We start from the raw sequence: 72,089 nt of genomic DNA on the forward strand, positions 1-72,089 counted from the left end.
GACAAGGCAATAACCCCAATATTATTTTGCCAACTCTCCCCAGAGCTGTAACTAATCTAGTTGGTTCAGCCTAGAAGGATCATATTATTGTATGGAATATTCATCTCAAAAAATATTTAACTAGCTCAAATTCAAATCGTAAAACGGACAAAGAATATGAGAATGGGCAGTTTCCTATCACCTGGATATGGCCTAATGTTTAAATCTATTTTGTGCAAAGCAGAAATGTCAAATTACTTAAACCAACTGTAATGACTTTTATTAGCTATGTGACTAGTAAAAATGCATTGCTTAGAAATCATGTTTATATTATTTTCTTTTATGAAAATACAATTACTAAAATAATATCCTTTAAAAATTATATGTAATAACTTTACCATTTCTATCTAGTTCTAACCAAATTTAAGACAGCAGTATTTTGACTTAAATGTCTAGTTTTATACATAATCACTGATTTAAATAATTATTTTCTTAGTTGTTTGTATGCTAAATTTTTTTATTTTGAAAAGTTATAAACTATCACTATTAAATACATAAAAAGTGACAAAAAATCCTTGAGAGTATAATTTATATCTTAATAGAAACCATGTAGTGATTCTTTACATAAATTATTTTACATAAATTTTTTACATAAATTAAAATCTTATCAAAGCACAATTAAAGCAAAACATTTATTTGATAATGGTTTTATCTTTCATTTGTCCAACATTATTTTAGAAATATCAACTGGATGATAGGCAGAAATACAACCTGGACAAGCATGAATGGGATCAGCAAGCTATTAAAAATCATGGGAAAAATGAAACAAATGAAATTCAGAGTTTACATCATTTCATCATAAAATAATGCATCCCCCAGTATTTTTGTATTAGGTTTATACATTTAGAACTAACAGTATCACTTACCTAGAAAAGTAGCAGAGATAGCTTTTTATCATTTCTTTGGAATCAGTGAACAGCTAAAATGAGGCTAAATCTCCTAGAACTGTTTCTGGGGTATTTAAATTATATGGTGAAAAGGGCCAAGAAAGGAAATATTGAAAGGAAGACACTTGGATGACATTCAGGACATCAAGGGTAATAGGATGACTGAAAATTACTACAAATATTTAATGTTAACCTAACATATATATTAAATCTTCAGATGCCCTAAGAATTACAAGTGAACTGTATTCCTCTCAGAAAATCATTAATCAAGATAAAGGATAGAAGATGATTTTTTTTACAGGAAGGGGCTGTTTCCTGTGTTTACTCCTTTAACAAGTCTATTGATAAAACAAATCATCCCTAGATCCAATTATAGAACACTTAAAAACATACCAAGTTCTACTGACCTTAATATTTAACATAATACCTCCAAAATATAAAAATTTGACCAACATATATTATCAGTTGTTAAATACAAATCTATAATCTCAAATTCTAAATTGAAAATTACCAATAATGGTTCTACCCAGTACATTTGCATACATCTCAATCACAAACATTTTTGTGATTTTTGGAATATCATTTCCCTACCCACTGTTTTTTTGTAAGACTATATATTAATCACTGAAAACATATTGTTCAACTTGGGGGTTTTATAACCTTTTTAAAAAAGGAATGCTGTACGACATCTTCAGAAAAATAATTCATTCATATTTTTTAACTGCATTCAAATTATTGCAGGCAATTGTTCATTGAGTTTTCATTGTTATATATAACATCCACGTGTGTGCATTCTGCTGTCAAATAATTTGAGTCATTTCCTGTCTTTGGCTAATACAGCTACTATAAGTTGTGAACATTTCTGCATACGAGGCCCAACAAGTAAGTTCGCAAACTCATCCTAGAAAAGGTGCTACATACTTCATTGCTGAATATCACTATGGTCTTCTTCTAAGTACTCCCTTTGGGAAGCTATGCACTGATGCCAGCACCTAGTCCACCCTGCAAAGCAATTTTGGAACTCTTTTTCTGGAATGGCCGTCCAAGCTGTCGTCATATTACCCTTGATGTCCTGAATGTCATCAAAATGTCTTCCTTTCAATATTTCCTTTATCTTCAGATAAAGAAAGAAGTCATTGGGAGCCAGATCGGATGAGCATGGAGGGTGTTCCAATACAGTTATTAGTTTACTGGCTAAAAACTCCCTCACAGACAGTGCTGTATGACCTGGTGCATTGTCGTGATGCAAGAGCCATGAATTGTTGCCAAAAAGCTCAGGTCATCTTTTTCATGCAGCCTTTTCAGCACTTCTAAATAGTAAACTTGGTTCATTCAATTGATACAAATTCATAATGGATAATCCCTCTGATATTAAAAATATTTAGAAACATCGTTGCAACAAATTCACGAACTTAATTGTTCAACCTCGTATATACCCCTGGTACACCTATGCAAGAATATATTTGTTTTATAATTCTACCAGTGAAATTGCTGGAACATACGGATAACCATATTCAGCTTTCCAGTGTAGCTGTACCACTTATATGCTGACATCAATATATGAGTTTTCTTTCATTCACATTTGTTAACTTTTGCTATCCTGGATTGTGTAAAATGCAATGTTACTGTGGCTTTAATTATCATTTTCCTAATTACTAAAGAAGTTGAAAATCATATTTTATGTTTATTGATCATTCCTATTTTTTCTTCTATAAAATGCTTTTTACTGAGGTTTGCTCATTTTCTACTATCATCTTTTACAGGTTATAGTTTTTTACATACTGCAAAATATAATTCTCTGAAGGTTATGCTATGTATATCTTCTCCCAGATTGTTGGCTGCTATTTTTTTTTTTACTTACTTCACCATGTTTTTTGATGTCCAATATTCTTAACACAATGTAGTAGAACTTAACAATCGTTTTTATTTTGATGGTTGGCAGTTTTATGGTTGTGTAAGAAATCTTTTACCACCTTGAATTCATGAAAAAAATATTTCCATATTTTCTTCTAATACTGTTTGTTTTGATTTTCATGTGTATTTTGTTTTGTTGCTGTTTGTTTGTTTAAGTGGACCTTCATTTTAAATTTAAGATGGAATCCACTGTGGCCATTTTATAGCATGCAAATAATTATTTTGACACCTGCTCAAAATACAAGGAGAAACCCACAGAAACACACAAAAACAGTAGTCCACAGATCCATATAGAGAGCTCTATTGTCTGTTAATAAAGACTGCTTTCTGTTAGTTTCCAGGTATCGGTTTGCAAAATCCATCAAAAGAGGGATCTTTGTTGTTGTTTATCATTTAAGGAAACTACTCAAAGCAAGCTACTTAAAATCACCTCAGACAATTAACTGTCATGCCTCATATCATTAGTCAACACTGTTGAATACAATTATATGACTGACAAGAGGTTCATTATATTTCCTCCAAGACCTGTCTTTGCACTTGTGTACCTGTGGTCTCTTTCATTATATCCTGGGGTAGAAACTAACATAGTGTACATGGTGTTCTGTGCAACCTCAGCAGTTTTAGCTCTGTGATCATACAGAGGTCTGGTGCTCATCGGGTTTATGCTGAGCTGACAATACAAACTTCTCAAGCTGACTATCAAAGGCTCTGTTCGCTGCAAACTATACATTGATATTTTGTGTGTTTGTTTTTTGTTTTTGTTTTTTTCCTTCAAGCTGGTTTGAGTTTCAGAATTATCATGTTGACACAGACAAAAATCTTTTTTTCTATCACTCCTAAGGGGGTTCCTCTGTAGGGAAGTATGCTTCTAAAACACACAGTGCAGGTAATAATGCACAACATGTTCAGAACGTAGAAAGCATCTGTGAAAAAGGTGGTTGATGGGACTTAATGCATTTGTCAACTACTCCACATTAACTTTCAAGTTCCTATTTTTTAAAAGATATATAATATATGGTTCTGTTCCTGAGCTGCAGAAACTGGCTTTGGGAAAACCTATAGGGCCAGGTAACATCTTAGAGCACACGTAAATTTGAAGTAAGCAGTTTCTATTATAGTTCTTCCTTTCAGATACTGTGTTTCCCCAAAACTAAGACCTAGCATGAGTTATCAGGAGGACATCCCCTGAACATAAGCTCTAATGCGTCTTTTGGAGCAAAACTTAATATAAGACCTGGTCTTATTTTCGGGAAAACACGGTATGTGGCACAGGAGCCACATCTACTATCCATTAGAGAAGCCACTAGGCATATGAAGCTATTTAAGTTTAAATTTAAATTACTAAAAACTCAATAAACATAAAATTAATTTAATAAAAAAAAAAAAAAAAAAAAATTAAACTACTCATTGCAAGTGTTCACACTCACATCGGCTAGTGGCTCTCATACCAAACAGCACAGGTATAGACTATTTCCACCGCTGCAGCTCTGGTCTGTATAGTTTACATACATGAATTTGTTTTGTTGTTTTATATTTTGCAATTTATGTATTATTTTATTTTCTAAAGACTAGAATGGTTGCTTTTGTCATGTAACATTTTTATTAATAAAGCCTACTATTTACTTTCTTCTATATATCATACGTTATAAACTGCTCTATGCCCATGTGACCACGGCATCTCTAATTGAGGTTATATTACTTTGTATAATCTTGCTGATGAGTACAGTAAACTAAGACTTATTCTTAGGAATGAAGTAACTTTAAAAGTTAAGTTTAAGATATCTGAGGAAAATATGTGACTTATTTAAATTTATAAAATTTATAAAAAAAACATTTCATGCTAATGTTTAGGCAATAATTTTAACTAGTATAAGGAATGTGAGGCACTGGTTTCAGACAGAAAATTTAAGAAAGTGACAAAAAAAAACCCTCAGTAATAACAATAAGTAATATCAATGCAAGCTTTAAAAATACAAACTGTAAAAATTAATGCAAGAGTCTATAATGAAAAAAATATCAAAATTTTAGATTAAAATAAAGATCCAACCCTAATATTGCATTATTCTAGGCACTTACCTCACTGAACCTTGCTAAACTCTGTCATTTTATTATTTCCACTTTCATGTTTGTCCAAATTTTAAACATTGAACAAACATGAAAATATAAATGATAAATAACACTGGTAATCTGTCAGACCTTGAACAGCACAAGGATTTTCCTATATTAGACACACATGTCTAGATGGTCATGAAAATCATAGAGGCTGGTAATATTATATTAACTACTCGATTTGTATCATCAACTATTAAAATTGTAATACCATGAAGAGGAATTGACAAAGTGGTCGCTCTTGCATACACAGTAAATTTACTGTGTAGATTGGTACAGTGCATTGGAAATAAATTTAGGTTATATTTAACTAATCATGTTCTTATTCATATTATTTGATCTGTTAATTATGCTATGGATAAACATAATAAAGTGATAGCCCTGCATGTTTATTAAGTACAAAAACTATGTCAAAGGCTTTCATCTTAGTATTATGTGTCATAGTAAATACTGAGAAACAATTTGAATATTTAATAAGCGGAAAATACCTAGTAAGTAAACCTATGCAACATTCAGTGTTGCATTTCACAATTATTTTAACTAATACTATAAAATGAAAGGTATAAAATATGTTATATATACAATGGTGTGATTTTTAATTATGTAAAAAGGTGCTAAACTGATAGGAAAAGTATCAGTGATAGTTCGATTATGAATGAATATTCTCCTTCTTTCTTTTACTACATTTTCTTATAACATGTACATGATATTCTTACGATGAAAATATAGTTTAAGGGAGAAAAAATGCTTTTTTTTTTCCATGTTAAATAGTGCTTAGTATTCTTGTTTAAAACAATTTCAACACTTGCTAGAACTGCTGGCATTTAAGTAACTTTCCCCTGTGTAAACAAAGGATTATCACAGTGTAAGTATTTTTCTTTGTCTTATTTTGGCCATCAATTGACTTGACAAGTTTCATTAAGGTACTTTACCTCCAGGCAAGAGTGAGTGCAAGGAATATTACTGAAATTAAAATCAATGTTGTTCCACAGAGAAACTTACAATAGATGTTGTCTGATGTGCTTACAAGACACGTTTTTTTCCACAACATGCATGTTCTAGGATAATCTCAGCCCCTTATGATACAGGTAGAAGGTGATAAATGAACACACCAAGTTAATAAATATCTAAATACAGGGGTAACATGAATTGATCCAGTAACTCTTTGTAGATTTTTTAACATTAAACTACGTTTATACCAAATAATTTTGTAAATTTAAACCTCTTAGCTTGTTCCTAGATACTCAATTACATTTCATAATCAAGAAATAAACCTAACTCTGGTCAGTGGTAACTTAAAGAGTCTGAGCAGTCTCCCAATGTCAAGTACACCTGTATCTGTAGCAATCTGACATAACTTCCCACTTTTAATCACAGAGATTTTCCTGTGAGATTAAGTTTATTCAATGTATAATGGGTGATCCAGGGAGAATTTCTCTTATTATGTAGTGATTATTTTTCCATGTCCTGGATACAAAAAGATGGAATTTATCCATCAGGATGCCTTTTACTCAAAGTATCAGAAAATCTCAACAATACTGTATTTAAATAGTAAGGCTATTTAGCATCTTATGTAACAGTAAATGGTGGTTGGCTGGCTTTATGGTTTGTTAATTCAGAGTAGCTCAATGATATCATCAAGGATCCAGTTTTTTTGTTTTTGGTTTTTTTTGTTTTTTTTAAATGTTGCCATTCTCTTAGTGTCAGCCTTTTCTCTAGCCATCATGGTTTCAGACAGGTTGAAGGAATTCTGAGACTCAAATCCAGACATTCAAGTATCCAGAGAAGACAATAGCTTGTGGAAGAAAACAACTGTTTTCCATTATGTTAAGAGGTAAGAAACTTGTCCAAATATCCTTCATGTCTTATTCATTAGAACTGGGTAACACTCTACTCCTAAACCAAATAAACCAATCCATGAATCAGTATGGCCCCCTGAAAATCTTTCAGGGGGTTTTCAAGGTCAACCCTATTTTTACTATGACATTAAGATATCATTTGCCCTTTTCACTATATTTAATGATGGAGCAAGCAATGGTGTGTAAAATTGCCAGCACCTTAGCACAAATCATGGCAATGGTTCCAAGCTATACTAGTGGTCATAATATTCTCCACTGTCATGCACCTGTTATTTAAACAAACAAACAAAAAAGCGAGTTTCACTTAAGGATGTCTTTGATGAAGCAGGAAAATAAACAAACATTATTTTATCAGACTTCAGCCCTTCAATACATAACTTTTTAATATTCTGTGTGAGTAAATGGAAAGTAGTCATAAAGCACTTCTGCTACATTATGAAGTACCATGGCTGTCTCAAGGAAAAGCATTTGTTGATTGTATTGTAAGATGATCTACTAAATTTCCCATGAAATTCCATTTTTATTTGAAAGAATGACAGAAAAACCACAGGAATTCAGACCTGGATATTTGATGGATATTTTCAAAAAATAAAGTGAGCCTGACACTTCAAGGAAAGTGTTTGTTGCTAATTAAAAAAATCTGAGCTTTCAAGTGAAAATAAGAATTTTAGAAAATGTGTCCGTCTGCCTGAATTTGATAGCTTTCCATATTTAAGGGTTTTCCTGATAAGATTGGTAGTAATATTTACAAATTATATTAATAGATGTAATCTTTCAAAATATTATAATAAAGTATGTTAACATTTTTGAAGATCTGTGAACTCAGTGAATCAATATTTTTCCAATTACCAATACATGATGTCACATAACTATTCAAAGTACAAGAGAGACCAATAGATTTTAACAAAATAGAGTAGAAAATTTTTATTGATAAGGATTCAGATTCCACATTGTAACTAATCTCTAAGAATATACCATTTGTTGAGTCCTAGTATAATATAAAAGATGAATTGCTACACAGAATTTTCTACTCAGGTCATTAAAATACCTCTCCTGTTTTCAACTATGCATCTCTATGAGGCTGAATTTTCTTTATACACATACACTAAAATAACATACTACAATAGGCGGAGTGCAAAAGTAGTTATGAGAATCTCTATTAAAGATAAATATTAAAGAGAGCTGCAAAAGTATAAATAATCTCACTCTTCTCACACAATTTATTTGATTTGTGACAATTATTTTTTGTTAAAATGTTATTTATGTTAACATCACATTTATTATTTTTAAGTAAATTAATTTTAAAAAGTTAATTTCCCACAAAACATGACACATAAACAAAAACTGAGGGCAAAAAGTTTGACAACCATGCTTTAGATTAATGAAAATTACTATTTATCCCTAAATTAAGGACGCAAGCTCTAATTGTCAAATCTTTTTCCCATGTTGTCTGGCAGATATTAGGTCTTTGATAAATTTGTACTGAGTAAATGTTGAATGAAATTGTGTCTCAGTTTACAGTGTTTTACAAAAGCAAAATAAATCAGGTATTTTGCAAAAGTAGAAACAGGATAGACTAGGAAAATGTATTGGAATAAGAGATTTTGGGCTGGATTTTCACAGTGTTTAAGGATAATACAAAAGCTTAGGGTCACCATTTTGAGATTTCATTTGTTTGATAATCGGATAACATTTTGAATTAAAATTGTAGTCATACATTTAGAAGCAAGAGGAATTACATACACATAATCTTGACCCTCACTCACTTATTCTGCCCAAAATAAAGCAATAAAATTAAAACATACCTTGCTCTTTTACATCTGCTGTCAGTGTACCTATGTTTTAGGGCAAAATACAATTTAGAAAACTTTAATCTATGAAGTCATGGCATGCCAAAATTCATATCACAAAAGTAACAATTCAGAGATGGTACATATTTTTTTTTTTTAATTTAAAGTAAGAAGTTGGATTAGTCAAGAAATGCTAATTTCTTTTTTAAAAACTAACCTCAAACCTCAGTGAATTAAGACAACAAAAGTGTATGACTCATTCATGCAAAGTAAAGTATGGATGTAGTTAGCTGACAGGGTTTCCTAATTGCAGTAATTCAGTAATCAAGTTTCCTTAAGTCTTGTGTTACTGCTGTAACCTAGGCTATAGAGTCCTATGCTCAATCTTCTGCATTCAATTGGGAGATAAAAAGGAAAAACAATGTAGAATATCTGGGAGATCTTGGACTGCAAATGGCATTCATCACTTCTGCTAATATTCCATCGGCCATAATTGGTCACAATCTCTTCCTACAACTGCAGGGAAAGCTGGGAAGAGGAAATAGTTATGGTTATCACATGACCAGTTTTTGTTACTAAAGGATTTGTAAAATTTGGGAATAAAGTGTTATTTCAAAAAGCTAAAAAATATTATAGCAAAAAGAAAATACATGGTTGGAAAAGGGCACACATTACAGATAACCAACAGGCATGGCTGTAAGCTATTACTATTTCTATTGTAAAGTTTTCCATCCAAACATTTGTTTGAAGAATAGCATTATTTCAAGATGTTGTTATAGTTTTTAATTCAACAAATATAGCTTTTTATCAGAAATTTTATATCGGTATTCAAACAGAAAAAGTAGCAGTGTAACAATATTATTTTTTAAACATGCAGCTTACCAACAAATTTAAGTGGATTCATTTTAGGATCAAAATACTTTGATCCCAAAAGGTTATACAAACATAATTGGCAAGCACCCTGAGACTCTGAATCCATTACATGTTTTGGGTCACTAACTCACACATCAAGGTCACAGTCATCATTTCCAATTTCCATGGTAATGAAATATTGTAAGCATTTTGAATTATTAGTGCTTCAAGGATTGTTGAGCAGGAGATCAATGATGACATGACTTTGCCTTAAAGTTCATCTTAGGAATTCCATGGCTGTGCAAAAAACCCTTCCCAAACTGCCACACACTAATGAGGAGAGTACATTTCTAGAAAATATTCCTTTTAGACTTTGTGAGTAAGTTGGAAAAATAATTCATTTTCAATCTAAAAGAAACAAAGTTTAAGAATATATTTGACTAAATTAGAGTTACACAAGTTATAGTACAATATGATTCCAGGTCATTATTTAAGGGAAAAAAAAGAGAGACCCACATGCAAAAATCATAGAGCATAACCTTACAAGTTTATATGACATGCAGAAGTTAAGAAGTGATCAAACTATCACATAATAATGAAAATTTGATTCATTGAGCCAAATCATCGCATAATAATGAAAACTTGATTTGGAGACTATCCTTCTGAAAGACTTTCATTATTTTACTGATGTTTCAGAAGAATGAGAAAAAACATGAAAATGTATGAGAAGTTAGAAAGTAATCTGAAAATATTACCTATTTTTTCTAATTAAATATAGAATGAGAATTCATTATAAATTAGAACTGAAAACAGATTGTAATTTATTCCTTGAAAGAAAACATAAACACTATATCAATTACACAAGTATAATGGAAATTATTATTGTGGACAAAAAAAGGGGTTCTACAGAAAGTAATGTTACAGAGTGATCAGATCATAAATTCCTAACTGGTCAGGTCATGGTGGGTAGTCACACCCCAGGCATAACTTCTTTAGTAAGAGGTTTATCTTTGCCTTAAGCAAGCCCTATCTATTGTTTGTGTGCATCTACGTTAACACACCTTTTAAAGAAGCATAAACACCCTCAAGAGAGCACATAATCTCGTAACTATCCTGTAATCCAAACCCCACCTTGCTTTCTCCCACCTTCATGTCATCTTCCTTATGTTCCCTCCTCAACTTCAAATGCATTAAAGAAACTGCAAAACTGTCCTCCAGAGCATTTGAGATTTTGCTTCCCTGTAATTGTCATCAACTTTGGCTCAAATAAACTCTTATAAAAATTCTCTACAGGTTTGGAAGTTTCTTATATGCACATATTAAACCTTTAAAAAGGTAAAAGATGTGGCACATCAATAAAAAGAAAGTACAGGCAGGACTGGGGAGCCTGAGAGACTTCCAGGCACAGTGCTCTAGGGTCCATTCTTATTACTAGCACCAGGTGAGCTTCATTGTATGACTAAATCACCAAGATGTGTGTGAGGAATCCTGGTTTCAGGAAAGCTTGGGCATGTTTCCAGCAGTTCCTTCTAGCAAAGCCAAACTACGTGGCCTGTTAAACCTAGTGTAAGCCATTGATCAATACATCCCTAAAAAATGTAAACACTAGCCATAGTGTCTCTGTTACCGTAGACTCAAAGGGTAAGCTCGCTTGTGAGCACTCAAGCCAAATAAGATACAAGCAATACAAAGAAAGTAAAGGTTTATTTTAGGAGTTGGCGCCAAGTCTGGAGACATGAGTGAGCTAGTAATCTCAAAAACTTGGCTCCCCAATGGCCTCTCGTGTCTAGGTTATATAAGGGGAAAATCATTGATCATAGTTAATGTGGGAGTTGGGGTTGTGCGCTCTGCTGATTGGTTGGGACTAAGGCAGGGAGAAATTAATCATGGCTTTAGGTCCTGGTGTCATCATGGCATTTTTCTAGTTTCTAAGGGATACGGGACTGTTTTGCTCTCATGAGTCCGGGACTAAAACATAACTGAGGCCAAGGTATTATCTTTGTTTTATTAAAATCTTATTCTAGTATGAAGTTTGGTTATTTTATCCTGGTCATGGTTGATAGATCCAAAGGTTTATTCTTAAGTGAGTTTCACACTGACCAGAAACTAATGGCCTAAGGGCTGAATGATTAAAAGGAGCGGACATACAGTATATGAACAGGTAGGAAGCTTGGATTAAAATAAGATGCATGCTAAAGAAATGAAGTTCATGTGTGGATACATCAACAAGAGAGTCTCGAAATCCAAATATCATATTTTTTGTGTGTTTGCATGCATGTGTGGGTTTAAAAACATGATGTTTTATTACTACCATCGGGAGTGGCCTGCATGGGGTGGTGGGTGCGCTGGGTTTAGGGTATGGGTGGTCCATGAGGACACAATGATTGGGAAGCTGCAAGGAAAGGGGTGGGTCTGTAAGTCAGCTTCATGGGCTCCTCAGATATACTTCTGGGAATGGGTGTCGTGCGAGGCGGCTTGTGGGGTCTCTAGTCCCGCTCCCCACATAAGAACGCAGGATATGGCTAGGCCAAAAAGGAACACCCAAGGATCCGTAGGTAGGGGAGTCATACCACAGTTGATGGCCATTTACTACCTGAGCCAGCATCTTTCCACATGAGGCTGAGAGCCTGGAAACTGCACTTCTGGCTCTGTCTCCACAATGGGTAAGGAGTCATGGCAACCTATCACCATACCACCAATAAGATTAAGAAATTCTTGCAAATCTAGCTGCCCATCACCATTAAGGTCCAATCTCTTTATCATGCAGTCAAGGATACCAAGGTCCTTCTGGTTCTTTATAAAGGCAGCCAGTTCTGTATTCATGGAAGTTACACACTGTCTTAGAGAGATGGCACTTGTTACTGTCCTTTCCGGCACACTTCTGAAACACAGCAATCGGAGACTCAATGCACCAAATGGCACGTTATAAATCACTAGCTACCCTGCCTCACCCTTATTCTGGCCAAGGATCAGTATCAGTCATCCATGTCTTTCTGGAGCTAAGCATGGAGCTACCTATCCAGCTGAGCTGTAAGATAACACTGTCTTGCACAAACACAAAGCAGATGCATATATAATATGCTGGCTTCTTAATACTCCATACTTAGACTGTGAATAAATTTGAAGAAACATGTAAACTTTAAATCAGTATGATTAATATTTGAAAATGTAGTAAACCCTTCCAAATAAGAAAACAGATTTCAAAATAATAGTTCTTTTAATACTAACTCATAGGAGATAATCTAAACCTTCACATATATAAACTCACAACTCAAGTCATCTACATTTCCCAGCACATGATAATATGGTTGTTATATTTCTCATTCTTGCTTATTCAAATTGTATAAGCCTTTACTTATTCCACTGGACTTCTTAGACAAAGAGAGTATCTTTGTGGTGATGGGGGTGGGGGTTTTCAGATCTCCTGATTCCTTTATTTTTATTAATTAATTCATATAGCAAATATTTATTACATCTGCTTAATCAGGTTCTTAGGATAGATTAGTGAAAAAAATGTAAACAATCCTACCATATGGCACATACAGTCTAGCAGGGGAGAAAGAAAATTAAACAGTAAAAAATGATAAATACGTCAACTAGATGGCATATTACAGTGCTTAACTCTATAAAAAATTATGACAGACAATAGCATAGCAAACAGAATCATATATATATATATATATATATATATATATATATACACACATATATACCTATGTATGTATATATGTGTATATATTATATATATATATATATATATATATATATATATATATATGAATAAAAAGCACAGTGGCAGGATTAAATAGGATAGGAGGGAAAATGGCCTCATTGCAGAGGTGAATCTAAGCAATCACTTGACAATTGTAAGGAAGTTAGCCATGTGTCTGTTTGGAGAAAAGCACAGCAGGGAGACAGACTGCAGTACCAAAGCCCTACAATGCGTGCTTTCCTGTAATTTTCAAGATGTGGCAAGGAGATCAATGTGATTAGAGGCAAAGGGAGGAAGAGAAGTCAGAAACCAATAAGGAATGATACCAGAAACATGATTTGGGGGAAGTTAGGGGGAAGCAGGGAGAAGAGATAAGGATTCATATATAATTTAAGGACTTAGAATGAAAGGATGGTGGTTTGAGAGGTGATGTGATCTGACTTACATGTTGCTGAGAATCTATTGCAATGGCCAAGGGGGGAAGCAGAAGTACTAAGTTCGAGGACTATTATAGAAATGCAGGCCAAGAGATGATGACAGGTTGCACCAACTGGGCAAAGTTGGATGGGATGAGAAGTAGTCAAGTTTGGGATATGTCTGAAGGCAGAAGCAGCAGGGCTTGATGTGGGGTATGAGAAAAAGAAAAAAGCCAAGGATACCACTAAATTTTTATTCCAAGCTACTGGAAAGATAGAAAACAGCTAAAATATGTAGGGCTTTTAACTAAGAATATCTGGTGAGGGAAGGTCAGGATCTTGATGGATAGGTATTTTTAATTAGAGGTATTAAGAGGGCATTGGTTGGGGGATATATATATATGAAACCCTAGACTTTGGGAGATATGGTAAGTTTAGGCAAAAGATATACATTTAAGAGTTGCTGGCATGTGATGACATTAAAAGTCATGGGAAGTGATGCTTTCACCAAAAGAATGAGGACACCAATAGAAGAGGAGAAAAAACAAAAACAGTATTGGAGCCCTGGCATTCAGGAACATTAAAAAGCCAGGGAGAAAGGAAATAACTAGAAAAAATGAACAAAAGAAGTGACAAATGAGATGGAAGGAGCGTGTGGATTATTGGAAGTCATGTAAATAGAATCTAAGAGAGGTGAAAAATTAACTGTATAACTATAAGAAATACTAATCGTTCAAGTAGAATGAAAATTGAGAATTAACCATTGTACGAAGGCCAGACAATTAAGTTTGTGAAATTGTTGCAACGCTGTTGCTAACCTTTTTTGATATCAGAGGGATTATTCATTATGAATTTGTACCAACTGGTCAGTTAACCAAGTTTACTATTTGGAAGTGCTGAAAAGGCTGTGTGAAAAAGTTAGACGACCTGAACTTTTTGCCAACAATTCATGGCTCTTGCATCACAACAATGCACCAGCTCACACGACACTGCCTGTGAGAAAGTTTTTAGCCAGTAAATAAATAACTGTATTGGAACATCTTCCCTACTCACCTGATCTGGTCCCCAATGACTTCTTTCTTTACCTGAAAATAAAGGAAATATTGAAAGGAAGACATTTGGATGACATTTAGGACATCAAGGGTAATAGGATGACAGCTCTGATGGCCATTCCAGAAAAAGAGTCCAAAATTGCTTTGAAGGGTGGACTAGGCACTGGCATCAGTGCATAGCTTCCCAAGGGGAGTACTTTGAAGGTGACTGTAGTGATATTCAGCAATGAGGTATGTAGCACTTTTTCTAGGATGAGTTTACGAACTTAATTATCAGACCTTCATATTTAGCAACATGGGGGTGGGGGTTTGTGAAATGTAACTTTGAGAAGAGCAAATTCAGAGGGATGGTGGGAATGAAAACCTGACAGTGGTAGAAGAGGACTTGGAGACAAGAAGTAGAGTCAACCCTCCAAGAATTTGGCTGTAAAGGAAATTTTTCAAAAAGGGGGCTGTAGCTAGAGAAGAAAGTGGAGTTAAAAAAAATTATTTTTTTAAACGAGAGAGAAAATAAAGAAACGTGTTTGTACATTAATGGAAATGATCTAGCAGAAAGTGAAATTTAATGATGCAGAAAATATGTATTAATTAAAGTGATTATTATGCTAACAATCAGCAAATCCCTCTTATAAACAACTTATAAATATAATATTTATTCTTCACAATCCTACAATTTAGTAGCAGTAGTAGTAGTAGTCGTATAAGATGAGAAAACTGAGACACAGAGTAGATAACTAGTTACTCAAGGTGACACAAATTGCAGCAGAGCTGGGCTTTCAATCCAGGCAATCTAGCTGTACAGCCCATGCTGATACCAGCTATTCTATGCTATCTCCTGAGGGGAGATTATTGCAATAATGCCCTTCAGGAGGCTAGTGTGAATGAGTTCTAGTGCACATTAGTGTGGATTAGCGTTAAGAATGAAACATAGATAACATGTTGGAAGGTGTTAGTGTCAATGTTAGTACCCAGTTAGATGTGATGTGATGGTGGGAATTTTGAAAGTTCTCTCATTCTCTCTTTCTCTCTCTCTCTCTCTCTCTCTCTCTCTCTCTCTCTCTCTCTCTCTCTCTTCCTCTCTCTCTCTCCCTCTCCCTCCCACCTCTCTCTCTCTTCTCTCTTTTTCTCCAGAAACAGTCTTGAAAAACTGGCATTATTATTGATGCTTTGCTTCCACCCAACAAATTGGGTCTACATATCATTGCTATGAGGAAGAATACACGTAAGGGGGAACTGTGTGAAATCTCAGTAGGAGTGCACTAGAAAGTACTTGTTATAGGGTTTGGATTTTGATTGGGTGATTTGGGGGTGGGTCAAGAAAGCAGAGGTTTGTTATGGGTGCAAAAGAATACAAAGATAATTCTCTGGGTGGGTATCTAAATAAATCTTATCTATACTGATGACTAAATGATTTTGTGCATTTTCTTATGTGCTTATTTGTCATCGATATATCTTCTTCTATTAAAAGAATGCTGAAATAATTGCCAATTTTTTTATTGGCTTGTTTGTCTTCTAACTGAGTTGCAAGACTTCTTTATATATCTTAGACACAAGCCTTTTGTCAGGTACATGTATTGCAAATATTTGTGTCCAATCTGTAGAGTGCCTTTCCATTTTCAAAATGCTTTCTTTTAGGAGCAAAAGTTTTAAATTTTCATGAAATTCAATATATTAATTTTTCTTTTATACCACATTTTTGTCATGTTTAAAAAATCTTTGAAAAATTCAAGATTACAAATATATGGTCCTATAATTTTTCTTGAAGTTCATAATTTTAGCTCTCACATTTAATAATCCATGTTGAGTTAAAATTTTTATATGGTATTAGGTAAAGAGATCTTCCTTCCTTTTTCTTTCCTTCCTTCTTTCTTTCTTTCCTTTTTTCTTTCCTTCCTTCCTTCCTTCATTTCTACTTTCCCTCCTTCCACTCCCTGGCTGGCTAACTAGCTATCTAGTTTAGGGCTCTACAATGTTTCAGGACTTTATAGTGAAAACATTAGTACTAACCCATTGAATTGCCTCGGCACCTAGGTAGGATGACTAGTACCCCCAAAAAATATCAAGGCCTTAATCCCTATATCCTGTAAATATTACTTTATATGGCAAAGGGATTTTACAGATTGATGAAAGAATCTTGAGATGGTGAAAGCATCTTGAATTATCCAGAGGGACACTAAATGTGATCACAATTGTTATAAGAGGAAGAGAGAGGGGGATTTTACTACAGAAAAGAAGGTGGCCATGTGATGGGAGGGGAAGAAGTAGAGACAGAGAGAGAAAATGCTCCACAGTTGGTTCTGAAGAAGGAGGAAAGGGTCGCAAAATCAAGGAATATAGGCAGCCACTAGAAACAAAAAAGGAAAAGGAAACAAATTTTCCCCTAGCGCCCGGGAGAGAGTGCAACCCTGAACACACCTTGAGTTAGGCCTAGGGAAACCCAAATTGCACATTTTATATTTTTTTAAGCCACCAAGTTTGTGATAACTTGTTATAGCAGCCATAGAAAATTACTAAAGAACCTTTGTTGAATACAGATTTACTGTGTAAGTGAGAGTTTATATCTAGATTCTGTTCTGTCCCACTTATCAATTAGCCAATTTTTATGTTAATATTACACTTTTTTTTATTACTGCAGCTTTAAAATAATTCTGGAAATTGAAGAGTAATACATAGCAGTCAAAGACTCTTCTGAAAAACAAAAAGCAAACAAATACACTCAGACAGTAAAAATAGTCTTGTAGGAGAATAGAGTTGTCGATTATGAACTTAAAAAATAATCTATGATTAACATGGCAAGGAATTAAATACATGACAAAAAAAATTGATCCTATAAAAGGAAAAAAAACAGGAAGGTTTTAGAACTGAAAACACAATAACTGCAATAAGGCACTCAATAAATTGGTACGTATAGAAGACACAGTTAATGAAGAACTGAAAATGTGTTCAGAATAAAATATATAAACTGAATTATAAAAAGATGAAAAACTCAGAAAAGAATGACCCAGAAGGACTGGACGACAAAACAGTACAAAAACACTATAAAAAATGTACATGCTAAAAATTTTCCAAAACTGAGTAAAGATAGCAAGCCACATATTAAATCAATTTTGTAAGCCTCAAGTGGGATAAGTAGAAATAAAAACACACTTAGGCATTTAAGAATAAAGCTGACAAAAAACTAATAAAAACGAAAAAAATTCTTAGCTACAGGGAAAAAAGTCATTACCTCTCAAGGAGCAACAGAAAAACTAACAACAGATTTCTCATAAGTAACAAAGAATATAAAAATAAAATGTAATGAAAAATTCTAAATGGATGGAGAAAAAAAAACTTCCAATGTTAAAATTCTCTGTTAACTAAAAATACTATTTAAAATGAAGGCAACCTAAAGAAATATTCAGATAAACCAAAATCAGAGAATTCATCACCAGCAGATCCACACTGATTCTAAAATTCATATAAAAATACAAAGCACACCAAAGAGAAAAATACTCTTGAATAAGAATGAGGTCAGGAGATATACAATATCATAAATTAAAGCTTGCTATAAAAGTACAATAATTAAGACTGTGGTATAGCCAAAAATATAAATGAATGAATGGAACAGAATAGAGCATTTGGAAACAGACCCATCTCCATACGGACTCTTCAATTATAATCATAGGGACACTACAAGTATAGAGAAGTGGGAGAAGTACAGTTTTTTCAATAAGTGGTTCTTGATCAATTTGAGATCCACACAGGAAAAATGAAACTTTACTACTACTTCCTATCACACAAAAATCAATTCCAGGTGGACTATAAATCTAAATGTAAAAGGTAAAACACAGGCCTTCAAAGCTAACATTAGAGAATATTTCATGATCTTAGAGTAGTAAAAGATTTCTTAAGTAAAATACAAATGAAAAAATATTAATAAATTAAAATATATTAAAACTTAGAACTTCTTGTGATTGAAGTCTTCATTAAGAGAACAAAAAAAAGACGAGCAGATTTTTTTTTTGTTTTCTTTTTGTTTTTGTTTTGTTTTGTTTTGTTTTGTTTTGGAATAAAAATAACTGGCAAAGGGCTTATATCAAAAATTTGTTGCAAATTCCTTCAAATCAGCATGAAAACGTCAGACAACCCAATCGAAAAATTAAGAGAATAGAAAATTTCTAAAATAGTATAAAGAAGTGGCCACAAATTTTATCTAAAGATCCTCAACTCATAAGTTACAAAGCCCCCTCTTGTCAACACACAGCAATATAGTTATGGATGGACAATCAAATTCATGAGACACAATAGGCTATACTCAGCAATAAAACTTCAAGAAATGATACAGGACTGCAACACAACCTGCACAGTAAGCGCATGAGGAGACTTATAACTCCCAAGTGCAAATTATGAGGTCTCACTCCCCATTTGGGTTGCATGTAGTCAAGGGAGAAGAACAATTGTGAGTGGAATGCCTGTAAAACTATGCATTGTTATCCCTATAGCCTCATCAGACGTGTGTACGACTAGCTGCCATTTTCCAATTTATCTGTACCTCATCACTTACATGTCACTTGTCAGGAATCAATTATTGAGTAAACAATCTCAACAATGAGGTACAGGTGATTGGAATAGTACACAACATTCATATTTGATACTATACACTCCCAGAAACTCACTGCCTTCATGTTGCATGGAGGACTCCGTGAAGGAGTCAAATCCTCGGGTTATCCTTGAGGCTAGAGGAAAGGCTGTTAACCTCTTTTCCATTAGTCATTAGGAAATGGAATTTAAAACTACAATGAGATACTGTTACACACCCTTCAGAGGGGTTTTTTAAAAGTATTAGAGAGGATATGGAACAACTAGAACTCTCATAAACTGCCAGTGGGAATTTAAATTAGTACAAGCAGTCTGGAAAATTTTGTTGGTAGTGTTCACTGAAGTGAACAAACATTGCCTATGATACATTTCCACTTTGAAAATATATTACCCAACCAAAATGCATACCTAAGTACACGAGTGTGGGTGGGAAATGGTACAGATCTTGCAAAACTGGGACAGAGGGGCTACAAAATGACACTAGCAGTCAGATTACAGACGCATCCTGGTACAGGTTCATGGTTCAACAACCGTGATACTCTGGAAATCCCTTAAACAACAGAACTTGGTTTCTTTGGCGATCACTTCAATGTTCAAGGCAGAAAACCATGGCCGATCTCTTTACTCACTGCCAGGTTAATCAGCATTGTGCCAAAGAAAAGGAAAATAAGTGTGTTGTTTTAATTGCAGTTTTTCCTTCTCCATTTCCCTTCTTTCTTGTATATAAATTCTGTTCTTGCATTTATTAGAAGAAACCAGTGTATCACTGTTTTTTCTTGTATACAAATAAATAGCATATCCATAATCATATATGTTTGAGTTATTGGCCTATATAAACCAATAGACATACACAAGGGTCAAAACGGATCTGTGGTGTTAGAAGTCAGGAGAGGTTTCTTACGGGGAGGGGATCAGAATTCACCATTTGGAAGTGACACACGGGAGGCCTACGGGGAGTAGTAATGTTTTTTTGTTTGTTTTGTGGTTTTTTGGTTTTTGTTTGTTTGTTTGTTTGTTTGTTTTTACCTAAGTAAAGATTACCTGTGTGTCCATGTAGTGATAACTTACTGAGTTGTACATACTTTTCTATCTGTATGTTATACTACAATTCTAAAAACTATTAAGAAAGAAAAAGTTTTTAAAAGACCAAGGAACTTGGTGAATGTTATTCATCCAGGCATCTTAGAATGTTTAAGAATTCAAAATGTGTTTATCTTTTCAAAATGTATTCTTTACATATTTCTTTCTCTTGCTAAAGAAAGTTGCCTTATTTACTAAATAAGAAGGAAAATTTTGGCATGCCTAATTCTAATATTAAAGGGCAATCTACTACCAAAGGGGTACTTTTAAAACTATCCTTAAAGCAACTGGGGAAAAAAACACATCCTAATAAAAATAATAACGTTTTCAGCTGAGTGTCAAATAATTTGATTTGAAGATATAGAATTAAAGGAAAAAGTATATGCCTGCACTAGAAGATTATTAAAAATGCCAAAAATGAAATTCATGCAATGCTAATGATATTCACTCCCTTCCATATTTTAGACACACATTTATCTGATACAGAGGAAATATCCATGTTCTACATGCCTAGTTTGATTGCTTTTCATTACAAGTCCTTCACTTGTACAGAAAACTTTGATTCTGAGATAATATGGCTCAGTAGTGTAATGAAATGCTATTATGACACTACAGGGGTTATATCACAATTTCATAGGTTACACTGCAGCTGAAAAAAATTTATGATGATACGCTTAGTGGGCATAAAGTATGATATATATTACTTTAGTAATAGTTAGTTAATGCTTTTTTCACTAACTTAACGCATATATATCCATGCTTTATACCTGAGAGAATTTTCTTTAAGATTTTTACACATTACTATTTGATAACTAATTATGTATTCAATAAATATCCCTAATAGTTTCACAATACTAAGGAATAACACATTAAAAGAAAGCATTGACATCTTTAAAATCTTGAAATAAAATAATAGAATATCCCAGATATAAATATATGCATAAAAAACATCTATGGGTATGGATGAATTATGTTTTCCAGAAAACTATTCACGGAAGTAATATACAGATTTTCTTTTTCATATCACTGTTTCCAGAAGACTTTGTACACTTTAAAAGAGTGGTTTTCCCACTTTTATGTGCATAAGAATCATCTGACGATGCTTGTTACAACTGAGCTTTATGCCATCCGTGCAGAAATTCTCATCCTGTTCATCAGCGGTTGGATCTAGAAATCTGCCCTTCAACAAGCAGCTTTAAGTGATTGTGAACCTTATTTTGAGAAACACTGTTCTAAGGATTCAGCCTGTATTTATAAGTAATATTGTCTCTTCAAAATATAACCCTAAAAATAAGCAGAAAACCTGAATTTTCATTAGTTTTTTTAGAAGAATTGAAACAATATCCCATAAAGGGGATTGTTGTTCACAGGCCAGATTCTCAATCTGTGAAACCAAATTAGAATTTGTTCATAAGCACATGTCCCTAAGAAAATAGATTAAATAGTCCATGTAAGTAAAAGTAAAGCTTATGAAAAAGTAAAGACTTTTCAAAATTTAAATTTAAATAAAACAGTATTACAAATGGAACATTCCAATTTTTGAATTTGTGTTTGCTTAGCTTTGACTTGGGGAACATATACATGACTTAGAAAAGAAGCAAGAGCTTTCTTTCTAGTCCTTCATTATTTTTCTGTGTGACTGTTAGAAGATTCCTTACATTTACTGTATCGGGTTATTGTTAAAGAGAGAAAACGCAAACCTCTTTCACTGAGATGCTGAAAGACTCACCAAATTTTTAAAGAACTTGCAAATAATTTCTCAGAAACAATAATCAAGAAGACGTATTTGACTGCCTTTACAATACGATCTACTGCAACTAACAGAGGTTGCTTTCTTGACCCTCATCTATTATTTCAAATACTCAGATCAGTGAGGCTAACATCTTATTCACCTAAGTTCAGGAGTTTAGAAGCATTGTTGTCACCTTATCCCCAAATTTGCAAACCATCACCTACTTCTTTCTGATACAGGTACTATAGGTCAATCCAGTGTAATTCCTACAGGTCATGTAACGCTGATAAGACTGCAAACTTAAAGTCAGTGGAGGAACTGGGATTATGATTCATGATGGTGAAATAATAGAATATCTAGCTATCCATCTATCTGTCTTTCTATCTATCTATCTATCTATCTATCTATCTATATATATATATATATATATATATATATATATATATTTAGATAGATATAGATAGATATCCTAGATAGATCTACCTAGAATATCTATCTATCTAGATAGATGAGTAGGTAGGTAGGTAGGTAGGTAGATAGATCTATCTAGATAGGTCTATCTAGATCAATATAGGTAGATAGATAGATAGATAGATAGATAGATAGATAGATAGATAGATGATAGATAGATAGTATATAGATAATATATATGTCTCTGCCCCTGTTCCTGACACAGAGCTGCTAAATCCTTGGAATTTTATGGGTGATAAAAATGTCTTTTGTTCTAATGAGGTGACTTTCTGGTGGACTCTTGGATGAAGGTTTTATTTCCAAGTATTGATATCTGGTTTAACAATCTCCAAAATGAAAATATACCACCATGAATAAATACAGTTTAGGATGAAACCAAATATGTATATCTATTAATCATTTAAATGCAGTGTTACCTCGGTTTTCGAACATCTCCATTGACGAACATTTCCGTTCATAAATGCCATAAATGTTATGGACGTATGGTATCATTAGATAGTAAAATTCACACTAAATTTGCAGTTTTAGGGGTTGATGTTAAAGGTCTGGAATGGATTAATCCATTTTGCATTACTTTCTATGGGGAAAACGTGCCTTGGTTTTTTAATGTTTCGGAACTCGAACAGTCTTCTGGAACGGATATGTTCAAAAAGCAAGGCACCACTGTATTACTATATTAATATACTAATCTAATTTTAAAACAAAGACACTTTAATGATATATGAAACATATAAGAAATTCTAATACCCATCTAGCACAATATGGATCAGCTCAGGCAAGAGCCACAATACTTACCCTGGTGATCACAGTTGTCATTATCATGAAGCTTCCTGGTATCAAGTGTCCCAGGTTTCTCTTTCTTGCTGTTCTAATAATCCAGGAGATATCTTCTTGAAGCTCAAATCTTTATGAATTATTCCTATGCTTTAACATTTTCTACATGAGATGGTTCATGATATTATTCTCTTATTCTATACATCTTTGGAAATATAAAATATTTCATAAACTTTAATGTGTGTTTATTGACTCTTCTCAATACTTGGGGCTTATAATTTTTTGATTTTTTTTCTAATTAGGAAAATATATTTTGGGGTTGTAAGTTTTACATCACCTTACCATGTGACTCTTTTAAGGACTGGTTTCTAGAAATCCCAGGTAAATCAAGTAAAGACAGGAGGAACAGGACACATAAATGATGCTGAAAGAATGACAAGTTTTCTTTGGAAGAATAAAAGAAAAATACAAAGAAACCCAGTTAAAATGAGGAACTATGTAAACATATAAATGGAACAGGGAAAAATAATACATCCTATCTAGTGGAATCAATTTTACATGGGGTAAATGCTTAATATCATTTCTTAATTTCTAATTTATATGTAATCAAATTATGATGAGTAATCCCTTTGACCACCCCACACAATTCTGCAATATAGACATCATTATATCTCAATAATTCTACCAAAGCTAGCTTTTCCTCCAAGAATGGATCACACAGATGTTTTGTCAACTGGCAACAGATGGAAGTTTTGACTGGCACTCAAAGCCATTAGTATCTCAATCATGAATCTTCAAACACTAAAATTACACTCAAGCTACAAGATATTTACACTCTGAGGAGCTCTCTAAAACTGACACTGTCCTCCACCCACCACAGTCCCTGCCCCCAACAGCAAAAATCCCACTTTCCTTCTTAGGTTCACCTTGGAGCATAAATGCACTGCATAAAACAGCAATTGTAATTTCTTTCATTGATTATTCTCCCTCCTTTCCCTCCTCTTTCTCTCCCTCCAAGAACACATTATTCATTATGAAATTCAAGGAACATAAATACATGCATGATGTAATTTCATACCACATTGTGATCAGAATGAGGCATGCAAAAGACAAGTTTTCAAGGGCAAATTTGGAATGAAACCTATAAAAATGATGAAATACAAGATAGTGTTCAATGATTAGGACCTGTTGGACATTATGTAAATATTATTGGATGCTTAAATATAGGTATATTTTTAAATGTCTAAACAACATTTAAGTTTTTCTTTATTTAATAAAGTTATTAATACTAAAATCTTTACAATAAAACACACAGACCTGATTTTTTTCAGTCATTTTCCTCCCTCCAATGTAGTTTAGTCCATACAGCTTTTTATTTGTATAATATGTATATAATTACGAAATCAAATTTGAATATTTAAAGTTCAGCATGATGTCCCAGTTTCTAAAAAATACAAAAAACAATTTTTAAGATGTTAACTTATTAAAAAAAATTAGATTACATTTTATGTAATTTTAGGAATTCAGGGTGAATCATAGTTATAATGACTGGTATACCTAGTGTCACTAGAAATATTCAAATAGATTTTCAAGGGAAAATAATTGTCATATTTGGGTCATAGAATGAGGGAGACATTTACTGTTCTTTTGCTGTTTTGTTTGGGGTTCAAACCTTTTTATTTTGTTTCTGTGTGAATGAAAACAAAAACTATTGTATATGTATGTGAATTTCTTCTCCTGTTCAGGTTATTCACCTGTCTTATATGTATATGTAAGGGAGACAGAGGAATAGGCAGCAAGGTAAGAGAGTAGAAATAAAATAGCAAAAATGTTTTGATTTTTTTTCTCCTTTAATAAATGAATAAAATGCAAGTTTTTGATTACCTACTTAGATTCCTATTCCCTTATTTGTTAATTAGTATTTTAGGAGTTGTTTCTGGGAAATAGATTTCTATTAAATTAAAATAATCTCTGTATTAGAAATATTAAATATTAAGATAAATGTGTTGTTCACATTTGCCTTTATGCAAAGCAGGCTTTTCCTTAATTTTGTCATAGGTAAACTGGATTTCTATTATTATTTATTAAAAGATGTGCATGAGAATACAGCAATAAGCTTTATGTGTATTTGGTTTCATCATTTATAGCACTTCAACATTTAATAAATGCTAATTTCTCAATTTTCAACACCCCAAACAAATGAAGAACTAAGATTAAAGTGCTTCCAAAAGATTTACTTTACTGTACTTATTTACAAATAACTGTTTTCATATATAATTTTAAAAGGCAGTTGGTTTAATTTTATTCAAAAGTGGGCATAGAAATATTTTATATTTTAAAAGTGTAAAATTCATAAAGCCATCTTAAAACTATGTTAAATTCCTGCTCAAAACCTTAGGATTTTTTCATACAGTATTTAGTCCCAATGTGAACTAAAACTATGCAGTTTTAAAGCCCATAAAATGAAAGAGTTTACATCAATGAATGAGAAAGAAACTCGGACCACAGCTAGACAAAAATTCCCAAACTCTATTGTAGTTAGTAGTGAGATCAACTATATGACAAAGCATTAGCCAACAAAATGTGAGAACAAATAGTGTATACTACTGCCTAAACAGTACCGTAAAAGTCTTCATCTATGCTGCATGACCTTGACTTTCTGGCTGGCTTGATGAAGATGATCAAAATGATCTCTGAAGCCCTATGTTGAAGCTGACAGAGCCACAAACAGGAAGAAGGTGGATCCCTGAATTACTGCATAGACTTTTCATGAGTTAGAAATAAACTGGCTTTTCCCCAACTTTACTGAGGAATAGTTGACAAATATAATTGTACATATTTAAAGTGTATTAAGGTGACAATATGCATTGTAGATATACATTGTGGAAAGATTACCAATATCAAGATACTAACATATCCATTACCACACATAGTTAACTCTTGTGTGTATATGGTGAGCATACTTAAGATTTACTCTCAGCAAATAACAAGTATACAATATCATTTTATTAATTATAGTTACCATGCTGTATATTAGATCCTCAGAGCTTATTCATCTTACAACTGAAAGTTTATACCCTTTGATCTATATCCCCCACCACCATTTTCCCTTCCTTCTAGCCCCTGGCAACCACCATTCTATTTGCTGTTTCTATGAAATCAGCTTTTTAAAAGGATTTTACATATAGGGGATACCATTCAGTATGTCATTTTCTCTGGCAGGCTTATTTCACTTAGCATAATGCCCTCCAACTTCATCCATGTTGTTGCACATGACAGGATTTCCTTCCTTTACATGGCTGAACAATATTCCAACACATATATCTATATCTATATAGATTTAGATATATGTGCTACATTTTCTTTATTCATTCATCCTTTGAAGGATATTTAAAATTGTTTCCATATCTTGGCTATTGTGAGTGCAGATATCTCTTCGAGATACCGATTTCATTTCCTTCAGATATATACCCAGAAGAGTAATTACTGAGTCATAAGGTAGTTCTATTTTTAATTTTTTTAGGAACTGTCATACTGTTTTCCATAATGGCTGTACCAAGTTACATGTTCACCAACAATGTAAGAGGGTCCCCTTTTCTCTACAGCCTCTCCAACATTTGTTATCATTTGTCTTTTTGATGTTAGCCATCCTAACAAATACAAAGTGATATCCCATTGTGGTTTTGATTTGCACTTCCCTGATAATTAGTGATATTGAGCTATTTTTCATGTACCTATATACTATGTGTATGTCTTATTTGGAAAAATGTTTATCCAGGTCCTTCACCCCATTTTTTAATTAGACTATTTGCTTTTGGCCATTGAGTTGTTTATATATGTTGAATATTAACCCCTTATAAGATATATGGTGTACAAATATTTCTCCCATTGTGTAGGTTGTATGTTAAGCTGATAACAACTTAATTCCGTGTTCCCTTGAAGATAAGACCTAGCCGGACCATCAGTTCTAATGCATCTTTTGGAGCAAAAATTGATACAAGGCCCGGTCTTATTTTAATATAATATAATACCAGGTCATATAATATAATATAAAATATAATATAATGTAATACCAGGTCTTATATTAATTTTTGCTCAAAAAGACGCATTAGAGCTGATGGTCTGACTAGGTCTTATTTTTGGGGAAACACGGTTGCATAGAAATATTCTACATATATAGTTGGCCCCCCCACATTTTATGTTATTGATGTCACAATGTACATACTTTTTATATTGTGTATCCATTAGCAAAATATTGTAGCTATAGTTATTTTTACTACTTTTGTCAATATCCAAAGACATATATTTAATTGCCTAAAGATTATCCCCACTTAGATGTTCCATGAACACCGAAAACTCAAACTATTCATTTTAGGAAGACATCAGTCAGAATTGGAAGGGATTCTGGCCCTTATCAATGTTCTCAGTGTTCTAGAGCTGTACCTACAACAGTATAGAACAATGTTACAGTGCCTCAATAATCTTGTTTTCCTTACCTATTAAACTGAACAAGTCAGTGATAATTATACTCTCCAATAGCCAGATTTTCTTTGAATGACTGACCTCTCTCTCTAGTAGCCATGTAACTTGTTTATCTATTATTGTTTGATGTTGTAGAAAAACCCTAACACACACACACACACACACACACACACACACACACACGGATGTATATATGTATGTAGCATGTATGTATATATAATATAGATAGCATTTTTTTCACTTTTTAGAGTTTAGTGATGTATGCTCAAGGTCATAAGATAATGAAACCTACCAAAAAAAAAAAAATTGGGAATGAAATCCAGGCTATCTCTTGTCACACAATATTGATGGACTCAGTATTTGCTGTACACACAAATTTAAATTTGGGAGGAAACATTATATTATATGTTGTGGTATTAGGAGAGGAATAGCATTATGAACTACATAAGTCCTGGTCAAAAATATAGCTGTTTCATAATGCCTTGAGATTCAAATTATTAGCTAGTGAGATTAATAAAAACTCACCAATAATAATCTGCCAAATTAATATTTGCCTTTTTTAAAGTCACTCCAAGATCTCAATCAATACATCTCAAAAAAAAAATAAAGGAAAATCGGTGTTATATTGGACATAAACATTTTAAGTGTAAATCATCCTCTCCTCATATGAATACATCCCTTGCATTATGTGCCCTAATGAACATCATCAGCATTAATCCATTCATGGGAGTTATTCTCTGACTAGTAACCCCTACGAACTTTCTACACTAGATTATACCCAATATGGTATAATCTGCTACATTAGTCTAGCAAACAAACAATAAATATTTTCTAAACAATTACTGTCAGAAAAGTCATACTAGAATAGTAATAAAAACAAAAAAAGAACGGCTTCTCTCCTTATGACATTTCCAATCTTGTTGAAAAAGTATTTGATATATGGAGATGGTTTATAAATAAGACTTTATAAAAGCCATTAAATGGATAGCAGAGAATATAAATCATATATGAATTCAGACGTGGGAGTTAAAATATAACATCAAAAAGGTAAAGTTTGAGTTAGATACAAAAATTTCTTATGATTTATATCAGATAAAAGGAATAATTTTCTAAGTAGTAGGATATAATTCAAGTCATAGATAATGGACCTTTTGCAGAAGAGGTAATTTCAAATTAGGACAAGGATGTAAAGGATCATGAATGGGCAATGAAGGTATATGGATTATATCTAGTGCACCATAAAAAACAAACAAACAAACAAAACACCGCTCAAGGTTTTGATCACAAAAATTATATTCGAAAAGAGCCATTTAAAATTTGGGGAAAGGATACAAGTCATATTAAGAGGATCTAAGATCTCTATACATCTACTTTAGTCTATTACCTTAGAACAGAATGAGGATTCCCAGATGGTAAAATAGTTTCAACAAATAAGGGCAATGAGTCATGTACAATTTACAAAGAAAAAAATGGCTATAACTAATTCAACTCACTATGCTATTGTCCATAACCATCTAAAAGTAGGAAATCCCAAAGGAATTAGAGGAAAACAAAAAATGAAAAACACAGTACAAAACAATAGATGGGAATTTGGTGATTGACCAGAATCAAAAGAAGCAGAGACATCTCTGGAAGGGTATAAAATGTAAAAAGAATCTAATTCACATAACGTGGCAAGACAATGAAGGAGAGAACAACTGTGTTTAACAAGCAAAATGCAGTTGCTCTTTACTTTTTTTCTTAATTCACTAAGCACAAGCATCTTGTATCTCTGCTTTGATATCTGTTGTTCTTCTCCAGGTAGATGAGCTATTTGTAAATTCATTCATTCTTAGACATTAATATTAAAAATCTACTCTGGGTGATGCCACAACATCAGTGTTGTTAAAATGTTTCTGGTAGACCATGGCCAGAGATATTGTAGAATCATGGTGCCATTAGAAATATTAGAGTATCTATTTTTGATAAAGATGATGGAGTAGGTAAATACCATGCTTGCCTCCTCTCATGACCACATCAATTACAACTAAGCTATAGAACAACTATCATTGAGAATTACCTGAAGTCTAACTGAACTGAAGCCCTACAACTAAGGACATATAAAAGAAGCCACCTCAAGAAACAGGGGCAGAGACACAAAACAGGCTGGTCCCTCTTTGCGTGTGACCATTAAAAATCAAGTGGGATATTTTGGCAATAGAGGTACCCCCTGAACGAGTGAGGAGTCCCAGTGCTACACCAGGCTCCCCAGCCCATGGTTTCAGTGCTGAGGAGAGAAGTCCCCATAGCCTCTGGCTGCAAAAACCAGTAGAGATTGTGAGCTAGAGAATGGCTGGAGTCCCAGGGGCTCCTCTTAAAAGGCCTGTGCATGGATTTACTCACTGATGGACTCACTTGCTCTGAGCACCAACAGCTCAGAAAGTACCAGGGACATACGGGGAGGAGCTAATTTGTCTGGCTTCAGAGTGAGGTCTGGAGGAGGAGCTTTCTCCCAGACAGAAGTACTGGCAGAATCCATTGTTTCTTTGTTGAGCCACCCTCCCCCCTCCACCTCATAGCATGCAAATGCAGGCAGCTGCCATCTCTGAATCCCATCAGCCTAGCTAATACCTTTCATCTTCCCAGCCCTGGTAATTCCCTGAGACTCCACCCCACCAGAGTTGCAGGCCTACCAACGCCTCTTTCAGTGCCTTTTCCAGGCAAACAGCCTGACTTTGCTCATGCTGTGGACTTTCCTAAAATCTTTCAAAGGTTCACAAAACCCAAGCAGGCAGAATTTGGCTTCAGTATGTCTTATACCTCTGGCTGAGCAGCCACATGCCTGGCAATAGCTGCAGCTGGCCTTGGTTTGTGGTTTGGCCTCTTGAGGTACCTCTAAGTCAAGCATGGGTAGCCACTATCTGTTCATTGCTTTGTGGCTCATACCAGGTGGCCCCAGGAAGGGCACAGGATATGGCTGAGCATGGCCTGTGGCAAGGCACCTCTCAGGAAGCCCTGGGACGGGCACACCCAGTGTACAGATTCAGACTTAGCCAGAGCATCACCTGGCTGCCTCCAAAGACAACACAGCCAAAGGGCAGGCTAAGCAGGCACCAGAGCCCTGCTATAGTGAATCCTGTTTCATAGGGTCAGCATATGCACAGCAGCTCCTCCACTGTAGTCACGGTCAGTCCTCACAACCAATCATTGCAAGGGTCATCTCTCCCAAAGACGTACAAACAGCAACCAAGGCTGAACTACAACAGGTGGGCACACACAACCCACACAAAGGACACACCTGGAGCACCTGGCTCAGGTGACCATGGAGACTGTGCCACTGGGCCCCCTAGGACACCCATTATATAAGGTCACTTTACTAAGACCAGGAGTAATAGCAGCTCTACCTAATATATAAAAACCAACACAGGGAGGCAGTCAAAATGGGGAAACAAAAGAAAAACACGTTCCAAATAAAAGAACAGAATAAAGCTCCAGAAGAACTAAACATAATGGAGACAAGAAATCTACCAGATGCAGAGTTCTAAACACTGATTATAAGGATGCTCAATGATCTCAGGAAGAACTTTAACAAAGAGATCTGAAACATCAAAATGGAGATAGAAAACATAAAAAAAAAGAAAGAAAGAAAGAAAGAAAAAAAAAAGAACCAGTCAGAAATAAAAACTACAATAACAGAAATGAAGAATACATTACAGGGAATCAACATTAGATTAGATGAAGCAGAGGACTAAATCAGTGCTTTAGAACATAAGGTAGCAGAAATCACGCTATAAGAACAGCAAAAAGAAAAAACAATCCAAAAAAAATGAGGAGAGTTTAAGGGGCCTCTAGGACATCATCAAGCATACCAATATTCATATTACATGGCTACCAGAAGGAGAAAAAAGAGAGCAAGGAATTGAAAACCTATTTGAAGAAATAATGGCAGAAAACTTCCCTAACCTGGTGAAGGAAATAGACATACAAGCTCAGGAAGCTCAGAGAATCCCAAACAAGATGAACCCAAACAGTCCCACACTGAGACATATCATAATTAAAATGCCAAAGGTTAAAGATAGAGAGAGAATCTTAAAAATAGCAAGAGAAAAGCAGTTAGTTACCTACAAAGAAGTTCCCATAAGGTTGTCAGCTGATTTCTCAACAGACACTTTACAGGCCAAGAGGAATTATTCAAAGTGATAAAAAGCAGGGACCTATAACCAAGATTAGTCTACCCAGCAAGGCTATCGTTTAGAACCAAAGGACAGATAAAGAGCTTCCCAGACAAGTAAAAGCTAAAGGCTTTCATCACCACCAAACTAGTATTACAAGAAATCTAATAGGGACTTTTTCAAGAGAAAAACATAAATAAACAAAATATATGAATAATAAAATGACAACATCTATATATCTATCAACAATTACTTGCCATGTAAATGGATGAAATGCTCCAATCAAAAAATAGGGGAGCTGAATGGATAAGAAAATAAGACCCTTACAGATGCTGCTTACAAGAGACTCACTTCAGTTCGAAAGACACACACAAACTTAAAGCGAAGGATGGAAAAAGATATTTCATGAAAATGGAAATAAATTTTAAAAAGTTTGGCAGCAATGCTTATACAGATAAAACAAACTTTAAAACAAAGGTTATAACAAAAGACAAAGAAAGACCCAGTAATCTCACTTCCTGGTATTTATCTGAAGAAAGTCAAAATGCTACTTCAAGGGGACATATGCATTTATATGTTTATTGCAACATTGTTTACAATGGCAAGATGCAGAGGCAGCCTGGGTGTCCATCAATGGAAGAATGGATGAAGAAGAGGTGAAACATATATGCAATGGAATATTGCTCAACCATGGAAGAGAGTGAGTTCTTGCCAACTGAAGCAACATGGATGGACCTAGAGGGAATTGTGCTCAGTGGAGTGTCAGTCAGAGAAAGACAGATGCAATGTGATTTCACTTATATGTGGAATATAAAGAACAAAATAAACAAATAAGGAAAACAGAAACTCACAGATACAGAAAATCTGTATCTATGGTTACCAGATGGGAGGGGGGTTGGAGGTGGGTGAAAAAGTGGAAGGGATTAAGACGCACAAATTGGTTGTTACACAGTAGTGATGGGGATAAAGGGTACAGCATAAGGATTATAGTTAATAATACTGTAATAATTATTTATGATGTCAGATGTGTTCCTAGATTTATCATGGTGATAGATAGAAGGGGTTGGGGGCAGGGTGGAAAAATTAAGGGATTAAGAAGTACACATTGGTAGTTACAAAGTAGTCTGGGGGTGTAAAGAATAGGGAATATAATCAATAATATGGTAATAACTATGTATAGTGCCAGGTGGGTACTACTAGACTAGTTAGGGTGATCACTTCTTTTTTTTTCCTCTTCTTAATTGATATAAATGTCTAACCACTATACTATACACCTGAAATTAAAATAATATTGAATCTCAACTGTAATTGAAAAATTAAAAAGGGGAAAAAAGGTGAAGGGGAATAATATTTCAAATTTCCAGGTATAAAACAAATAAGTCATGGGGCTGTAACATACGGAATAGGGAATATAGTCAATAATATTGTGATAGCATGGTACAGTGTCAGATGGTTGCTGGAATTAATGGTGATCACTTCTTTAGGTAAATAAATGTTGAATAACTATGGTGTACACCTGAAACTAATATAATATTGTATGTTAGCTATATTTTAATAAAAATCTTCTTAAAAAGAAATATTAGAGTACCAAAATTATGTAACTGTGCCTCAGCAACAAATTGCCTTCAGAAGATATGAGCTGTCTTTCTTTCAAAGCTTTTCAGTCAGACCTGCCTTTTGTGGTTTGGCTTAGCTCACCTATGTGTTTACTCTGTCAGTATGAAAGGAAGCACAGAAAAAATGAAAAAATGACTGAATTTTAGAGCGATTTTCATTGCCAGCAAATAGGCCATAAATTCGCCATTATCTAACAGCTGACTTTCTTGCTGCCCTACTCATCTGTCTCTCAAAGGAATTTTCTTTCCTACCAAATATATGGGGCAAGATGCACTGGAATTGGTCATGACATAATGTAGGAAGGTACAAGTTAACCTGAACTAGCTTCAAGAAATGATTAGGCTTTTGAAAGGAATATAAGAAGAAAATGAACCAAAGAACATTACTCATTGGAGAAAGAAAATGGTGAGAGGCAGAGTAAGAATCAAAGATTGCTGAAAGTTAATAAGACCTGTTTCTTGAGAGGGTGGTAGTATACAGGACTTAACGATAAATGTTATCTGTGGTTTGGAGAATCTAGAATGTGAACAGATAAATTCAGCTTCTTAATATGTAATACACACTCTTCGTTAAATCCAATGTGACTTATGCAGATCAGGAAACAAATTTCTTTCCCATTGCCTATACAGTAATACAATTAATTACACTTTACACTGGTAGTAGAAATCTTGATGCCCTATCTAATCCTGATCTATTTTTAATCTGATTGAGTCTTTACGAGGTTTCATATGCATAATATTTTATACATTTCAAAGAAGTAAATAAAGTGGGTTTAGCTCCTTGGAAGAAAAGAACTAAATCTTGTGATGTATGAGAGACACAATTTATGTAACTACTATAAAAGCATCAACATAAGGTCCTCTGATGTCTGTTGTATCTGTTTTAAATCATACTGTGGGGGATTGCTCCTTTGTCTGACTCCCCCTTCCAGTTGCCTCTAAATTACCCAATTAAACAAGTTATAATTGGGTAATTTAGTGCCTTGTAGTGATATTGTTCATTTGGGAAAGGTAAAAACCAGTTTCAACTTCATCATCTAGTAAAGTTAGTGAATAAATCATTTGGAGCTTCTATTACTCTAAGATTTTAAGCATTTTCTATCTTCTGCTATAACTGATCTCTATTATACATGTTATTTTAAATATGATTCTACTGATATGCATGCTAACATTGTTTTTAAATCTCTTAATGTTATGCCTATCTAGTCAAATGACTACCTGTCAACACAACATACTGATTTTTCTCAAGGTCAAGAACAAGCAGTCATATATTTAACATTTAATGAATCCTCCCTCCATTTAGTATGCACTTCTTTGTGAAGACCTATGAGGGAACCACCTTACTTAAGTGAACTGCTTAAACGTGTTTCATTCAGGGCTGGTGATTCACACCTTGTAGTTTCAAAAATGTCTTTAAAAAAAAAAAATTCTTTCTGCAAATAATATTTTAGACCCACTGGGTTTGTGTAGAGCTATGTAGCATGTAAGAGAGAACACATGATATCCAGGGATTTTCAACCTAAAAGAAAAGACCAAACAGGAAAATTATGAATCAACTTAAACATATTCTTGAATAAAAGGGAAGTGGATATGTGTCTGAGGATCTGAGCCTGGGGAATAAAAATCAGATATTCCTGAGGTACTGAGAAGTTCTGAGGCAAATAAGGTCAGTCTGAAAGGGCTTTGTGTACTGGAAAGCTTCAAATAAAGTGGATATGGAAAGGGACTAGGTACAGTATTAATATATCTGGAGGAGAAATAGATATCTCCCCCCATGTCCTTATTAATACAATTCTCTCAGCCCCTATTTATAATTTGTAGACTTTTCTAAAATTAAAATAATCTTAATAAGTTCTTTATAACCTCAGATTTATCTGTTTTTTTAATTGTTTTCCTGCCATCTGTAATTTAGTAGGAGGATATCAAGAAAATATATTGTTACCTCTCCCCCGTCAAAAAAATTTATGTCAAATTAAATTTAGAAAGATAAAATCTCCACTCCAATTTGAATGATGATTCATATTATTCTTTCATTTCTTCTTCAAATAAGTCTTTGAATCAGCTGTTAGTCATTTCACTGTATATAAATAAATGTTTCCTATTATTCACAATTATTAAAATATAAAACTGCATATTTTGAGGAAGATTGTAAAATATACATCAATTTGTTGTCTAAAAATATTCCTAAAACTCTCTAAATTAAATGGGAAAGGTTTTAGTTTATGAATATTTGATTCTTTTTTTTTTCACTTTTCAAAAGACAAGACATATTTTAATCATATCTCAAAGTCACTATGTTTTGTTTTATTTGGTCAGATTGATTTCTTTTGGTTTGCTGTGGAGTGAGGGATGTGTACTGAGGAAGTGAGGAATTTGCGGGTTGATCTCCTCTGCTCAGGTTACAGAAATTCTTTATTTCAAGAAAAGAAAGATGTTACTTCTTGCCTTTCGTTTGACATCAGATTGAAAAAGTGCCATTAAGCATAGTAATAACACCTAGGTTTCCGGTTTTAGCATGTTTCCGTTATTCAAATTCTACTCCCAGGCTCCAGATGTGTGGAAAACCTCTCAGATCTAGGATGTGCTACTGCACAATTTTTTTAGCAGTACTTATCCTAGCTCTCAGAATGGTACTCACCATGTTAACTTAGAAGAATAGAAAGTCATTGAAAAGATAGGGAAGATGTGTCCATCTGAGGAAGTAACTAATGGCAGAAAATAACACATTTTGAAGTATAGTCACACCCCATTTAATCACAAAAATACGTCCTAAGAAGTATCTCCTTAGGCAATTTGTTATTGTGTGAACATCACAGAGTGTACTTACACACACCTACAAGGCATAGCCTACTACACACCTAGGCTATATGATGTAGTCTATTGCTCCTAGGCTATGGCCTGTACTGTGTGTTACTGTACAAAACAACACAAGAGTAAATCAAGCACAGGAGAAAATGATGCAATCAGGGAGATGTATGAAGCTACTGCTGGCATAATATGGCACACTGTTTCACAGCAAACTTTTTCTTAGAAGGAGAAATAGTACACTCTAAAATAATGATACATAGTAGTACAGTATTAAGTTGGTGCAAAAGTAATTGCAGTTTTTGCAATTATTTTCAACCTTTTAAACAGCAATTACTTTTGCACCAATCTAATAAATACATAAACCAGTAATACAGTCACATATTATCATTATCAACTATTATGTATTGTACATAATTGTATGTCTTATACTTTTGTACAACTCGCAGTGCAGTAGGTTTGTTTATACCAGTGTCACCACAAACACAAGTAATACGTTGCAGTAAAAATAGGCAGTAAAAATTTCCAGCTCCATTACCGTGTTTCCCCGAAAATAAGACCTACACCAAAAATAAGCCCCAGTTAAGATCGTCAGCCAGATGGACACAATTAGTATCTTATGACAATGTTCCAGAAGAAGATGACATGACTGTATTTGAATAAAAGTAGATTGTTGCACGTAAAAAAATAAGACATCCCCTGAAAATACATCCTAATGTGTCTTTTGGAGCAAAAATTAATATAAGACCCGGTCTTATTTTCATGGAAATACGGTATAAGACCGAGTCTTATTTTCAGGGAAACACAGTACAATCTTATGGGACCACTGTCATTGGTTTGTTTTTTACCCAAACATTATTATGCAGTACATGACTGTAGTTTCTCTTTATAGAAAGATTCTCTCTCAAATATCAGATACTTATAAATTTTCCATTGAACATTACAAAAAAAATCTCCATTTTTTTTCTCCTAGATTTGATACAGATCCCAGGCACCAAAATGGATGCACAGTTCCTCAGGTTTTAACTTCCTATAAAGTAAAAGTAATAAATAAATAATATCTGTTTTATTTGTCAGAGAAATCTTTGGACAAGAGATGCTTTGAAATTGTTCTCCTTCACTTTAGTGGAAAGAGAATCGGCTTGGAACCAGGCAGAATTTTATTTTTAATAAACCAATAAGTACTCTAGCTGCATAATCTTGGGTCAGTTGTTTAAATTTATTGAGCCATTTTCCTTGACTTTAAAAACTATAATAGTGATAGCGATTGTGCAGACTTCTTGTGACAATAAAGTAATAGATTGGAAAGTATCTGTCTCTAAAGCTAACCTGTGGAGACAAAAATGCCCGTAGATTTCTCAGTGCTGTTATGAAAAGCCCTAACCTCCTGAAACATAGAAATGTATACAAGATAGGGAATTAATGCTTTCAATTCCCCTGGAAGCATTTTACTCTTCAAATACTACGAGTTAGATCAGTAGTCATTTATCTAGTTAATTGTTCTGATCTGAGTGCCAAATGCTCTGGACTAGTTTCCAAGGTTAAGCCTCAAGGTGCCAGGAAGATAGGAGTGCTATCTGTCTAGGTACTTACATTTCAGACAGTATGGACCTAGAACTTGGGGATATCTCTAGGTCATAAAAGGAGACACCCATGGTTTAATATGACTCTTGGAAAGATGTATTTATGTTTGAAAAGGTTAGAGTGAAAATGTAGGATTCTTTTCATTCCATCTCAGGATAGAGAGAGGGCCAGCTGTCTCTCTCTCGCCTATACACCAGGGGTACAAAAAAACATGTATATGAGTGGTCACTTTGGTCAACATTGCACAAGCAGTAGTTCACTGTAATCAGAAGTGGCTGGATGCTGATGGTAACGACTTTGAGCACCTCTTGTAATTGCAGAAGTCAAATATAACTTCTATTCATCTTTTGTTATCAGTATATACTGAGTATTATAATTTTAATACAGTTTTCCTTTCTTAAAATGTATATACATTTTTTTGGCACCCTCTGTTTAAATGGAGAAAATTCAATGTTCTCTATTCCTCAACTGTGGTAGATTTTGAAATTTGTATGCATAGACATTTGACCTGACTTTATTCATAGTTACTCCTGGGGTAAGAATCAGAGTGTGGGAGAACAATGTAATCATTATTTGCTTTTCAAGTAGATAATAATGTGATTCTTATTTAGAATACCTTATGTGCACATTCAATTCAATATCAAATTAATAAAGATGACTTTAAAAATCCAACATTGGTCATATCAGTGTTTCAAAATATTTTGCTTTAAAAAAAAAAGTCTTGCACTCAATTACCAGGTTAAGAGAAGGTCTCAAGTTAGATTTGCTGTCATGTGTTCCTAGAGGAAAGAAACCATATTTCTGTTTTCCTAAAAACATCCACAACATTGAGCAAGTGGTAAGCAGAGACCACAGGTATCAATATCATTACAAGAAAGACAGAGAGAGAGAGAGGGAGGAGGGGAGGGGAGGGGAGGGGAGGGGAGGGGAGGGGAGGGGAGGGGAGGGGAGGGGAGGGGAGGGGAGGGGAGGGGAGAAAGATTGAGAATAGTTCAATGATATTACCTGAGTGGAGACAAAACACCTTAATAAGACTCAGGACCAAATGATCAATATTAATTGATTTGACTCATAGAGCGCCCAATAAATGAAAGGTGTATCTATCTATTCATAGGTTTCTGTCACCTAGATATAATTTTTAACCTGTCAGCATCATACAAGGTTTAATGTTATTGGCATTTTTATGTCATTCTCCTGTGCTTCAGGAGGTGGTTCAGGGAAGGGATATCATTTCCCAAGGTCATAAAATCTCACTGCTTTAAAAAACTTAAGCCATCTAGGAGATGGTATCAAGATGTAGAATCATATTCTCAAAAGTCTTAAAAATGCAAATTGTGATGTGTTGCAGTGATCTTTCATCTATACCTGTAACTTTCATGACGCTTTTACTGGGAAGCAGACAAGCAGCATGGTTAGCCTGTTGCTGACCTTGAGCTACTTACTCATTCCCCAACGCTCTATTTGAATTCAACATCGGCATTCATCTTGAACTTAGAGTAGGAACAGGAACATTGCATGCATATAAAAATGATTAATTTCAGAATTCAATTAACTGATAAACTCTTTCATTGTTCTTTTACATGTTTTTCTCTGGTTATATTTAAGTCGTTTTATAATTTTTACTAAAATCGCTCAAATCAACTTTCTGAGAGTTTTTCCCTAATGCTATCTGTTTTTCTCAGTTTACAGCAAATTTCTGTTTATCCATTCAAAAATATGTATTGACTGCATTCTATGTTTATAACATGCTAGATACTGGTAGAGACAAAGAGGCATAAAAACTATTGAGAATTCTATAATCTCATTGGGAAATGCAAGTCAATGCCAAAAAATGAATGCCAGAGGCAAGGTTGGGGGTGGGCAAAATGGGTGAAGGGGGGCAAAAGCTAAAAACTTTCAGTTATAAAATAAATAATCATGGGGATGTAATGTACAGCATGGTTACTATAGTTAACAATATGTATTGCATATTTGAAAGTTGCTAAGAGAGCTCTCACCACAAGAAAAAATCATTGTAACTATGGATTGTGACAAATGTTAACTAGACTTATGGTGGTGATAGTTTCACAATATATACAAATATCAAATCATTATGTTGTACACCTGAAACTAATATAATGTTTTATGTCAATTATACATCAATAAAAAATAATGAAAACATCCCTGTGTAAAGAAAACAAAAGTAAAAAGGCACGAAAGCAAAAATTATGTTTGAGGCAACTATTGTTGTTAGATCAGATGGTTAGCATCAAGATAAAGTGGAAAATATATTATGAAAAAACATAAAGACCAGACTATAGGGCCCCATTAAAAGGAGCCAGAAGAATATTTATTTTAATAATTTAAGTCACTTGAGTCTATCAGTGTGATTAAAACTAAATTGTGATTCGTAGGGCACATCCTTATTTTCAAAATTAGTGATTCTCTGCACAGTTAGCACAGATCCATACCCTCTTCCATAGGCTTTAGGGAAAAGGAGGGTATCCCTAGCCCTACAGAATCATTGTTGCTCATTCTCCCCTATGGGCTATAGTTTCTACTGACCGGAAACTCAGAGGAAGGTAGTGAGTATGGCAGGTGCCGAAGGATCCTGGTTGCTCCTACAGAGGAAAAGCAATTCATCTGCCAGAGGGTCTCAGCAGGTACAACAGCAAGAACACAGAGACCAGAGCAGGTTCTGTTGCCTCACATGGCGCAGAGAGAAGGTCATAGGCTCCCTAAATTCACATACCACTCTGGGACCAGGCCATACAAATATTAGTAATGCACCCGTCTTTTCAAAGCACATTGAAAAACATACTCTAATATTTGAAACATAGAATTGTTTCCTCAATTAAGCCACAGCATTAATCAAATAAAAAATAAAATAAATAAAAAATATATAAATAACAAAATAATAAACATGTACCATTCAGCTTCATATTTAGCCTCTAGGTTACGAAATATCTTATTTCTTTCTTTTTTTTAATTAAAGTTTATTGGGGTAACAATTGTTAGTAAAGTTACATAGATTTCAGGTGTACAATCTATATTACGTCATCGAAAAATCCCATTGTGTGTTCACCACCGAGAGTCAGTTCTCCTTCCATCACCATATATTTGATCCCCTTTACCCTCCTCTACCATCCCACTCCCCCCATACCCTCTGGTAACCACCAAACTATTGTCTGTATGAGTTTTTGTTTCTCATTTATATGTCTTGTTCTTTTGTTGTTTTTGGTTCATATACCACATATCAGTAAAATCATACGGTTCTCTGCTTTTTCTGTCCAACTTATTTCAATTAGCATTATATTCTCAAGATCCATCCATGTTGTCACAAATGTTCCTATATCATCTTTCCTTACCACCGAATAGTATTCCACTGTGTATATATATATCACAACTTCTTTATCCATTCATCTATCGAAGGACATTTTGGTTGTTTCCATGTCTTGGCCACCATAAATAAAGCTGCAATGAACATTGGAGCACACGTGTCTTTATGGATAAATGTTGTCAGACTTTTTGGGTAGATACCTAGGAGTGGGATCGCTGGGTCATACGGTAATTCTATTTTTAATTTTTTGAGGAACCTCCACACTGCCTTCTATAGCAGCTGCACCAGTCTGCATTCCCATCAACAGTGTACGAGGGTTACTTTTTCTCCACAGCCTCTCCAACACTTGTTACTATTTATCTTGTTGATGATAGCCATTCTGACTGGGGTGAGGTGATATCTCACTGTGGTTTTTATTTGCATTTCTCTGATGATCAGTGATGTTGAGCATTTTTTCATATGTTTATTTGCCATTTGTGTGTCCTCTTTGGAGAAATGTCTCTTCAGGTCCTCTGCCCATTTTTCAATTGGGTTGTTTGTTTTTTTGTTGTTGAGTTGCATGAGTTCCTTGTATATTTTGGATATTAGCCCCTTGTTGGAGGCACTGTTTGCAAAAATCCTCTCCCATTCAGTTGGTTGCCTCTTTTTTTTTTTTTCAATGGTATCTTTTGCTGTGCAGAAGCTTTTAAGTTTAATGTGCCTTGGAGAAGGCCTGTGGGGTTGAGGTAATTAGGTGTGCTATTTGCTTCTTGGATTCAAGGGTCCAGTTCTTTCACAAGTTAAGAAACTTTTCGTCAACTATTTGTTTGAATATAATCTCTGTTCCCTTCTCTCTTTCTTCTCCTTCTGGTGTGCCCATTATTCTTAAATTGCTCTTTCTGATGAAGTCAGAAAGTTCTTGTAGAGTTCTTTCATTTCTTTTAAGTCTCAGGTCTCTTTCTTCTTCCATCCGTGTCTTTTCCAGGTTTCTATCTTCGATGTCACTGATTCTTTCCTCCATCTGGTTAACGCTACTTCCTAAGTTGGCTATTTCATTCTAAATTTCTTCTATTGAGTTCTTAATCTCCAAAATTTCTATTTGGTTCCTTTTTAAAATTGCAATCTCTTTGGTAAAATATTCATGTTGTTCTTTGATTGTGTTTCTGAGTTCATTAAACTGCCTTTCTGTATTTTCTTGCATCTCGTTGATTTTTTTCAGAACTGCAATCTTGAATTCTCTGTCATTTAAGTCACATATTTCTATATCTTTAACTTCATTTTCTGGAGACTTTTCACTTCCTTTCTGAGCTGTCTTGTTGCCTTGGTTATTCATGGCAATTAATGATTTATTATTTCTCTTCCTAGACATCTACAGGAGTGGATTCTGCAACAGGTTGATAAGAAGAGGTCTTTCTTTTGTTTGCCAGTACATGTTGGTAGAATGTTTTATTTTCTCTCCTACTGCAGCCCTTTTTTCTCTCTCACACTGTAGTATTATGTTTTATCTGCACTATTCCAGGTTCTCACACAATGGGGGGATTCCCTGGAAGGCAGGCTTCTCCTCTGTTAACAGTTCACCTGGGTCACAGGGCGTCATGTCCCTGTGGGGATGCGGAGAGCTTTTGAAATTCCAAAGTTCTTCCTGCACCAGATTCAGAGCCCGTGTTTCAGCAGTTCTGTTTACTCCTGCAGGGATCTGCCCAGATATGTGAGAACAAGGGGCGGGGTGAGTTGTGAGAGATGGCCCAGAGCAATGGCAGCAACCACCACCACAGCCAGTCCTGCTTCCACAGCTCCCTCCACTTTGCTGGAACTAGTTGGGCTGCGAATCTGTGTCTGCGGACCACAGGTCTCAGAACTGTAATAATTCTGTTCTTTTGATCTGACACTGTTACTGTTCCTCTTGTAGCACTGGGCAGGTGGGGCAGGTCACACTCTGGTAGGGTAGGGAGGGGCCGGCTAGTCTCAGTGCCTAGGGCTTCTGTTCTCTGTGGCAGTGAGGGCTTCAATCACCGTTTTCAGCCTTCTAACCTCAGTCTTTGCTCCGAGGTCTCTGCCATGAGTGTTGGATTCATCCGTGTTATATGCTGTACCCTCAGCCCTGTGGGCCATAAATAGAGCCCTAGTAGTCCGAGTTCTTCCCTCTCCCACAGCTGCGGTAGTTCTGGGATGTAGCGAGCTTGGAGCACTGAGCTAGGTCTGCGCCCTGCGCCCGTGCAGCTCCGTCTCTGTACGTCTCCCTTCCCTCCTCTCCTGCTCTTGCGTTTTGCCCACCTTTAGGTGAATTCAGCAGTGAAACTCTTTGTCTTGCCTGCCTGCTACACAGGGAGTCCTTTGTGGAGTTATAGTTGTTCGATTAGTTGTAAATTCCAGGGGAGATTTCCAGAGGCTCACCTCACGCCACCGTTTTGATGACGTCCCAAATATCTTATTTCTACAAAATGATTTAGCTCTTTTATTGATTTCTCTTTTTGTGCCTGAAGTAAGGTTTATTAAATTAATAAATTAACATTTTTAAATTAGAGAGTATTTAAAAATATACAATAACATTTGAATATCTTTTTCCATTAATATTTGTGAGTACCTGTGATATACTATGGTAAGTATTGCAAAGTTTTTAATTTCCTGCAGAACAAGCATTACTAATGTTATTTCTCCCAGTTTGCAGACAAGAAACTTGAGTCAAAACAAAACAAAACAAACATAAAAACAAAAAACTAAAATAACCAATCCATAATCACACAGCAGGAAAGTAAATGAAATCAGAACTTGGACCCAGACCTTATTACATTAAATCTTGTATTGTTTGAATTGTACAAGTGTGCTTTCTCAGAAAAAGTTTAATAAGTACATGTGAAATAGGTAAGTGATATTTTAAGAATAAGAAATTAAAGGGTCCATAGTTTTCGGGTAGAAAGATACTTGGAAGCAGGCCTGAGGAACTGAAGGCCTGGACAAGTGTTGTAAGAGTGAAGAGAAGATAAACTGATGCATCCAGCTGCTGAATCATTCATTCATTCAAGAACCATATAACAAGCACCTACATTCTAGGCACTGAATAGATAGGGTTACAGTAAGTATGAGGTTTGCAGAAGAATAACAGTGTCTATGATGTCATGTGCATTGACAGAAATAAGGAATAAAGGCAAACAAGCTAGTTGAAAATTAAAGTCAACAATTCTACTTTAGGTATTTTAAAATGAGGTAAGAGTAATTAATGTAGAACATGTATTTGTCAATTCAACACTGGAGTTCAGAAGAAGAGTTAAGTCTAGAAATAAATGAACAAGAAATGTGCATAATGATGTAGTTTAAAATCATGACTATAACACCAATCACAAAGGACTACATAGTATGTGATCCCAATTAAAAGAAATGTCCAGAAAAGGCAAATCTATAGAAACAGAAAGTAAATTAGTGGTTGCCTAGGGGTGGGGAAAAGAGGTGGGAGATTGCAAGGTGATGGCAAGAAGTACAGGTTTCTTTACAAGTAATGGAAATTTTATAAAAAAATTATTGCAGTGATGGATACACATTCTGTGAATATACTAAAAAGCCACTGAATCATACACTTTAAATGGGTGACTTGTATAATATGTGAATTATGTCTTAATAAAGCTGCTAAAAACAATGTCATAACTATAGATCAGTTACCAGAGGGATAAGAAAGAAAATTCAAAGGACCAAATACACTGGCTCTTAAGGAATAGTTTTAATTAAAGGGCAAGAAGAAAAAGGTAGATAAGGAGGCAATCAATGCATTTAATAATGTCCTAGATTTGAAAACTCAAATTATTGAGATATTTGGTAGTGTCCATAAGCACACTTGTGGTGTCTGAAGCTAAAAGTTTCAGGCAGCTAAGGCATGAATAAATAAACAGGGAGTATGTAAACTAGTAAAAGGCATGTATTTAAGATTTTCCTAAGGGAAAAGGAGAATGGCAACTCTAAGTAGCAACAAGATTCTGTCCAAATTCCAAATTGCAGTAGATTGAGTGAATCATCTAGGCTACAAATTCTCAGAATAGAGCAGTGGAGGGCAAATCTAAATCAAATCCATAAAGGATGCTCATAGTAAAGAACAACAGAGAAAAGAAGCAAATGCCAGGACCAAAGTTTCAAACTCAGGATCAAAAAATAGAATGGAATCCAGAGTTAAGAACTCTCACAAAGAGGCATTCATTAAGTCACACCATGCATTATTTCTTGAATATTAATTATGCAATGATAAAGTAGAAAATTCTTAATGTCTTTCCTGATATAGCTTATAGTTGACAAACAAAGGTAGATTAAATAATCACTGGTAAAAATGCAAAGTTCTAACTGGAGGAAGTGTTAAAAACAAGAGTTATCCCAAAGGACTATCCCAAAGGACTATCATGGGGATATAAAAGGCTTCATTGAGAAAGAAATGCTTGAATTACAGTTTGAGAATATATAAAGAGTTAAATATAGAGGTACATACTGGGTGTCTTATAAATAACAGAAGATGATTTCTCACAATTCTGGAGGCTTGTAATGTCTGAGATCATGGTCAGGTGAGGGCCCTCTTCCAGGTCACAGACTTCTCATTGTATATTCACATGGCAGTATCAGTAAACCAGTTTTCTGGGACTTCTTTTATAAGGATACTAATCCCATTCGGGAGGGCTCTGAACTCATGACCTAATTACCTCCCAAAGGCCCCACCTCCTAATACTATCTCATTGGCATTAAAGTTTCAACATACAAATTTGGCGGGGATACAAATATTTAGACCATAGCACATTGTAACATATGTTTTACCTACAACAGTTCAAATGTAAAAGGCGGCTTCATTTCTTTATGCCAAATAAATGTGAATATACCCAACCACGTATATACTATTTATAGGAAACCAGTAAATCTGATGGAGCATTTAATGTGCTAATTAGCTGGTAGACCTTCTCTTCTCTAATGACACATCTTTTCCCATTCAAAATCACCATGAAAGGATAGGATCAAATCAAATCTGTCAGTAGTTTAGACCATCATAATATTCAGGCTAAAAATGCCTTTGCTAATGTTATTGTATTTCCTAGACAGTTTAGAAAGGCATAGTTATCATAGGAAAATATCAGTAACTTTAAATTATTTTATAACTGACCATTAAAGTGAAAAAATACATGAGCCAATCTGCACATATTGTATGATTGTTATAGTTGGTCAAATAGGAAGCTGGTTTAAATGCAATATATTCCTTCACCCCTTCCTAGAATGAGTATGCCCAATTATTCCACAAAGTTGTCTCAACTAGGTTTCATGTTCTCCATAAGTGGTAAGGTTCCTTATTCCAATCTTTTGAAAAATCATATAAATTAAAATAACTTTGAAAATCACATATAATTTCTTTGCAATTTCTGGAAGTAAGCATTTATATAGTTGTGGTTTTTTTTTAAATTCAACCATATAAAAATATTAGAAAAATGTATGAGATATTCATGGAAGGCAGTGAAGACTGGCCTTTTCTACTTACACATCCTGAAGTGCCCCAAGACAGCACGGGGAGATGAATAAATATGGGAAGAATGAGACCTGAACTTTTACCCTCACTAAAACCTTAACCTACTCAAAGAATGAGTCTAGTAAATAGTGTACTTCAATGATAAGAGCGATCTTTAAACATTTGATAGGCTGCCTTATGCAAAACATATTAGACTTAATCTACATGCTTTCACAGGTCTTTTGACTCAAGATGAGAATGCTTTCTCGATATTGAGGCTAAAACTAAGAGATATGACATCTTCAGTAGTCACAGGATGTCACCCCAGGCTTCCTGTGACCTGGAGTGTGCTAGATGACCTCTGGGTTCCATTCCAGTATGAGATCCTGTGATTCTGTGAGGTCCTCTGAACCTTAATTTCTTCATCTGGTAAAGAAGAATCCATAATAGTGAAGAAGTAAAGCGGTCAAATTTAAAACTGAAATAAGGAGACAAAGAGACAAAAAATATGATCTCTGTTCTATGAGCCCCACTAGGAACCTCCACTATAAAACCTTAATCCTCAAGCTTAATATTGATAACTCATACTTTCTTTACACTGGTTGTAGAAGTACCTGGATTCATCTCTGCAGCATTGTTAAATTAGAGGACAAAAGCACAATAATAATTTACTACTTTTGACTTAGTATCTCAACATTGTTGTTGCATGCTCAGAATTTGTTAAATTTTTGACCACTGATACTTTTTGCTGTTTTTTTCTATGGCTTTCACATAAAAATGATGTATGATTAAATAAGAAATCAAAGTATAGTATTTCAAACTTCCTGTTTAAGCCAGGACTTTCTTATGCGTTATGATTAAATAATGCATTCCTTTATAATTGATGTAAGAGATGATCAAACATAAAATAATTTTATTATAGGTTATAATATGTTTAAATAGAGTACATATAGTTTAATATTGATGACAACATTTTAAACATATAACTATATCTCATACACCATAAATCTCATGATTGCTTATAAAACTTTTTAAATGGGACAGCATATATATCTATGTAAAGCATGCAGCCTTTTAAAGTTAGATATAAATATCATTTGTATCAAGACTATTGTCACAGTTGAGTAAATGTTTATTACTTCCAATTCTAAATTAGAATTTGACCTGTTCTAACTTGACACTTTAGATATATTAACTAAGGAGAAATTCCAAATTGGATTTACTCTATAAAATACACCCTAGATTTTGAAGGCCTAGTATGAAGAAGATTGTAAAATATCTCACTAAAAATTGAAAGGATAATATTTTAGATATATTGAGTTAAATAAAATATAGTGTTAAAAGTAAAAAAAAAAAAAAAAAAAAAAAGAAGAAGAAGAAGAAGAAAGTCCAGAAACACAAGGGATTCACTTTAACCTTTCCCAGGATTTTTCTTCTGAAAAGTATCCATATTTTAAAATGAAATTATTTTTATCCATAAATTCACTCAAATATTATTATATCCTCTAAAATTAGTGTCTTGGCAGGAAACTTAACTGTACATTAAGATCACATTAGTGCTCAATCTCTCTCTTTTTCATAATCCCAAACATCTAACATTTACTCAGGGGGAAAACTCATGCTGTTCATTTTCAATGTCTTTTCCTTTTGTCAGCCTGGCCAGCTGTTACTCATCCTTCAAGGCCTAGTTCAAATGTCAACATGATGCAGCGTGCTTCAAAACCCTCAAGGATAAGTAACTGCTTCATCATTTGTTATGTTTATCTGCAAGAGCACTTTGGGCTATTTCAGAAACATTTAGTGCTTATATGGTTGGTAACTATTTATGCGATACTGTAATGAATTTTACTTATTTATTTTTTATTTATTTATTTATTTTTTATTAGTTTCAGGTGCACAAGATAAAGTAATACTTAGACGTTTATCATTTATATCCCTCACACTGTGTGAACCCCCCTCCCCACATCCACTATCCCTCTGACATCGCAAAGAGCCATTACATTTCCACTGTCTCTATTCCTAATGCTGTGCTCCACTTCATGTAAGTATATACTTACATATATATACATATATATACACACATATATATATATATTTATATAAAATTATAGTTGACATTCATTATTGTTCAGCTTCAGCTTCAGGTGTACAGTGCAGTGATCAGGCATCTACATTATCCCTGAGGTGGTCTCTCATATGGGACAAGTGTCCATCGGATATCCTACAAAATCTTTATAACATTATTGATTACATTCCCCAAATTAATTTTCAAAACCCCGTGGCCATCTTGTGGTTACTGACTGTTTCTAATCCCCTCACCTTCCCCCTTATCCTCACCCTATAATGAATTTTAAAACGTATTATTATTCAGCCTGTTCTCACCATTCTCCCATAGGTAATGACTGCATAAAAAAAATATAAAACAAATATATGAATATTGATGTGTAACAAATTACCACAAGTTTAGTGTCTTAAACAATACCTATTTATTATCTCACGCATTTGCAATACCTGTGTATTATCTGTATGTCCAGCACTCTGTTCACGGTCTCTCGAAGCTGAAGTCACATGGCCCTCATGGGCAGTTCACACCAGGAATGTGTTTCTTAAGGTAAGCAGAATTGCGTCTCTGACTTGTTCTCTTTCCAACCTCTAGACCCCTCTGTTTAGAAGCTCATCTAATTAGGTCAGGCTCACCCAGGATATTACCTCTTCCATGAATTCAACTGAGTAGAAACCTTAATTACAACTGTAAAATCCCTTTTGCTATATAACATATGGCAAAACATAACATAATCATGGGAGTGACATCCCAACATAACCACAAGAGAGAGTGGTAGAGTGATCTGCCCCAGCAGAGCGGAGCATTTTCTCAGTGACATTGTGTGGAAGTGCTGCTCAGTGGTGATAATACAAAGAAGAATGACACTAGTTTCAGTATAATTTTTAAATTCTCCAAAAATAATGTAGTCCCTCATTGTCTGCACTATGGGTAGACTGCTCTGACCATTTTCCCCATGGGGTACTGCTGTTTTTGGCATCCAAAATTTACCTAATGAGATATTTGATAGAGTTCAGGATTTTTTTTTTTTCCTGGCAGAATATCAAAAGTGCCAATTGGTTTGTTTTAGCTGCATATGATAAACTCTATTAAGTTGGTACAAAAGTAATTGCGTTTTTTACAATTACTTTTAACTTTATAAACCGCAATTACTTTTGTACCAACCTAATATATAAAGTAGAGCTACATAAGATACTGTTAAATCTTTTATGAGAATTTAAAGGAAATATAAGGAACAAGTACTTCCTTGCTTAAAATACAGGTTTGTTTCTCATACCTTGTCTTTCCAGACAGCAGCAATTTCTCAAAGTAAGAAATGGCACCTGGGCAAAGATCAAAATTCAGGGCTCTTTTTGTAAAATGTGACCTCAGGATAAATTTCAGATGGAGAGAACATCTGTAAGACCCTTTGTTTAAGCCTTCAGAAAGATTTAAAGCAGTTCCTTGTAGACCTTCTCAGCTAGAAAAAGAAATGATAATAAGGGCAAGTCTTCTAGACCCTCTCTCAGCTAGATAAAATGTCTTCCAAAGATCTTAAGGGTATGCTTTTTAGATTTTCTTGCCTAGGAAAAAGGTCTGCTATGACTGTGAGGGGCCTGACCTTTAGATCCTCTTTACTAGACAAGGACTGTTAAAAATCATGAGGGTGATACCAGTGTGGGGGCAGAGCCTCAGAAAGTAGTTTCCAGGCTCTCGGCCTCACATAGACAGGTGCTGGCTCAGGTAGTAAATGGCCAACTGTGATTGCATGGCCATCAGTTGTGGCTAGTGGCCGTCAGCTGTAACCAGTGAGCCATTGGCCACTAATATAACTGCTGTGGCTACGCTAGCAAAAAGAAGAGGAGAAGGATGGGGGCTAGCAAGAAGATGGCGGCTGGGCTGGCAAGCGTGGATGGCAGTTTGCGGACAGTGTGGATCCAGCCTCCAGTGAGAGTATAGTGCCGCCAGAGAGAATATAGTGGTATGACTCCCCTACCTATGGCTCCGTGGGTGTTCCTTTTTGGCCTCACCATATCCTGCGTTCTTGTATGGGGAGCGGGAGCAGAGACCCCGCAGGCCTCCCTGCACGACAACCAGCTACAGAAGGAACTATCTCAGAAAAAAAAAAAAAAAAATGTGGATATGGGCCGAGTCTAATGGAGCAAATGCATAATTTGATATGTAAAACCAAACAAAATTTTAAAATAATTGTACTGACTTGTCTGAAAAGGACCAACAGTCAAAACAAAAAGATATCTCAGACTCTTAAAATCTCTGTGAGCAGGAAGCAGGTGTAAAATTTACTCAGCTAAGAGCATGGGGCATTGTCATGTGGGGTGGCCTGCGGGGTCTCTGTTTCCACTCCCCACACAAGAACACAGGATGTGGCAAGGCCAAAAAGGAACACCCACGGAGCCACAGGTATGGGAGTCACACCACTATAGTCTCACTGGAGGCTGGATTCACAAGATGTGCGATTTGCTGCTCGCTTTTCCGCCAACCGACCGACTCCCATCAACTCAACTCCCCAGTGCAGCCACACAGTTATATTAGTGGTCAATGGCTCAATGGTTACAGCTGACAGCCACAGCTAGCCACAGCTGATGGCCATCTACTACCCGAGCTAGCACCTTTCCACGTGTGGCAAGAGCCTGGAAACTGCACTCCTGGCTCTCTCCCCACAGGTATTTTTTTTTTTTTAATGGAAAAGAAGGTGTGGGGTCAGAGCCAGGAGTGCAGTTTCCAGGCTCTCGGCTTTACATAGAAAGGTGCTGGCTCAGGTAGTAAATGGCCATCAACTGTGACTGCATGGCCATCAGCTGTGGCTATTTGGCCATCAGCTGTAACCAGTGAGCCATTGACCACTAATATAACTGCTGTGCAAAAAAAAACTCTAGCAGAAAATGGGGGCTAGCAAGAAGATGGTGGCTGAGCTAGCAAGGGCGGATTGCAGAGAGGCAGATGCCGCTGTCTAGAATATAGTGGTATGACTTCCCTATCTATGGCTCCGTAGATGTTCCTTTTTGGCCTCACCATGTCCTGCGTTCTTATGTGGTGTCGTGGAGGGAGGCCTGCAGGGTCTCTGCTCCCGCTCTCCACACAAGAACGCAGGATATGGTGAGGCCAAAAAGGAACACCCACGGAGCCATAGGGAGGGGAGTCATACCACTACGGTCTCACTGGAGGCTGGGTTCACTGGACGTGCGACCTGCTGTCCCTTTTGTCTGCAACCCACCGACGACTCTCTTTCACTCTCCTCCACTCTCCTCTGTAGCCGCAGCAGTTATATTAGCGGCTAATTGGCTAACTGGCTACAGCTGACGGCCATCTACTACCCGAGCCAGCACTCCTCCACGTGAGGCCGAGAGCCTGTAAACTACTTTCTGGGGCTCTGTCCCCACATGTGGGGAGCGGGACCAGAGACCCTGCATACCACCCTGCATGACAGAAGGAATGACTTAGTCTGGAGCCAAGAGTCCAAATAGAGCCAAAACCAAAAGTAAGCCAAAACTAGGAGACAGAACTATGCCGTAATCAGCATGTTTCCTGCATCCAAAGCAGGGTGAATTGTCACCTGAGCCCAGGAGGATTTCAGATTGCTATAGAGCAATGACATCTGTGTGCTTTCTTTCCCATTTTAGATGGGCCTGCCTATGGCATTAATCGCATCCCCCCAGTCTATGATAAGTCTGTAGAAGACAGGTAAATTGTCTCTTTGATTTACAGATCTTCAGATTAAGAAGCATCTGATTTGAGGAATCTCTTTCACAACTAGACCTGATTTAAATAATGAAATTCCAGACTTTAAACCTGATCCTAAGAACATAATGAGATAAAATGCTGGAAGTCTTGCACTTGGAGGGGAAGAGGGTCTGCAGGATCCAGAGGGAGGACTGTAGATGTTAGTCTCCAAAGAAGCCCCCTCACTACCCCCAGTATTCACTTCCCAGTGTGACAGGCACCTCCCACATTGAATGTCAACTGATGCTGTATATTCAATAGATTGCAGCACAAATTACACTGTATGACTTTAAAAAAACAAACAAACAACAACAAAAAAACCATCTTGCAGCTTCTGTATAGATCTCTTAGAATTTTTACCATCGGGATTCTTCATTTAAGCATCCAGATGTCATGCTGTGAGAATGTGAAGTGCAAGCAACATAGAAAGGCCCAGAGTAAGTTTCTGGTAAACAGTACCAGCTGAGTTCCCAGGCAACAGCAAGCCTCACCTACCATGTGAATGAGGAAGGGTTACACCCGGTCAGGAGATGACTTCCACCACATGAAAGACTCAAAGCAAGAACTGCCCATCGGAATTGAGTCAACCGACAGAATCCTGAGAGGTAATAATAACTGTTATTGAAGCCAAGGGACAGAACATTTTTTTTGTCTGAAACGGACCCTATAATAGATATTTTAGTCGTTGCAAGCTACATATGGTCTCTGTTACACATTCTTCTTTACCTTTTTGTTTGTTTGTTTGTTTGTTTTTATAAACAATTACTGTAAAATGTAAAGATAATTCTTAGCTCACAGGTCACACAAAAATAGGCCACGGACCAGGTTTGGCCTATGAACCGTGATTTATGAACCCTGCTTTGACTTACAAATGTGATTTGTTTTGTTACAAACACCCATGTTTTAAATATCTATGCAATCCCATTGTCTGTAGCAGAATGTGTATGCCATAAGTATTTGTTATCTAAAATTCCCTTTAATTATTAAGCATGACTCAGTTATATTTCAAAAATCCCCTTAAAATATTTTCAAAGGTATTCTCTAAAATAGCTCATACTCATGACAGTAATTCTTGTGTAATACATATATAATGTTTTGAAACTAAAGTGACCAAAATATCCTGCTAGTGGCAATTATTACCTGTAGGTAGATTTTGAATGTGCCCGAGAGCAAAAAAAGAGCAATCAATCATGCTACCATATGAATGAGCCTCAAAAATACCCTAGTAAATGAGAGAATTCAAATGCAGACGGTTACATCTTTTATGGTTCCATTCTTATGAAATTTCCAGAAAAGGCAAATCTAGACCTATAAAGCAGATTAGGGATCACCCAGGGCTAGGGATGGGAGTAGGATTAACTGTAAACTGGCATGAGAGAATTTGGGAGTTGACAGAAGTATTCTAAAACTAAAATATATTGATAGGTGCATAACTCTAAAAAGTTACTAAAAGTCATTAAATTTTATAATTAAATGCATGAGTATTACATTATCTAAATTACATTATGCCTAAATAAATGTTTTAAACATATCAAACATCCATGTTTTAATTGCAGCAATATGGTAAAAAGGCCAAACTCCTTTGTGTAAATTAGAGGGGAAAAAAAAACTTTTACACAATATTTGTAGTACTAAAACTTGTTCTATAAAACATTGTCAAAACTACATTTAATGTTATTTACTACACCATTTTGCAGTTCCCAAATTATTTCCTCTGAATTGACATACCCTGCACACTAACAAATATCACCACCAAATCATCATTACTACAGAAAAAGCATATAGCAGAGATTTTTTTTTTTCTCGTTACCTACCCCTGAATAATATTGAGATTTCTGAGAAAACAGAAACTTTTGATAAGGCTCAGAAATTCGTGTAAAAAATACAATTGACAGTTATTTTTTGTCAGTTCTCATTCCTAAATATTCTCTAAAATAATAGCGAAGGCAACATTCCCAATTAAAGGTAAAAAAAAAAAAAAAAAAATTCTCTCTGAAGCCTAGAGTAAGATTAACAAACCCTGAAAGCTAAAACTAATTTCTTCGTAATCACAAATTCTATTTATACAGAAAATATTAAAAAAAAAAAATCAAGCACAGAATAAAAGAAAAGGTAAAGATAAAGTTAAATCTCAGTTTCTGGCTACATAGCGCTCTCAAATCTACCCAATCCATTATTGTCAGATCTATGTTCCTTGTTCATATAGAATGAAGTTCAAACTCTCTGCTGGCCTGGTATTAAAAATGACTTTCAGTAGTAGTATCTACATGCATCATTAATGCTGCCTCATTCTCATCCCTTCTTCTCTATACAGTTATTCCCACAGTATATCTAGGGATAGTCTAACTTGCTGTCTTTTTTTGTGGTCTTTTACTTTAAAGTTTTCCATCACATCTACCTCTCACCCTCTATCTGTCTGTCAGTTCTTCAAAATTCAGCCATTAATTTCTTTCTCTAAGATGTCTGTCCAGTTTTCCCTAGTCAGTAATAAATGCTCCTTTCACAAAATTCAGTTAGTAGTGCTCTTTTTATATCTATTTAAATACATGGAAACACTATGTATTTTGTTGTATTTGAATTCTACTTTAGAGGGTTTGTTTATTTCATCTTTAATTTAAGCTTCCTTAAAGACCAGACCAAGATGAACCATTTATTTCTCTGAATTGTAGATGTTATTTTACATAGTACAAACACAATCAATTTTTAAGTTAGTTGAATTTTAATACTGAAAATATTGTTAAATGATCTTTTATATCATTGGGAACTAATTGATCATCAGAGCAACGAAAGATTTTTAAAATTAAATTATTTAATATTATAAAATGTGTACAATCAGAGTAGTTCTAGAAATGAGAAAATAATAAAGATTTCAACAAGTGCAAATGTCTAGAGAGTTAGCTGGAAAATACTTTTACATATTTTAAGCGGCAAAGAAACAAAAAATCAAATCATGAAAGCAATTTATATTTAATATTTTTTTAAATATGTAATTAATCTGCAACTTGAATTTAAATATGTGACCATCCCCATCTGGAAGTTATAGAGTAACTTTAAAAAGAATCCAGCCTTCGTCCTTGAATCTTTCATAATCTCCAGAAAATTGAGAGGCTCTCGAAAAATATATGTAAGGTACTCCCAAAAGTGGTTGAAATAATATACATTCCTACAGTAGTTAAGCATCCAAAGAAAGATGTATAATTAAGTATAAAAATATTTGTAACATTAAAGCAATGATATTAATATTTTAAGTTAATAAATATATGAGTATTTGTTTTGTATATTTGTTTCAGAGAATTTTGAATATTAGAGTAATAGGTTAAATAACTCTAAGTTAAAATGTATCATTGAATTATTACTTTAAACTTGTGATTTTAAATTGAAATTGAACCAATTTTAATTATTAGAATATTAAGTGAATTTTACCACTTTTATAGGTTTCGCATATTAGATTTGTAAGAAATATTTAGTATTTTGGAGGGTTTGTCAATCAGAAAATTGAAGTATTTAAAAGAAAAATTCAATATAATATGTTTATACATAATATTGAAATTATTTGAAGTTCTAAAGAACTAACATCAAGTTTGTAAATGGGACCAAATATTACTCGGTCACCTGTGGCAGTGATTACTAGGACGTGTTGTATTTTTGATGTAGAATAATAAAAATTTTGTTCAAAGTTAAAGCTCAAGAATTAGCTTTTGCTTTGAACTTCAAAAATGGAAAATTAATTTCTTAAATAAAAAATAATTTTTACTTATTAAAATTTACATGCAAAACCATTCTCAAGGACATATGCACATACACACACAGTCTCACCATTAATATTTCATTAAAGACATGGAAACAAAAAATAAAAAGATGTACTCGAGTTCACACATCTCAAGATTTACTCAAGGTCACACAAGTGTCACAGTAGTAAGTAGAACTTAGACCTCAGGAAATCAATGTCAGTATTATATTGAACCAATTTTCAAAAAGTCTAAGTAATACGTATAGCAATTTTAATAAGCTATCTCATTAATCAGAATAATATCCCTAAGCGAGGTTACAGAATGAGGAATAAAAATTATCTATGATTTCATAAACCTAACTTTCTGGACAAACACCTCCTTAGCTTCCATGCATTATACCTTTCCTTGGCTTGTTTCAAATAATAGGGTGACCTATTCTTGAGGAAAAACAGTTGTTGAATAAAGGAAATTTTTTTCAGAACTAGAGGCACCACTTGAATGAATTATTTAACAGATACTGAAACAACATAGAGCTATTTCATAAAAAATGGTCAGCATGGCAGAAGCATTTCACCTGAAGGGAAGCAGAACTGTCTGCAAGTACATGAAGAGTAATTTCAAGAGGCCTCTATTGCTGTTTCCCAGAGCCATAAAGCTCAGAATTAAAGGAAAACAGTTTAACCTATAACAAAGATTTTTAATATTTGATGAAAACATGAAAAAATATATACCTCGTATAAAGGTAATGAAATTACTATTGAGAAAGATCATCAAATTTTTATCCTAGAGATCTTGAAGGGGAAACAATCACCGGTTTTGGAAATTGAAAAGAACTCCCCTTACTTGCATAAGGGTGAATTGGATGACATTTCATGTCAGAGTGGTCGCTCTTTTGCACAAAAGAAACAGTACAGAAAAAGTAAAGGGCTCGCCAAGGCTTACAAAAAAAAAATGCTACTTAATGTGTGGGGATATATGAAAATGGTGTAGAAGCAAAACATTTTTACTTCAATCAATATAAATTAATGCTGTCAAATTGAAAAGACATTAGATCTTATATATGACAAATATGATGAAACTTGTCTTCAGTTATACACATTTTTATTAAATGTGTGACAATTTTTTCATTCTTTAATAATTTAGATGACCCTTTAATGCATTACTCTTATTTTTTCATAGACAATGAACAGCCTTCCGAGAAACCCAATGAGTATCTAGATGCTCTTGTTTTACGCATTTAAAAAATATCTTGCCAGTAAAAACGGATTTTGAGATTTCACTCCATTGTGTATTTAGCGTTCATTTCAGCTGAAATTGTTTCTTACCATAACTCTATTGAACATCATAATTTGAAAGGCAGAAATTTCTCTGTGACCGGCTATCTGTAATATCTCATTGGACCTGTTCAGGGCTAACCTATGAATTGTACACTGAATGCTTATACTCTGTGAATCACTCCAAGACCTGTCATTCAGAGCACTAAATTGAGTGATTTCATGAAAAGACTTTTTTCAGCAAAATTAGACTTAGAGTACTCTAGAATCTTTCAGGTAAATAGACACCCTTCCACCTGTCTACTAAAATTCTGTTTGACTGCTTGGCAGTTTATATATACCTCTGAAATATATCCGACATGGGCAAGGTGTTAAATCTAACCTATGAGTGATTACACACTAAAAAATCCAGAAAATATCAGATAAAATAATCAATTCATAATATTTGAAAATTTACATTATTTCCAAGTTATCTACTGGACTTATACATTCTTGACATTAAACACATTCAAAGAACTTGGATCAAAAATCTTTTTATTATCCAGAAAAAGTTAAAATGCTACAAAAAATAATCTAAAGATGATTCTTACTCAGAGCTGCAACAATTTTTAAGTCTCTCCTCTTCCCATCATAAAGTTGCCAATTTAACAACAGTCGGTAAATTTGAATGTAATGTTGAGTCTCAATTTGTGTCTGCGCTCAATCAGTGTACCACAGGGTAGCCTGGTAAAAAGTCCTTTTGTGGCTCATATTCTTTCCTCTCTAGCTCTTATTACATCGTTTGCTACTAACAGTCTTGGTTTCTTAGTCTATTGTTCTCTGAGTTATGCTTGTAGCTCATTAAGAAGCAGTTGGAAGCCTATGACTAACAAAATGGACTATTGTACCAACAGAACAAAGTTCCATCTCTCAAAAATGTGTCCTCTTCATCTAAAATCTGGCAAATAAATGCTAGAGACATTTAGACCTTATACAGAGTTTCAACACAAATTGAATGGCTTTTTAAATCGGACGTGTCATCTTTAATGTAGTGTATCACTGCTAATCAAACTCAAAATCCACTGTAAACTTTGCTTCCTGCTTTTAGCTTCCCAACAAATATGAATCACAGATCGAACGTTATACCAACAGAAACGAGCAAAAACATACATAAGAAATGAGTAGGATTAAGAAACAATATTAGAAAGAGGAAATAAAAATACATTCATTAGAGGTGTTAAACAGGAAAGATTTATATTAGGTTGTTTGTTTTAAGAGTACTCTAAGCTCTGCTCATTCCATGAACAGTTCATTAGACCACAGGATTGTGGCAGTTATGCAACATGGCATAAAGCCAAAGCACCCCCTTCCCTTTTGTTAAGAAATATCAAAAAGTTAGTCAAAGGATGGTGGAAATAAAGAGATAAGATCATTGTTTCAATCAAGAAGTTAACGAAGATGAGAAAAAAAGCTGCCCTGAAAAGAACATTAATTACATATAAAATAACAATTTTTCATGAACGTGGATTGCACATCCTGATACCATAGTTGTGTGTCTTGTAAGTTGCTCTGTCTATCAATATGAATGCATTATCCTCACTAGATGGTAAGCTTTTTGAGGGATGGAAAAACCAATGATAGAGTTGAACTGGTCACTCTCTTCCATTAAACTAAAACTAATAAAAATGTTCATAAAAGAAAATGAAATCAGGCATCTCAGCATTGACCTTTAGCAATAATGTTTCAGAAAAACATATTTGAATTTTTACTATTTCTCTTGAAATGCAATCATGGTATCAGATATGAGAAGCATTGCTTTCCTGCCCTTTCCTGGCTTATTAAATTCTGCCAAGATATTCCATTGCAGTTTTCTGTGTTTCCCATCCCCTACACATTTTCTGTAGTTCTGTGCTCCAGGCAGTATATGACCCTGGTGACACATGCAATAATTCCAAGTATTGATCGAGGGGGTAGAACCCAGGGCATAGCACTTTGGCATGTCCAAAAGGTCCAGATGCAGAGGCAACATGGGGACGTTCTCTATTCACCCATTAGCATTCTCTCAGCTCATGAATGACTAGCAGTGTTATTTTCCAAAAGTTACATTATGAAAAAGTCAAATTTTCTTAGACACCATAATTGAGATTACATTTGCACATAAACCTAATGTACTAATTGCCGTGTTTATTTGAATCTCCAAATAACATCTACACCTGTTTCTCAGTGTGTGAAACAAATAATTACCTTTGTCTCCAACTCATTTCAACAAATTTTACTGGAAGAAGGCACATAAAGGGTTTTTTTGTTTTTGTTTTTGTTTTTGAAAGTTCCAGATTATCAAGGCACTGACTTTCATTGAAAATATCAGATGTGTTTGATTTTTAAAAAGGTCTTCAACGTAATTGAAATCTCACTGCCTTCTAGACCAGGGAGGAAGAATTGGAGAAAGAGGAGCAACAGGGAGAAGCAGATAATATTTTACATCAAGGGAGGACTTCCAAAACTATGTCAAAAAGCTTTCTGAGAAAATGGATGTGAATATAGTGCCTGAATGAGTCTGACCCCATCCATCACCTTCCAATGAATGATAGATTGCTCAATGCAAGATGTTTGCTTTTTCTATGTTCCCATATTTGACACTTAAAGGAGACCAAAAAAAAGAAACTCTTCAAAGACTAACCTTTTACTATAGCAAGTGCTTCTGAAATATGTTTAAGTAACAGAAGAAAAGCTTAGAAGACTATTTTCTAAAAAAAAAAAAAAATGTGTGGCATTTTATAAGGAAACTAGATTATGAAGTATTTCACTTACCTCAAATAAATTCTAAATCATTAGTGCCATCTATACAACACACTAAATTAAATAACACAAATTACATTTTAAAAGTCATTTACCACCAAAATAAAGCTGCAATGAACATCGGAGCATATACATTTTTATGAATAAATATTTTCAGATATTTTGGGTAGATACCCAGAGAGGGATTGCTGGGTCATATGGTAATTCTATTCTTAGCTTTTTGAGGAACCTCCACACTGCCTTCCAAAGTGGCTGCACCAGTCTGCATTCCCACCATCAGTGTATGAGGGTTCCTTTTTCTCCACAGCCTCTCCAACACTTGTTACTATTTGTCTTGTTGATGATAGCCATTCTGACTGGGGTGAGGTGATATCTCATTGTGGTTTTTATTTGCATTTCTCTGATGATTAGTGATGTTGAGCATTTTTGCATATGTCTATTGGCCATTTGTATATCCTTTTTGAAGAAATGTCTATTCAGGTCCTTTGCCCATTTTTTAACTGGACTGTTCATTTTGTTTTTGTTGAGTTGTATGAATTCCTTATATATTTTGGATAATAGCCCCTTACCGGAGGCACTTTTTGCAAAAATCTTCCTTCATTCTATTGGCTGCCTCTTTATTTTGTGAATGGTTTATTTTGCTGTGCAGAAGCTTTTACGTTTAATATAGTCATTTATTTCAGCTTTTACTTTCCTTGCCTTTGGAGTCAAATTCATAAAACGCTCTTTGAACCCAAGGTCCATAAGTTTAGTACCTATGTTTTCTTCTATGCAGTTTATTGTTTCAGGTCTTATACTTAGGTCTTTTATCCATTTTGAATTAATTTTGGTAGAAGGTGGCAGATAGCAGTCTAGTTTCATTCTTTGGCACGTGGCTTTCCAATTCTCCCATGCAACTTGATGCAATTATACAACCATTTATTGAAGAGGCTGTCTGTTCTCCATTGTATGTTTTTGGTTCCTTTGTCAAAAATTATCTGTCCGTATTTATGTGGGTTTATTTCTGGGTTCTCAGTTCTATTCCACTGGTCTGTGTGTCTGTTTTTCTGCAAATACCATACTGTTTTGATTATTGTTGCCCTGTAGTACAAGCTGAAGTCAGGGAGTATGATTTTTTTAATTAATTTATTTTTTTATTAGTTTTAGGTGTACAAAGCAGTGTAATAGCTAGACTTTTAAACCCCTCATACAGTGATAACCCACTTGCCAAGCTACTACCCCTCTGACATCTTATATAGCTGTTAAAATGCCATTGACTATCTTCCCAATGCTATACTCCACATCCCAGGAGTATGTATACCTATACATTTAGTTATAGTTGACATTCAATATTATTCTACTTCAGCTTCAGGCATATAGCGCATTGGTCAGGCATCTACACAGTCTATGACGTGATCCCCCTGATAAGTCCAGTGCCCATCTGGCACCTTACGTGATCTTTACAACACTGTTGATTATATTCCCCATACTGTATTAACTATCAACTTGTATTTCTACCAGTTTTTTCTTAGGATTGCTTTGGCTATTTGGGGTCTTTTGTGGTTCCATACAAATCTGATGATTTTTTTTTGTTCTATTTCTTTAAAAAATGGCATTGGAATTTTGATGGGGATTGCATTAAATCCACATATTTCTTTGGGTAATATGGCCATTTTAACTATGGTGATTCTTCCAATTCATGAACATGGTTGTCTTTCCATTTCTTTGTGTCTTCTTCAATTTCTTTTAAAAATGTCTTATAGTTTTCAATGTATAAGTCCCAAGACATGGAAACAACCAAAGTGTCCTTTGATAGCAGATTGGATAAAGAAGATGTGGTATATATACACAGTGGAATACTATTCTGCCATAAGAAAAGATGAAATAGTGCTATTTCCAACAACATGGATGGAACTTGAGATTATTATGCTAAGTGAAATAAGTCAGACAGAAAAAGTAAAAAACCATATGATTTCACTGATGTGTAAGATATAAAACTGAAAACAACAAAAGAACAAGACAAACAAATGAGAAACAAAAACTCATAGATACAGACAATAGTTGAGTGGTTACCAGAGGGTAAGAGGAGAGGGGACTGGTAGATGAGGGTAAAGAGGATCAAATACATGGTGATGGAAGGAGAACTGACTCTGGGTGTTGAACACAGTGTGACATATACATGATGTGTTACAGAATTGTATGCCTCAAACCTATGTAACCTTACTAACATTGTAACCCCAATATACTTTAATTTTAAAAAAAAGGCATTCACAAGACATATCAGTTTAAAATGGCTAGAGGAAGTTCCTCTTTTATATTATAATATCAGTGAGATGATCGAATAAATAGTGATGCAACTATACAAACTCAATTGGATTAGCACAAATAATTTTTCTGGACATAATGGTGGCTTCATAAGTATACTTATTGCTATTAGAATCTGCCTTTGATATTTTTAACTCTGCAGTTTAGTTTCTATAATAGATGTTTCCAATGATACTTTTCTCAGGAGTTGAATTTCCTTCAGATTTTATGCCATATTTTATGCAGATTTTGCTCTAAATGTTGTTGTTGTTGTTGTTTTTCTTTTTAAATGAAGTATCTGAGGACTCCCATATGGTAGTAAAATATAAGTAAAATATCATGCCATATTACTTTTTGCTAAAGTTCTACCAGATTCCAACAAGAATGCAGTGTAAAATCGCTACTAAAAACTCAATATTTAAAACCATTGTCTTAGTTTGAATTCCTCCGACAGTAACACCTGACACATCTCCTCACATGTGTATTTAAGCAATGGGAAGTCCCTAGTAGAGGAATTTGGGATAAACGTTGTTATGAGCTTTGAACTCAGACCTGTATTTGAAAGCAGTCCCTACCCAATTCTGTTTAGCATTGGAAAAATCCATCAATCTTTCTAGGGGATGACAGTATCCATGTTCTTGGGATATGGTTAGGATTAAATGGATTAAAGTATAAGAATCCTCTGACACACTGCAAGTGTCTATCAGAGATAATTACTACTGACTTGCCTCACCTAGCCTGATAATGTCACATTCATGTCACATGATTTTTATTTACTCATGCAATTATGGAGGTTTTCTAAGGCCAGGGAGTATGCTTTCCTCAGCTTGCTCATTTGATATATGGATAGATAACAGGTTACCACTGTGCTGCAAAGAGTGAATTTCACAATTTACTTGTTACCAAACTATCAGGTTTTGTAAGTTTCAGTATAACCATTAGTTATTCGGGAAAGACTTATTTAATTCCCTAGACTTGGTTAAGCACCTTTAAAAAGACTACTGAATCTCTCAATAAGCCTTCTTTCAATACTAAGGTGCTTGTTACAAATTCTACGTGTTTATGCTAAACTCTAAACTCTGTGGCAGAGAGAAATGTCCATCTTGTTTTCTGGGCCTATAGGTTAATATTTCTTGAATTTCATTAACAGTATTATACATGTTGGCAATACAATCTTTGTATTTTGACAACAATAAAAGCTTTGTTGCCAAAAATAGATCTGAGTATAATGTTTTTTATTTTGACTCAAGAGCACACAGTTGAAATTAAGCCTGAGATTATCCTTACTATTCTTCCCCAAGCATCTGTCTACCTCACCACAGAGCCACTGCCCAACCCACCCCCATATGGTTGGAGATAAGGTGAGAAAAAGTGGTCAAGAGGTGAAGTGATGACAAGCACCAAAATTTAGTGGGGAAGGGATGCTACTGAGTGGAAGTTCTGCCCTGATTCCTCTAGAATAATCTTTTTTTCTACACCCCACATGAACTGGAGCAGATGGAGCAACCCCCCATTCCACCGAACCCTAGTTCTTTTCTGCTTAGATGATAGAATGGGTAAAACCACAGAGATTGCTTTTCTCAGGGGTCCATTTTCAGCAAGAAAAACAAAATCATATGTAACAGTCTTGAATTTAAATTTCCTAAGGAGTCCCCAAAACTACACATTTCTTTGTATTAATCTCTAAGTGAAAAAACAAAAGGTAAACTAATGTTTTCCTCTCTCTAGGTACCTTTTCTCCTGTCATTCAAATCAGCACAATAACTTTTGCCCATGTTGTTCTCTAATTTTTTTCTGGATTTTCTGATTTGGTTTCCAGTCTTAACTTCTATTCATCTCTTTATTCACTTGTTGGTATTTATCAAATATCAAGTATGGTTTGATTCCCATTTCAGCCCTGGACCTTTTCCTGAATTGTATTGTTTCATTTGACACTGTTCCAGCTCCCTCCATACCTGGATTCATTTGAACACTCACACTACTGACATTGCATTTATCTTTGATGTTCTCTCCTGAATCTTGGAAATGATCACTTTGCTTAAACTCTTCATTCTCTGTCTGATTTTAATTACTCATTACCCAGTTCATTGGAAATTAATCTATAATTGGTGAAATTATTGATACATTCCTCTGTCAGGATCCAACCCTGTCAAAACCACAAGTTTGATTTGCCTTATGTAGATTTATTATAAGGGAACGGATGTAGAATTAGAGGGGCTAGACTGCCATCACCGATGATCCTTTCCCAATAAAACTCCTTCAAGTATTTTCACTCATTGCTCCTATGGCTTGGATGAATGTTTAGTGCATAGAATTCTAGTGGTATCATCCTTCATCGGTTTCCAATAAATTATTTGCTGATTAAACTTTGAGGCTGTTTTGCTCTAGGGGTTAGCATAAAACAAACTATTTTGCATACAATGGGTGCCCAATAAATATTTGTTGATTAAGTCAAATGTTTCCTAAAGGTTCAGCTTTAGACAAGTGTAAAGTATAATACATGGTGGCATTTTTTGGCATTTCATTTGGAGTCAGCCCTTCTGTAGCCTGCAACCTTTATGTAGGCTAGAATCACACTTATTCTATTTTGGAACGCAGATAATCATGAGGCTAGAGAGCTCTTTGAAATTAATCAGCTTTTAACCCAGCTGCTGTACTGTCTTATGTAATATTTCAGATATGGAGAATATTCAGTTGGAAAATGCAGCCTGCACCCAATGACAATGCAGATAGTCCCAAACATGATGAGAAAAAAAAAAAAAAAGAAAAAGAAAAAAAAAAGTTTCACATTTGCAAAGTGTTTTGACCATATCACAAGCCTGAAAATACCTACAGTGCTCGGCAAATGATTATAGTAGCTTCAGACCATCAGAATCCATACGGGAACTACTCTGTCACCTTAAGTTAGCACTTGAAGATATTGTGAATATCTTCACAATTGTGAACTGTCAGCTGATATATATCTTCCTAAATAAAAATAAATGTTAAATATACCAATGAAATGGTGTCTCAATACAAGGTTAAGACCTTTTGTGATATGAAGATGGTTCTTGCTGATAAATTCCCACAGCACATGGTGGCAACCCATGGAGAATGCTACCTAAATCCAGGGTCTTTGTCATTGACACCTTTTCCTGAGAACCATATATCACATCAAGATATGCTGTTCACACATGAAAAGAAACAATGGAGACACAGAGCAACCAGAAAACAAAACATAGTTATAGGAAGTCCTCATATATCAGTAAGCACAGTAAATGTAAATGGACTGAATTAAAAGTCACAGAGTAGCTAGATGGATTAAAAAACAAGACCCACTATATGCTGCGCTCAGGAGACCCATCTCAGCTACAAAGACAAACATAGACTCAAAGTAAAAGAGTCAAAAATGACACTCCAAGCAAATGGCATGCAGAGAGAAGCAGGGATATCCATACTTATATCAGAAAAATGATAGATTTCAACATAAAAAAGGTAACAAGAGACAAAGATGGACATTTTATAATGATAAAGAGGACAATCTATAAGGAACACATAACACTTACTAATGTATATGTACCCAACCTGGGAGCACCAAAATACATAAAGCAATTACTAACAGAACTAAAGGGAGAATCTGAGAAAAACACAATTATAATAGGGGACTCAAATACCCTATTGACAGCAATGAACAGATCATCAAAACAGAAAATCAATAAGGAAATATTAGCCTAAAATGACACATTAGACCAAATAGACATAATCAATATTTACAGAGCTTTTCATGCCAGAAAACAAGAATATACATTTTTTCTAATTCACATGGAACATTCTCAAGGTTACACCATATGTTGTAGTCTCAACAATTTTAGGAAGATTGTAATCATATCAAGTATATTCTCTGATATCAATGGTTTGAAACTCAAAATTCGTGGGAAAAAGAAAGCTGGAAAAACCATAAGTATGTGGAGATTAAACAACATGCTATTGAATAACTACTAAGTCAAAGAACACATCAAAAGATACAGAGAGAAAAAATGAGAATGACAATACAACATATCAAAATTTTGGTAGAGAACAAAAGGCAATAGGAAAAATTAATGCAACAAAGAGCCAGTTCTTTGAAAAGATAAATAAAATTGACAATCCTCTGGCTAGACTCACTATGGAAAAAAGAGACAAGACTCGAATAAATAAAATCAGAAATGAAAGAAGAGAAATTACAACAGATGCCACAGAAATAAAAAAGATTGTATAAGAATACTATGAAATGCTACATAATACCACCAATTTCAATAACCTAGAAGAAATGGAAACATTCTAAGAAATATATAGCCTTCTCAGACTGAATCATGAAGAACTGGAAAATCTAAATAGACTGATCAACAGTAAGGAAATTGAAACAGTAATCAAAAACCTCCCAAAGAACAAAAGCCCAGGACCACATCACTTCGCTAATGAATTCTACCAAACATTCAAAGGAGATTTCATACCTATCCTTCTTAAATTCTTCCAAAAAATTGAAGAACAGACAATAGTTCCTAACTCATTTTATGAGGCCAAAATTACCTTAATACCAAAAACCGGGAAGGATAACACACAAAAAAGGAAAATTGCAGGTCAATATCTCTGATGAATAAAGATGCAAAAATCCTAAACAAAATACTAGTAAATTGAATACAACAATATATTGAAAAGATAATATTTCACAATCAAGTGGGGATTCAAGGATGGTTCAACATACACAAATCAGTCAATGCAATACATCACATTAACATTATAAAGGATAAAAATCACATGAGCATATCAATAGATGCAAAAAAAGTACTTGACAAGATGCAACATCCACTTATGAATAAAATACTCAGTAAAATGAGTATAGAATGAAAATATCTCAACATAATAAAGGTCATTTATGATAAACCCTCAGCTAATATCATACTCAATGGTGAAAAACTGAAAGCTTCTCATTTAAGATCAGGAGCTAGATGAGGATGCCCACTCATAGCAATTATTCAACATAGTACTGGAAATCCTAGCTAGAGCAATCAGGCAACAGAAAGAAATAAAAGGTATCCAAATTGGGAATGAAGAAGTCAAACTGTCACTTTTTTGCATATGACATGATTCTACTCATATGTATATAGGAAACCCTAAAGACTCTACCAAAAGACTATTAGAAACAATGAACAAACACAATAAAGTTGCAGGATACAAAATCATTGTACAAAGTCAGTTGTGGTCCTATATGCCAACACTGAAATATCAGAAAAAGAAATGAAGAAAACAATTTATTTTGCAATTGCAACCGAAGGGATAAAATATCTAAGAATAAACTTAAAGGAAGTAACGAACCTATACAATGTCTTGAAAACTACAAGACATTGTTGAAAGAAATTGGACACAAAGAAATAGAAAGATATTCTGTGTTTATGGATTGGAAGAATCAACATAGTTAAAATGGCTATATTGCCTAAAGCAATATACAGATTTAATGCAATCTGCATCAAATCCCAATGACATTTTTCAAAAAAATAAAACAAAAATCATCAAATTTGTAGGGAACCACAAAAGACCTTAAATAGCCAAATCAATCCTATGAGAAAAGAAGAGAGCCAGAGGCATCACACTCCCTGACTTCAAATTATACTACAAAACTATAATAATTAAAAGAGTACAGTATTGACAGAAAAACAGATATACAGAACAAAGGAAGAGAATTGAGAGCCCCAAAATAACCACACATGTATAAACAACTAACTTTTGAAAAAGGAGCCAAAAACATACCATGGAGAAAGGAAAGCCACTTCAATAAATGGTGCTGAGAAAAATACAAAAACCAGACTGCAAATGGACTCCACATGCAAAAATGACTCAAAATGGATTAAAGACCTAAATATAAGACCTAAAACAATGAAATATATAGAAGAAAACATAGATACTGAACTTACGGATCTTGGTCTCAGAGAGCTTTTGTGAACTTGACCCCAAAGGCAAGGGAAGTGAAAGCAAAAATAATTGAATGGGACTACGTCAAACTAAAAAGTTTCTGCACAGCAAAAGAAACGATCTGCAAAAAAAACCAAAAAGGCAACCATCTAAATGGGAAAAGATATTTACAAACAAGACCTCCCATTAGGAGCTAATATCTAAAATATACAAAAAGCTCATACAACTAAACATCAAATAAACAAACAATCCAATTAAAAATGACGAGACCTGAACAGACAATTTTCCCAAGAAGACATAGAAATGGCCAACAGGTACATGAAAAGACAATCAATTTCACTAGCTATAAAGGAAATGCATATCAAAACCACAATGAGATACCACGTCATGCCTGTACCTGTTAAAATGGGTATTATCAATAAGACAAGAAATAGCAAATGTTGGTGAGGATGTGGAGAAGGAACTCTCATGTACTGTTTGTGAGAATGTAAATTGGTACAACCACTATGGAAAACAGTATGGAACTTCCTCAAAAAGAATAGAATTACCATACAACCCAGAAATCCTCTCTGGGTATCTACCTGAAAAATTTGAAAATATTTAATTATAAAGCTACAGGTACCCCTATGTTCATTGCAGCATTATACATGGTGGACAAGATATGGAGACAACCTAAGTGTCCTTTGATGAATGATTGGATAAAGAAGATATGGTATATATATACAATGATATACTACTCAGCCATAAGAACAGATGAAATACTGCCATTTGTGACAACATGGATGGATCTCGAGAGTATCATACCAAGCAACATAGGCCAGACAGAAAAGAATAAGAACCATATGATTTAATTCATATGTGAGATATAAAAAAGAAAGCAACAAACAAAGAAACGAAACAAACTCATAGACATAGATGACAGTATAGTGATTACAGGAGGGAAAGAAAGGTAGGAGGATGATAAAGAGGGTAAAAGGGCTCAAACATATGGCGATGAAAGACTAGACTTCTCATGGTGAGCACACAATGCATTGTACAGACGACGTGTTATAGAATTAAATACTTGAAAATTATATAATGATATTCATCGATGTCGCCCCAATATATTTAAGGGAAAAAGATTTGCTGTTCATGGAGATATCTTTAAATTGTGTCTCAAACAAATAAATAAATAAATTATGTAAATAAAATCTTTTGGAGAATATGGGCTTCTGTATCCACTCCTTGGTGAATTACAACACATATTAAAGGCTGTGAGAAATCCTACAGTAAAGAAATTATTTGAACTTTATTTCATTTAGTAGTTCCTTCTTGTTTCTTTTCACTTAACATTATCAATATTCCATGAACACAATTTTCTTTTCACACTTTGGGAGACGCATCTCTGGAATGTAATCCACAAATGCAGACGATCTCCTGAACATTTCAAGTTACTCTCCCCCTTTTCACTGACATGAAAAACACTAAAAGGCCTTTTAGACCCAAGAGTGCCTTTATTATGTGCTTCAGGATTTGCAAACAGCTGGCTTAATTGAGTAATCCATTATGGACTCTACTCTGAATGTAACTTCTATAGCTACTAAAATGTTACTTTCTTGCTGAACACAGAACTCCAAGAATTTTCTGCCTTGGGTTTTCCAATTAAAGATTTTGGCCGTCAACTCTTTTTTATCTCGAGTCCTTCCTTAAGGAGACAACAACTTTCCCTCCTATGTCTCAGAATATTTACTGTTGGCATTTAGCCAGTATGTTCATTTAGTTTTGGAATTATTTTAATGAATATTATTCAAATGCCTACTATGTTACAGTCAATACACTATACATTCAGAATACACAAATGATCATGATAAGGACCCTGACCTAAGAGAATTCATAACGTAAATAATGAAGAAGAAAGTTAAACAACTAAGTACAATACCATTGGGATTATAACACTGTGTAGGTCACTGCAAAATGCTACAGTAACATTGATTTTATTAATTCTGCTTTGAAAGACTTGGGAACAATCCAAGAGATATGATTCATTTTTAATGACTGTTCATTAATAGATATTTAGTGAGCACCTACTTTGTGCCAGACACACACACACACACACACACACACACACACAATGACAAATTGGTGGAAAATACTGCACCTTGCATCATTGAAGACATATTAGTACTTATAGTACATAAAGAACTTAAAAATAAAAAAGAAGAAATCAATAACCTGCTATAAAAATGTGCAAGAGATATAAACACACAATTCTCAATAAAATGAAATGAAAATAGACCTGACATTTGCAATAACATAGATAGATCTTGAAATAATCATGCTAAGCAAAATAGTAAAATTCGAGAACCATATGATTTCACTCATATGCGGGATATAAAACTAAAAGCAAGAAAACAAACAAGACAAACAAACTAAAACTCAGACACAGACAACAGTTTAGTGGTTACCAGAGATCAAGGAGGGAGAGGAGATGGTAAACAGGATCAAATATATGGTGATGGAAGGAGAACTGACTCTGGGTGGTGACCATACAATGTGATATATAGATTGTATATTATAGAAATGTACACTTGAAACCTATCTAATTTTACTAACCATTGTCACTCCAATAAATTTAATTAAAATAAAAAAGATGACCAACCTTACTCACTATCAGAAAAATGCATAAAACTACCCTGAGAGCCAGCCCGGTGGCTCAGGCGGTTAGAGCTCCATGCTCCTAACTCCGAAGGCTGCCGGTTTGATTGCTACATGGGCCAATGGGCTCTCAACCACAAAGTTGCCAGTTCAATTCCATCAATTCCTCAAGTCCCGCAAGGGATGGTGGGCTCCGCCCCCTGCAACTAAGATTGAACACAGCACCTTGAGCTGAGCTGCCTCCCGCATGGCTCAGTTGGTTGGAGCGCATCCTCTCAACCACAAGGTTGCTTGTTCGACTCCCACAAGAGATGGTGGGCTGTGCCCCCTTCAACTAGCAACAGCAACTGAACCTGGAGTTGAGCTGCACCCTCCGCAACTAAGATTGAAAGGACAACAACTTGACTTGGAAAAAAGTCCTGGAAGTACACACTGTTCCCTAATAAAGTCCTGTTCCCCTTCCCTAATAAAATCTTAAAAAATAAATTAATTGTGGTATATAAACCAAAAACAACAAAAGAACAAGACAAATGAGAAACAGAAACTCATAGACACGGACAATAGTTTAGTGGTTGCCAGAGGGTAAGGGGGGTGGGGGGGGAGGTGAGGGTAAGGGGGATCGAATATATGGTGATGGAAGAACGGACTCTGGGTGATGAACATACAATGGGATTTATAGATGATGTAATACAGAATTGTACACCTGAAATCTATGTAATTTTACTAACAATTGTCACCCCAATAAATTTAATTTAAAATAATTAATTAATTAATTAATTAATTAATTAAAAACTACCCTGAGATACAAAGTCTTACTTATCAGATTTTCAAACATCTAAAATTTGACAACATGCTTTATTGGTGTGGCTGAGAAAAAACAGGTACTCTCAAAGATTGCTGGTAAGAATCTAAAATTGTATAACTTTTTATGGAAGGAAAGTTATGAATATGTAGAAATATATATGTATTTACTGTTTTCTAGCAGTTGCATTTCTAGGACTCTTCCCCAAGTGAGAA

Source organism: Rhinolophus sinicus, chromosome 3, assembly GCF_057876585.1.
Source record: "Rhinolophus sinicus isolate RSI-liver-muscle chromosome 3, RSI-T2T, whole genome shotgun sequence".
Taxonomy (NCBI): domain Eukaryota; kingdom Metazoa; phylum Chordata; class Mammalia; order Chiroptera; family Rhinolophidae; genus Rhinolophus; species Rhinolophus sinicus.